The sequence below is a fragment of the Mus musculus genome, chromosome 10 (assembly GCF_000001635.26).
Source record: "Mus musculus strain C57BL/6J chromosome 10, GRCm38.p6 C57BL/6J".
Taxonomy (NCBI): domain Eukaryota; kingdom Metazoa; phylum Chordata; class Mammalia; order Rodentia; family Muridae; genus Mus; species Mus musculus.
Genome location: NC_000076.6, coordinates 80,682,930 through 80,751,381, shown reverse-complemented (window position 1 = coordinate 80,751,381; position 68,452 = coordinate 80,682,930). Strand labels below are relative to the sequence as shown.

General features: G+C 51.4%; 3 protein-coding genes across 28 annotated transcripts; 2 read left to right on the top strand and 1 right to left on the bottom strand.

The window, feature by feature from the left end:
- Positions 1–9,078: 9,078 nt before the first annotated feature.
- Ap3d1 (adaptor-related protein complex 3, delta 1 subunit) lies at positions 9,079–44,426 on the top strand. 3 transcript variants are annotated; one of them, XR_003948582.1, is made up of 32 exons: positions 9,079–9,486; positions 18,436–18,531; positions 20,428–20,508; positions 21,324–21,404; positions 23,393–23,500; positions 24,199–24,328; positions 27,552–27,691; positions 27,776–27,849; positions 28,420–28,469; positions 29,742–29,791; positions 30,214–30,262; positions 31,570–31,715; positions 31,994–32,373; positions 33,452–33,683; positions 34,763–34,908; positions 35,370–35,511; positions 36,203–36,274; positions 37,060–37,135; positions 37,222–37,409; positions 37,752–37,825; positions 38,452–38,617; positions 38,715–38,786; positions 39,175–39,270; positions 40,550–40,693; positions 40,915–40,962; positions 41,090–41,293; positions 41,426–41,615; positions 41,894–41,982; positions 42,096–42,181; positions 42,514–42,635; positions 42,845–42,924; positions 43,399–44,426. XR_003948582.1 is itself a non-coding variant. In NM_007460.2 (31 exons), exons 1-31 carry the CDS (start codon positions 9,391–9,393, stop codon positions 43,492–43,494), a joined length of 3,600 nt encoding a protein of 1,199 aa, NP_031486.1. In that variant the 5' UTR covers positions 9,107–9,390; the 3' UTR covers positions 43,495–44,426. The 3 variants fall into 3 exon arrangements, 2 of the variants coding, with proteins under 2 accessions (XP_030100710.1, NP_031486.1); NM_007460.2 differs by lacking the exon at positions 41,090–41,293 and having other exon boundaries at positions 9,107–9,486; XM_030244850.1 differs by lacking the exons at positions 18,436–18,531; positions 41,090–41,293 and having other exon boundaries at positions 9,096–9,486.
- Positions 44,427–45,999: 1,573 nt separating this feature from the next.
- Izumo4 (IZUMO family member 4) lies at positions 46,000–49,367 on the bottom strand. Of its 24 annotated transcripts, none has more exons than NM_027829.3 (10): positions 48,423–48,689; positions 48,253–48,333; positions 48,102–48,173; positions 47,626–47,652; positions 47,454–47,529; positions 47,296–47,343; positions 47,188–47,202; positions 46,947–46,964; positions 46,669–46,683; positions 46,000–46,318 (listed from the first exon to the last, which is right to left on the bottom strand). In NM_027829.3, exons 1-10 carry the CDS (start codon positions 48,664–48,666, stop codon positions 46,231–46,233), a joined length of 684 nt encoding a protein of 227 aa, NP_082105.3. In that variant the 5' UTR covers positions 48,667–48,689; the 3' UTR covers positions 46,000–46,230. The 24 variants fall into 24 exon arrangements, 17 of the variants coding, with proteins under 17 accessions (NP_082105.3, XP_017169585.1, XP_006514197.1 ...); XM_017314096.2 differs by lacking the exon at positions 48,423–48,689 and adding an exon at positions 49,273–49,367 and having other exon boundaries at positions 46,007–46,318; positions 47,093–47,202; positions 47,454–47,518; XM_006514134.3 differs by having other exon boundaries at positions 46,007–46,318; positions 47,093–47,202; positions 47,454–47,518; positions 48,423–49,253.
- A 194-nt stretch (positions 49,368–49,561) lies between these two features.
- Positions 49,562–66,129, top strand: Mob3a (MOB kinase activator 3A). Its single transcript, NM_172457.2, has 4 exons — positions 49,562–49,585; positions 59,815–60,313; positions 61,328–61,530; positions 64,209–66,129. Exons 2-4 carry the CDS (start codon positions 59,893–59,895, stop codon positions 64,236–64,238), a joined length of 654 nt encoding a protein of 217 aa, NP_766045.2. The 5' UTR covers positions 49,562–49,585; positions 59,815–59,892; the 3' UTR covers positions 64,239–66,129.
- Positions 66,130–68,452: the final 2,323 nt, after the last annotated feature.

Here is a 68,452-nt window from a genome sequence, read left to right as displayed (position 1 = left end):
CACTGGGAGGTGGAGGCAGAGCAGTTAAGAGATGACTGAGAAGATCTATAAAGAGCACTTGCTGCTCTTCCAGAGTTGCTGAGTTCAATTCCCAGCAACCACATAGTGGCTCACAACCATCAACAAGGGTATCTGCTGCCCTCTTCTGTCGTGCAGGAGATAGAACACTCATATATATAATACATCTTTTTTCTTTTCTTTTCTTTTCTTTTCTTTTCTTTTCTTTTCTTTTCTTTTCTCTTCTCTTCTCTTCTCTTCTCTTCTCTTCTCTCCTCTTCTCTTCTCTTCTTTTCTTTCTTTCTTTTTTTTAAAAGAGGGACCTCATGTCCATGTCTAAGGTGGAGAGAGATGGAGATGCAGGACTTCAAGCTCAGACCTCCATACACATTGGACACATATACTTTCATAAACAAAGAAAAGGGCCAGAGGAATGGCTCAGTTGGTGAGGAGTTTGCCTTCAAAGACAAGAATCCTATTTTAGTTCTGGTGCCCACACACAAGTGTCAGGCCTAGGGTGGTGGCATGCCCTGGTGCCAGCCCTGGGGTGGTGGCCCCTGGAATTCAGGAACTGGAAAAGCACAGACAGGAGCCAGCCTAGTCTAATTAATGAGTTCCAGGCTAGGAGAAACTGGCTCAAAAGGAGTAGGCAGCAGTCCTGAAGAACACAGCCGAGGCTATCCTCTGGGGATCACAGCCTAGGCTATCCTCTGACTTCCATGCCCTACCCACCCATATATACACCTGCAGGCACACACAAACACAGACATACAGAGTAAATAAACTGTTTAAAGAACAGAAAATAGGCCAGGAGTGATGGCACACGCCTTTAATCCCAGCACTCTGGAGACAGGCAGGCTGATCTCTGTGAGTTCAAGGTCAGCCTAGTCTACAGAGCAAGCTCCAAGATTACCAGGGCTACACAGAGACTCTGTCTTGAAAAAAAAGTGTGTGTGTGTGTGTGTGTGTGTGTGTGTAGATGGCTCAGAAGTTAAGAGCACTGACTGCTCTTCCAGAGGTCCTCAGTTCAATTCCCAGAAACCACATGGTGGCTCACAACCATCTGTAATGGGATCTGATGCCCTCTTCTGGGGTGTCTGAAGACAGCTATAGTGTACTCACATATATAAAGTAAATAATTCTTTAAAAAACAAAACAAAATAAACAAACAAAAAACTAATGCCGGGCAGTGGTGGCACACACCTTTAATCCCAGCACTTGGGAAGCAGAGGCAGGCAGATTTCTGAGTTCAAAGCCAGCCTGGTCTACAGAGTGAGTTCCAGGACAGCCAGGGCTACACGGAGAAACCCTGTCTTGAGAAACAACAACAACAACAACAACAACAACAACAACAACAACAAAAACCCCAAAACAAAGAGCAAAACAAACAAACAAATAAACATACTAAAAATCCACCCTGAAATACCCTGAGCAAAGGTGCTGGGAGTGGAAGCAATATTTCATCCTGCAGGTGTAGCGCATCACCAAGAGAATTCAGGCCTGGAACCTGAAGGCAGGCAGGACCTTGGGCATAGGCAATGGAGGAGGACTGCAGAATGGCTTGCCCCCGTGGCCAGTTCACTCTACTGGACCTCGGCCAAGAAAATGGCCCAGGGATCAGTCTGGTTAGGGCCTTTACCCAGTCGATGCTCTATCTTCCAAGATGATTCTAGCTGTCTCAAGTTGATGTAACCTACTCAGAACAAAACCAACCAAGGCTACAGAGATGCTTTCGGCAGAGCTGCTGCTGGCATGCTGGAGTCTGATCAATGGCAATGCTGGCATGCTGAGACCCTGGCAATGGATAGGAGAGAACCAACTTCTGGGAAATGCCCACTGACCTCCACACGCACACAAGCAAGCATGCACACCATAAATAAATAAATAAATAAATGTAATGAAGAGTTGTTTTAAAGTATTTGTTTGCCAGGTGTGGTGGTGAACGCCTTTAATCCCAGCACTCGGGAGGCAGAGGCAGGCAGATTTCTGAGTTCGAGGCCAACTTGGTCTACAAAGTAAGTTCCAGGACAGCCAGGGCTATACTGTCCTGGAACTCACTACATAAATCAGGCTGGCCCTGAATTTACAGAGATCTGCTTCGGAGTGCTGGGATTAATGGCATGCAACACTCACTACACCTGATTTTTCTTTAATTTTTTTTTTAAATAATCAAATCCCAGAGAGCTAGGGACATGGCTCAGGTGGTAAAGTGGCCACCATGCAGGCTTGAGGGCCAGAGTTTTGATCTTCAGAACCCACAACAGGCCCAGAAATAGTGGCGCACACTTTTAATCGATCTCAGAGTTAAGGAGGCAGAGACAGGAGGATTCCTGGAATCCCTGGGGCCAGCCAGCCAGCCAAGTCTGACCCACGAGTTCAAGAGCTAGATGTGATGTGAGGAACCAGATCCAAGGTTGAACTCTGACCTTCACACATGGACACTTGTACACGTATGCACAGCAAATCTTGGGCTGTCGCTGAGAATCCTTAGGAAACAGGAATTAGCAAGTTCCTTGAGGGTGGGAGGGATGGATGCTTTCAGTGGCCAGACCAAAGGAATTTCAGCACCAAGGAGAGCTCCAGACGCTCTCTGTGGGAGGCTTCCTTCATTCTCACCCGCCCTCTTAAAGGGGCTCCTGGGCCAGGGAAACACCAGAGGACCTCAGGGGTTTTTTTTCTCCAGGGGCGAGAGGCATCAGGGACTTTTTAAATGGGAAGATGGTTACATTCAACCTGCTTTTTATTTTCTCTTTTCGATTTATTCATTTTATGTGCATGTGTGTTCTATCTGCATGTACATCTGTGTGTGTCTGGGGCCCATGGTGGTCAGAAGGACTTGGATCCCCTGGATCTGGAGTTATATATGGTTGTGAACCACCATGTGGGTACTGGGAATTGAATCTCTGTCCTCTGGAAAAGCTTCAAATGTTCGTAACTGCTGAGACATCTCTTCAGAGTGAGCCCTCCTCTAGGAATTCCTTTGTTTTTCTTGCTTTGAGACAGGGGCTCACTATGCTGCTCTGGCTGACCTGAAACTTGCTGAGTACCTCCCACCCACAGAGAAGCTCCTGTGAGGCCGTGGCTCCTGTGGCCCCTGCTAGCCAGTGTATCTCATCAGCTTGCACACCCCCTCACTCCCTCATTGCTCCTTCACAGGCTGAGCTGGTTTTGTTTGTTTTCTGCTTGAACTTGAACCCAGGACCTTGTCCATCCTGGACAAGCTTGAGTCTGAGTTTTGTCACCATTCCTGAGCCTCTCTGAACTCTTTGTTCCCATGTCTGCCTGCCTGCTTTTCTCAGAACTTTCTTCTTTCTCTAAATGTCTCCTTGATCTTTGCTCATTGCTAAAGTTGGAATACAGTAGATTATTAGTATGTTGTTGAGTGGGTGGATGGGTGGGTGGATGAGTGGGTGGTGAACGGGTGGGTGGTAGGGTGGGTGGATGGATAGATTGGGTACATAGATTTTATTTATTTATTTATTTAGTTTTTTTTGGGGGGGGGTCGAGACAGGGTTTCTTTGTGAAGCCCTGGCTATCCTGGAACTCACTTTGTAGACCAGGCTGGCCTCGAACTCAGAAACCCACCTGCCTCTGCCTCCTGAGTGCTGGGATTAAAGGCGTGTGCCACCACACCTGGCAGGGTACATAGATTTTTGATGGGGAGGTGGAAGGACTGCTTATGGATAAGTGAAGGTATTCCGTGTGATTAATAACACAGTCTTGAATCTCTGACCAGGTCCACCAGCTCAGGCTGCTGCACCTCTGTGCCTGGTAAGCACTGCCCTCTGCTGGCCACACTGAGGAATGTGCTATTTCCTGAAGTCCCAGTGCTGTGAGATTGGTCTGTTAAAAGCTCTTCTGCCTTCAAGTAACCCCAATGGCTTTGTTTGTTGTTTTGGTGTGTCAGGTAGCCCAGGCTGGCCTGAACTATTCCCCTGCCTCTTCATCGAGAACTGTTTAGAAACAGTTCTTTGGAGGCATGTCCAATCTTGTTAGAATATCAGTAGTCCAGTCCCTTATCGAAACACCAAATGTGAATCAGCAGCTGCAGCCCAGTCTTCTCGACCAGCATTACACAAGAACCAGCAAGGCCAGTTCAATCCAGAAGAAACTGTAAGGCTCCCCAACCGGCATGAGGCCACAGAAGCTGCAAGAAGCTGCAGGAACCGCATAAGAAATTCTTTGGCAGCCAGGCGTGGTGGTGCACGCCTTTAATTCCAGCACTTGGGAGGCAGAGGCAGGCAGATCTCTGAGTTCGAGGCCACCTGGTTTACAGAGTGAGTTCCAGGACAGCCAGAGCTATACAGAGAAACCCTGTCTCAAAAAACAAAAACAAAAACAAAAAACAAGGAAGAAAGAAAGAAAGAAAGAGAGAAAGAAAGAAAGAAAGAAAGAAAGAAAGAAAGAAAGAAATTAATTCTTTGGCAAGTTTCTCCTTGGTATCATCACAAGCAGGGCTCAACAACTCAATGTAAGGTGAACCAAGACATGTGTGTCATTAGCCAAGGATAGCAAGGCAGAGCAAAGCAAATCAATGCTTGAGCCCCACTGGCTGTGGGGTCATATTTATACTCCTTTATCATCCATTCTTTCATGTGTCTGCTATAGCAAAACATCCCCTCACCTGTGAGCCCCAGCAAACCATCATTTGACATAACTAACTTTCCACAGAAACCAGAAGTTTCTGCTTCCTTTGGGTGGAACCCAAGACTACTGACTGCTGGGCATACCCTCTGCATTCCACAGTGTGTCTCTATGTAGCTGAGGCTGACCTAAGTTATTATGTACCAGGCTGGCCTCAAATCCACTGAGACCCCTTGCCTCTGCCTCCCAGGGCAGATGACAGGCCCGGGTCATCATACCTGACTTAATTTAGTCTCATGTAGTTCAGGCTGGCCTTAAATTCACCTTGCAGCCCAAATAAAACCCAAGCTTCCGATCCTCCTGTCTGCATCTCTTCAGTGTGGATGGCAGGTTAACGTTTTCACCTGGCCTTTCTTATTTTGTCTGTTGTGTGTTGCAGTCTCTGATCTTCTTGCCTTGGCCTCCTGAGCCACCACACCCCCATGCTCACCTGACTGAGACACTGTCTCTTTGTTGAGCACTGTGCCCTGAAACTCAGTATGTCAATCAGGCTGGGACCTCAGTGGTCCTTTGCCTAGCTAAAATGTATAAAATACTACTTAAAATTTTTACCTTTTATTTATTTGTTTATTTATTTAATTTTCTGTGTGTAGGTGTTTTGCCGGCACGTATATCCACATCTCCGTGTTCTCCTGTTGGCTGTGGAAGCCAGAAGAGGGCTTGGATCCCCTGGAATTGCAGTCACACAGTTGTGAACCTCCACTGGGATCTGGAAATTGACTCTGGATCCTCGTGCCAAGTGCCATCAAGCACAGGGATTTTATGTGCACTATGGTGTGTAATTCCTCACGGAGGCCAGCAAAGGGAGTTTAATTTCCTGGAACTGGCGTTAATATGAGGCTGTGAGTCTACTGCTCTGGCTGGCATTGGTGATCAAACTTCACTCTTCTGCAAAAGCTGTCCTGTTTTTTTTTTTTAAAGGTTTATTTATTTATTATATGTAAGTACACTGTAGCTGTCTTCAGACATTCCAGAAGAAGGCGCCAGATCTCATTACAGATGGTTGTGAGCCACCATGTGGTTGTTGGGATTTGAACTCAGGTCCTTCAGAAGAGCAGTCAGTGCTCTTAACTGCTGAGCCATCTCTCCAGCCCCCTGTCCTGGTTCTTATAACCATTGTGGAGTTACTCCAGCCCCTATTGGTACTTATTTATTTATTTATTTATTTATTTATTTATTTATTTATTCAAGACAGGGTTTCTCTGTATAGCCCTGGCGGTCCTGGAACTCACTTTGTAGACCAGGCTGGCCTCGAACTCAGAAATCTGCCTGCCTCTGCCTCCCAAGTGCTGGGATTAAAGGCATGTACCATTACCGCCTGGCTGGTATTTACTTTTTAGATTTATTTATTATTTTATGTATGTGAGTACACTGTCCCTGTCTTCAGAAACACCAGAAGAGGGCATCAGATCCCACTACAGATGGTTGTGAGCCACCATGTGGTTGCTGGGAATTGAACTCAGGACCTCTGGAAGAGTAGATCTTAACTGCTGGGCCATCTCTCCAGCCCCTATTGATATTCATTCTTGTTATTTTTCATTTTCATGGCTGTTTAGGTGTACAGATATCTTGCCTGTGTATGTCTGTGGTGATTTGGATGAGAATGGCCCTCATATATGCCTATGTTTGAGTACCTGGCCCCTGCTTTCTGGGATTATTTGGGAAGGATTAGGAAGTGTAGCCTTGTTGGAGGAGGTCTGTCACACAGAGGAAGGGCTTTGAGGGTTCTCACAGCCTGCTGTGGTGGCGCACACCTTTAATCCCACTCAGGAGGCAGAGGCAGGTGGATCTCTGTGAATTTGAGGTCAGCGTGATCTACATAGTAAGTTCCAAGACAGCCAGGACTAAGCGACCTAGAGAGACCCTGTCTCAAAACAACAACAATGTCAACAACAACAACAACAACAAAACAAAGACTCTCACCATTCTGGTCTTTCTCTCTCTCTCTCTCTCTCTCTCTCTCTCTCTCTCTCTCTCTCTCTCTCTCCCCCCTTCTTGTTTGTAGCTCAGACATGAGCTCTCAGCTGTCCCTGTCCCTGTGCTGTGCTCTGCTTTCATGGACTCGAGCCTTCTGAAAAAACGGTTTCTTCTATAAGGTGCTTTAGTCATGGTGTTTGTCACAGAATTAAAAGCGTAATGAAGGTGATGTCCCCCGCCCCATGCATGCTTGCACCTGATGCCTGTAATGGTTTGAATGTGCTTGGCCCATGGGAAGTGGCACTGTTGGGAGGTGTGGCCCTGCTGGACTAGGCGTGACCTGGTAGGAAGTGTGTCACTCTGGGGGCGGGCTTTGAGGTCCTCTGCTCAAGCTCCACCCAGTGCAAAGAGAGCCTTTTCCTGGCTGCTTTGGGATCAAGATGTATGTAGTAAGTACTCTCAGCTCCTTCTCCAACACTGTCTGCCTGGATGCTGCCATGCTTCCCACCATGATGATAATGATCTAAACTGTAAACCAGCCCCTGTTAAATGTTGTCCTTATAAGAGTTGCCTTGGCCATGGTGTCTGTTCATAGAAATAAAAGACTAACTAAGATACTGCCTGAGGCAGCTGGCTAGGAATTCCCTGGAACTGGGTAGCATTACAGATGTTTTTGAGTGACCATGTGGGTGCTTGCAAATGAACCCAGGTTCTCTAGAAGAGCTTTAAAACTTAGTGTTCCTGCTGAATGTCCAGAAAGGGAAGTTCAGCCGGGTGTGGTGGCACATGCCTTTAATCCCAGCACTTGGGAGGCAGAGGCAGGCAGATTTCTGAGTTCGAGGCCAGCCTGGTCTACCAAGTGAGTTCCAGGACAGCCAGGGCTACACAGAGAAACCCTGACTCAAAAAACCAAAACCAACCAAACAAACAAAAGAAACAGGTAATCTATCTTCCATATTATTTTTGAAGTGCTGTTCAGCTAAACTGGCTAATTACCTATTCTCTACTCTTATACTCATAGTATAATTATTTAAACATGGGACCACATTCTTGGATCACATGATCCAGGGACTCGGACCTAACCTAAAATGAATGTCTTCTTTGATCATTAATTAGTCCCAAGCCAGGGGACTGGTGAGATGGCTCAGTGGGTAAGAGCACCCGACTGGTCTTCAGAAGGTCCGGAGTTCAAATCCCAGCAACCACATGGTGGCTCACAACCACCCATAATGAGATCTTATGCCCTCTTCTGGTACGTCTGAAGACAGCTACAGTGTACTTACATGTAATAAATAAGTAAATAAATAAATAAATAAAAGTGTTTGTGCACCAAAAAAAAAAAAATTAGTCCCAAGCCTATTTTGTCTTTCAAGTACAATTACATGCTTGTAACACACGAAAGCTCACTGTGTTCCTTATTTAACGTTTGCAGCCAAAGGAGGGGACACATTCTATGCTTAATGCTAACTTTACTATATCTTTCTGGCAAAACAATCTAAACCATCTCCTTAAACTTTCTTTTTTTTTTTTTAAGATGTATTTATTTATTATATGGAAATATATTGTAGCTGTCTTCAGACACTCCAGAAGAGGGAGTCAGATCTCCTTTACGGATGGTTGTGAGCCACCATGTGATTGCTGGGATTTGAACTCTGGACCTTCGGAAGAGCAGTCGGGTGCTCTTACCCACTGAGCCATCTCACCAGCCCCTCCTTAAACTTTCTATCACCTACCCTAACATCTTAAAACTATTTTAATCAAATAAGAAATTCTATAAAATCATTAATTCATCTATTTTATGAAAGTTCATCTTTATATTAATCTGCAGGAGACTTGCCCAATCGAGTGGGCTGTCTCCCAATAAGCAACCACAGCAGACTCTAGGCAGTGAGGGTCTCCTGGTGCCCATTCACATCGTACTAGATATGGGAGGCATATAACAATGAAAAACATGAGGAGGCACTGCAGCACCAAGAAGTAATCCAGAGACGAACGCCTCCGGGGGGCAGTGCCTCTCTAGGAACATGCATCACAGCTGTGCAAAACGGTGGACCATCTCCAGCAAAGTCACTTGCCCACCACAGTTTCTCCTGTATGGTGTCCACCATCCAAGCCTTGTGCTGGTTTTACAGACAGGGTTTCACAGGCCGGCCGGTTGGATTGCTGGTGTGATTGACTCCTGACACTGATTCCCAAGTCACCACTTAAATTCAGAAAAGGCTGGGCTGGATATATTTGGCCAGGACCTTGCAGAAAAAGCTCCACGTGGAGCTCCGCCCTCCTCTAGCCACGCCCACACCAGATAAGACCACGCCCACTGCTGTCATTTAGCGAGTGGGGAGACCTGCTCTCGATTTTCCCTTAGGGGCGTGGTTAGGACGTCTGTGGAGTTCTTGTTCACCAATGAGGCTGCAAGGCATTGCAGAGGAAGGGGTGGGCTGCTAGGCGTCAAAGGGTGGTGTCTGCTTTCCTATTGGGTGGCGTGTGGTTGTCAAGGAAACTGCAATGTGGGGCTGGGCTTTTCGGTGAGGCGGGGCTTCCGGGAGGCTGAGGCTCTCCGTCAGCTGACCCACCGCCATCTTGGCCGCCATTTGCAGCGGCCCTAAGCTGGGAAGGGTCTGTGGAAGCTGGGGGGGGCGGGCTTACTGGCTACCCCTTCTCCTCAGACTGCTCTCCGGCTACAGCCGTCGCTCTGGCCTCCACGGCGTCCCCTCCGCGGCGGCCGGAAACACAGCGGGGCGGTTGCCTGAGGTGCGGTCGCCGGGTCCCCGCACCTTCTAGGGCCGCGGCAGCGGCGTTTCCCTCGGAGGCCGCAGCCCACGGGCCGCCGCGATGGCCCTCAAGATGGTCAAGGGCAGTATCGACCGCATGTTCGATAAGAACCTGCAGGATCTGGTCCGCGGCATCCGCAACCACAAGGAGGACGAGGTGAGCCGGCGCGGAGCGGGGCTGCCGGGCTTTCCCCCCATTGCCTCTGGCCCGCCGTGGAGCCGTCTTCCTCGACCCCATCGCCTTTCCCGTCCTGCCTGTTCCAGAGCTGCGGCTCTGCACAGCCTCTCCTTCCCCTGGCCTCAGTTTACCCCCAGCAGCTTGAAACAGGCGCTGTCCAAAATGGCTCAGGTGTCTCGTCTGTTGTAACTAGGGGCCACTCCCTGAACCTCCAAATTGTCCACTTGGAGCAGTCCTTGCCCTAAAGGCCTCAGCGTTTTAGGTCTTGAAGTTGGATGCCACTGCTAGAGCCTGAGTTTACCTTCTTGAAGAAGACTTACTTAGGCAAAGGTTCCCCCACTTGAGCTAGTTTCTGGATCCCATATGGAGGAATCGGGGACCCTCACAGAAAAATCCTGTCATAGGTCTACGTGTCTCCCATGGAGAAATCCCCTTGTCAGGAAAGCACAGGCCCGGGTGGCTGTCTTGGGCTTCCTTGGGAACCCTGCCAGGTTTTCCTGCCCCAGATCCCCTGAACTATTAGTGTGTGCAGGACCTAGGGGCATCTTGGAATGGGGAAGCCTGACTTCAAAACTGGAAGCTCAAAGAAGGCAGAAGTCAGGGTGTGGAAGCGATTTTTCCAGAAGTTACACTGAGACTACAAGCGCTGCTTCCTTTCCTCCCCACAGCCTGTGACCTAGATTAAGGAAGAAGTGATAGAGTGACTACTTAGTGCCTGGCTCAGTGGAAAGACGCAGGCCTCCTCCTGGGCTGGAAGGCCATGCTGAAAGAGGGTGCCTGTCCCTAGCTGGGACAGTCATTTCTCTGTAGCCCTCTTCCCTTCTACCCTACCTGGTGTGGTTTGTACCCTCCCTGCTCTCCCTGGCTGTTACTTCAGTTGAAATAGCTGGTTGGCCTGCGTTTTGCTGGGTGTGGACTGCCCTATGTGATATTTCCTTTGTACTGTGGCCCTCTTTGCTCTCAAGAGGGCTTCCACATTCCCTTCTTGCCTTCCCGTACAGAGAATGTTCCCTGGGCAGCTGTTCTAGGACCCTGGGGACAGGTCACATTCTAGTTTGAGTACCTGAAACAGACTCTAGCTAGGGACATAACCTGGGCTGGCTCATGGTACTCCTGCCTCAGTCTTCTTAGTGTTGGGATTACTGATTTTAAGGTATGTGTGCCCAGGGCCTCAGGCCTCTGTTATGTTTTGCTCTTCACGTCCCCTACCTTCCCATCCCGCAAATCTCAAATCTTCATTGGGAATTGGTGTACATAGACTGTGAGTGTCCCACAGGTGTCTGTGGGGTAATGGTGGAGGTGCTTTTTAAAAATTGGTGTGTATTACATTTGATACTGAGTTTCATTGTACTGTCTTGCATGTAGTCTGCAGAAAGCTCTTTCAGTAGTGCAGAGCTAGGCAGGCACAGAAAGTCCTCCAAGCCCTCAGCTTCTATGTGGCTCCTGCTGCTGACTGCTCAGCCATTCTAAGATTTTGGTTGTGAGTCTACCTTTAACTGCTGAGCCATCTCTCCCACCATGGCTGGCCAGTCTGTACAAGACACACTGAGACCGCTTGGGTCCTCTGTCCCTCCTCAGGGACACCTTCAAGTTCCTGTGCATTGTTGGGCTCTTATGAAGGTGCGGTGTAGTGCAGAGCCTTCTGCCAACCTTATAGCACAAGTTGCAGTGACCATTCTCTGCTCTACACTCCGGTTGACTTAGGTCTCACTGTGTGACACTGGGAGTTGTAATAATCCTTCTGCCTTACAAGTACTTAAAAAATGCAGGGTGTGCACTCTGGAAGTTTTGTGGGGTTTTGGTTTGTTTTTGAGATGATCCTTTTTTAAAAACTGAAACAGGGTTTCTCTGTGTAGCCCTGGCTGTCCTGGAACTCACTCTGTAGACCAGGCTGGCCTTTAACTAAGAGATTTGCCTGCCTCTGCCTCCAGAGTGCTGGCATCAAAGGCATATGCCACCACTGCCCAGCTTGAGATGATCTTTTTTTTTTTAAAAAAAAATTTATTGCCAGGTGTGGTAGCACATGGCTGTGGATGGTGCAGAGCCTCAAGACAGTACAGGGAATTAAACCCAGGTCCTCTAGAAGATCAGCAAGACCTCTTCTGTTGTATCTCTGCAGCCCCTTTGAGCTGATGTTACTCTGTATCTTTGGCAGGCCAACAACTCACCCTGTAGATCAGTCTGGTCTTGAACTCACAGGCACTCAGCTGTCTCTGCTTCCCCAGTGCTGAGATTGTGGGTGTACAGTACCATGCCCAATGAATCTTTGTCTTTTTTTTTTTTTTGGTTTTTTCGAGACAGGGTTTCTCTGTATAGCCCTGGCTGTCCTGGAACTCACTTTGTAGCCCAGGCTGGCCTCGAACTCCGCCTGCCTCTGCCTCCCGAGTGCTGGGATTAAAGGTGTGCGCCACCACGCCTGGCTGAATCTTTATCTTTTTAGTAATAGTGTATCCATTTATATATATTAATTTTAAAAAAGACTTATTTATTTTATGTATGTGAGTACTGTTGCTCTCTTCAAACACACCAGAAGAGAGCATCCCATTACAGATGGTTGTGAGCCATCATGTGATTGCTGGGAATTGAACTCAGGAAGAGCAGACAGTGCTCTTAACTGCTGAGCCATGTCTCCAGCCTCCATATATATATTTTAAAGATTACTTTTTCTTATGTGTAGATTTGTGTATCTGTGTGTCCATTGTGTGTGTAGGTGCCTGCAGAGGCAGGTGAGGTCATTGGATCTCCTGGAGCTGGAGTTAGAGGTAGTTGTGAGCCGCTGAACATGGGTGCTGTGAATCCAACTTAGGTCCTCTGAAAGAACAGCAAGCTCTGTTAATTGCTGAACCATCTCTTCATCTCCACCCTTTAATTTTTACCACGTTTCACTGTCTGACTTCAGAGCCTGTAGACATTGGTAGCACTCTGTTGCTAAGCTACAACATCTTTTTTTTTTAAGATTTATTTATTTATTTATTTATTTATTTTTATGCATATGAGTACACCACCATTGCTCTCTTCAGACATACCAGAAGAGGGCACTAGACCCCATTACAGATGGTTGTGAGCCACCATGTAGTTGCTGTGTATTGAACTCAGGACCCCTGGAAGAGCAGACAGTGCTCTTAACCTCTGAACCATCTCTCCAGCCCCACATCCTCCATCTTTATTATGAGATAGGCTTCACTATGTAGCTATGGATGGCTTCCATCCTACTCATTTCTGCCTGCCTCCTGAGTGCTGGCATTAAAGGCATGTCAGACTTATTCTTTCGCAGTTTTTTTTTTTAAACACACAATTGATGTTATTAAATAAAAACAGGAAGTATCCTTTCCACTCACCTTCCCCCACTCCTTCAAATCCGCAGCTTCCATGAGTGTTTACAAGCAGCCATGAGGGCCCCCTACATCTCTATGCCAGGTACTTGTAGAAAGCTAAAACACAAGCTGAATATCCCCGGTGCTGCAGGGGACCCCCTATTGCCCCTAGAGTATGTTTCTCTGCAGTCTGCCATATCTGTGCTTAGCTCAGCATCTTTGCCTGTGCCAGCACCAACCCCTACCTGGTGTGATCAGCACAGCCTAGTTGTTTCTGAAACTCTGCTGTAGCTATCTTGTGGGCTTTAGCTGTTCCCCTTTGGTTGGTAACTCCAAGGGTCAGTTGGAGACCTGGGAACTCAACAGCTGTTCTTGAGGCTTGGGCCCTGAGATGACCTGTACCTCAGGCTGCCTATGTCCTTTGCTTTGCAATGGCCATTCTTTGCTCTGTTCATTCTGTGACCAGCACAAATGGCTCGTGCTCTCTTATTTTTTATTTTAATTTTTTGCTTTTAGACAGTTGTGCTGTGTTACCCAAGTTGGCCTTTTTGTGGTACTGGCTGGTCTGCACCAATTTTAGGCATATTCTTTACCCCCTGAGCCACCTCATACCCTTAGCCCCTCATTGGGGAGTTCTAGGCAGGGGCTGCACCCCCGAGTCCCACTCCAACCCTCTCTTTACTTTCATTTTGAGACAGGGTTATGCAAAATTGCCCAGGCTGGCCTTGAACTCAAGATCCTCCTACCTCATCCTGTTCTCTCTGCTTCTTTTTCTATCAGGTGTTAGTCTTCCTATGCTGCTTTCTGGGCCCCAGGCTGGGACTGGCTCCATTTAGTCTCAAGAATTCTCCTTACTTTCCAGGCTCCCCAGGCATCCACATTGACTTATCTGTCTTGTAGCTTCTCCTTCTGCCTTCTCTATTGTAGCCATAGGAACCACAGTTCCTGGCTCATTCTTGCACTGACTTTGGGTGATATGAGATGACTTTTGTCCACCAGAGGTACCATTGTGCTAATTGTGAGACCTGTGTACCTGTGTCCTTCAGTGGCAGAGGGACTGCAGACTGGGTCAAACTGGGGACCCTGAGTTGGGCATCATTCTGGATCATCTGGACCCATTCTCACCATCAGGTCCTCTAGGGAAGCAGGAAGAGGAAAGAGACAGAGCCTGAGAGACTGCTGCCAGGTCTAGGGGAAAGAAGGAGCCATGAACTAAGGATGTGAGGCTTCTGGATATTGGGGCAAGCAGGATGTGGGTGCTTCCTGGAACCTCAGGACACTAGCCTTGTCACTATTAGACTGAAGCCCAGAGAAGCTCATACGGCTCCAGATCTGTGAGGATATGCACACATGGGCCAGTTCCTGTGTGTTGTGTCTCTTTACCTGCCACCAATGTGTGCCTGTCTCCCAGAATGTGAGTCGCACTGCTTGCCAGCCCTCCTGCCATGCCTGCTCACGGGCAGATGCTGGAGGTTCTCAGGCACTTGAGTGTATTTTTTGTGTCTTATAACAACACCCTTGCCAGGTTTACCTAGGGACCCAGGATTTTGGCACTCAACACGGAAGTACCAGCTGGGCTGTTGGTTACTATTTGGCTTCTCCAGGTCTGGCTGTTGCCTTCTTATCAGCCTGAGAAAACAGCCATCTTTCACAAAGCCAGCTGGCATTCGCCTCAAGCCCGTCAGAAGGCCCAGGCAGAATGTTCCACATTAAAGCCAGCTTAAACTACACAGTGAGGCATGTTTGGAAAGGCCAAGGGCTCGGGGGTAGCACTGTGATGAGCAGGCACTGGACTGCCAAAAGGCTCCCTTGGACTCCTGAAAATAATGTGTCTGCCCTGGGTTGGTTTGTTGTGTTTTTCCTTTTTCTTCCACCACCTTCTTTCAGGGGATCAAACACAGGGAGTCAGGCTTGGTTTTGATTTCCTTTAGAAACAGGAACTCACATGATAGCTGTGGCTGGCCTTGAACTCGGAGACATCCTCTGCTTTTCCCTTTTAAGTACTGGAATGAAAAGGATGAACCTAGAGCCACAGGAGAGACCAGCCCTGCCTTCCAAGAGAGAATTGCAGCTCTTTGAGGATGGCCTAAGCTGGAATGAGCTTTTTTTTTTTTTTTTTTTTAATGTCTTGGGGTCTGGAAAGATGGCTTAGCAGTTAGCATTTTTTTTCTGCTCTTCTAGAAGACCTAGGTTTGAGTCCTAGGACCTAGCTTATAACCATCTGTAATTTTGTATCTGTGTCAGTGTCTGTGTGTACTTACAGAGGCGTGTGCGTGCGTGCGTGCGTGCATGTGTGTGTGTGTGTGTGTGTATGTATATGTATGCGCGTGCGTGTGTGTGTTTGCGTGCGTGCACGTGCACACATGTAGAAATCAAAAATCAAAGGACAGCTTGCAGAGTTGGTTTTCAGGAGCATATCTTTGTTGTTGGTAGTGTTTTGTTTTGTTTTGTATTTTGAGATAGGGTATCACTATACAGCCTTGGCTGGCCTGTAACTTGCTTTGTGAACCAAGCTGACCACAGACTAACAAAGCTCCTCTACCTGCTTCTGAGTGCTTGGGTTGAAAGCAAGTGCCACCACACCTAGCTGGAACCAGCTTCTTTAGGCACATGCAGGGTGAGAGACTTGTGTAGAAGGAGCTTGCAGAGGAATTGGTGTCTCGTAACTGTTGTGATGAAGACTGCATGTGTATGTGTACCATGTGTATGTAGTGCCTGCCTGAGGCCAGAGTAGGACATTGGGTCCTCTGTAACTGGAAGAAGTCTTTGTGAATGGGCATGTGAGTACTGGGAATCAGACCCTTGCCTGAACCTGAGTGTCTCAGCTCCTTGCTGTTTCTTGAATTGTGACTTTCTTTTACTGTTTTGAAACATAGTTTCCCTCTTGTGCTTTCTGTTCCCTTGAGACTCAGGCTGCACAAGCCTCAGCCCCTGTGGTGAGTTACTTTCTTTTTATTTATTTATTTATTATATGTAGGTACACTTGTCAATGTCTTCAGACATACCAGAAGAGGGTGTCAGATTTCATTACAGATGGTTGTGAGCCACCATGTGGTTGCTGGGATTTGAACTCAGGACCTCTGGAAGCGTAGTAAGTGCTCTTAACAGCTGAGCCATCTCTCCAGCCCTGGTGAGTTACTTTCTATCAGAGCTCTCACACCTGTGTGAGCACTTGGGCAGGTGTGTGCTTGTGCAGCCTGAAGTGGTGTGCATGTGCATGTCAACTCTTGTCTCAGGTAGTCCCTGCTGTTGCTGATGTGATAGGCTATCTAGTTCATGGCTCCTGAAGCCTCTCTTTCCACCTTCATCTTGCTTTTAGTGCACTGGGATTACCCAGGTCCTCAGTTTGCACTAATAGCACTTTACCCACTGAGCTATCTCCCCAGCCTAGTTCATTCCTTCATTCCTTCATTCGTTCTTTCTTTCCTTTCTTCTCTTCTCTTCTCTTTTTTTTTTTTTTTTTTTTGGATTTATTTACTATATGTGAGTACACTGTAGCTGTCTTCAGACACTCCAGAAGAGGGCATCAGATTTCGTTACGGATGGTTGTGAGCCACCATGTGGTTGCTAGGATTTGAACTCAGGACCTTCAGAAGAGCAGTTGGGTGTTCTTACCCGCTGAGCCATCTCACCAGCCCCTCCTTTTTTCTTCTTAATATGGGTTTTTTTAAGTCAAGGACTTTGCTGAGTAGTCCATGCTGTCCTAGAACACAGCACATAACACAGGCTGGCCTTGAACTTGAGGTGATCCTCTTTCCTCAGCCACCTGTGCTGTGATTACAGGTGTGCCTATCAGACTTGGTTGTTGAGTCACTTTGGGTTGTGTTTTGGACAGCAGTGTTTCCCTCCTGAAAGCCAGGGCGATATTATAGGGACTTCAGACATCCAGCCCCTGGGTCCTGCTTGACCCCTGGTGGGTTCTGGGCATGTGAGTACTGAAAATCAGACCCTTGCCTGAGCCCTTATCTGCTGAATGTCTCAGCTCCTTGCTGAGTACTTGGTTCACTTCTTCAAGCCCTACCCCCCATGGCCAGCTGAGAGTCCGTCCTTTCCATAAGTCTGGCCTGAAGTTCGTTTTCTTTTCAGTCATTAACAGCCTGGCATCTTTGAAGAGAGATAAAGTCATTCCTGAGGATCCCTGGGTGGCATTTAGTTACTTGAGGCAGGTTGTGGTGACATTTGACATTTGTTCCATTGGACTCAGTCTAGATCGTAAAATATTCAGGCAAGTATTCTGATAAGCCAAGCTTGATGGCCCATGCCTGTCATTCCATGAGGGGGGGGACAGGAGTTCAAGGGCAGCCCAATTAATTGCATGGTGGTCTAGGTTATATGAGACCCTGTCTTAAGACAAAAACAAACAAACAAACTTGTCAACAGGGTGCTTAACAGCTGTAGTTTCTTTGACCCAATGCTAGAGACTGGCCTGGGCAGTGATGATCCCACAAGCATCCTTAGGTCCACTTCACAGGGACTTGGGATGAAGCCTGATATCCACACTTGCCTGGGAGGGCTCTGAGGTGTGACACCTGGAATGTGTCAGCTGTGGGTCATCTCTGGATTACATTTGAGGAACAGTGACACTTGCTGTCAAAGTCTGGTGATGGCTACCCGTTTCACTGTCAAGACAAGAGAGCTGGAGAGATGGCTTAGCGGTTACAAGCACTGACTGCTCTTCCAGAAGTCCTGAGTTCAATTCCCAGCAACCACATGGTGGCTCACAACCATCTGTAATGAGATCCGATGCCCTCTTCTGGTGTGTCTGTAAACAGCTACAGTGTACTCACATAAATATAAATAAGTCTTTTAAGAAAAAAAAAAAAGCCAAGATCCAGGTTCCTCTCTCTTCACGCAGCACCTGGCACATGGGAGCTGATGTGGTGGTGGTGGGGTCATTCCATGCCCTGGTATACCTCAACACCTTCCCCCTGCTCATGCTATCCTGGGGCTTGGCTTGACTCCATTTGTGCTTGTCCAGGTAGTAGGGTAGGAGACACTCCCTAGGCCCACATCTGGTCTTCTCTGGACTTTGTGCCTTAATTCTCTTGGATGGACCTGTCTGGCCCAAGAAGTTGTTTGGTAGATTTGCTGAGCTCTCGCAGGGGGAGGCCAAGGGTGCATGCTAGTGGTGAGCGGGGCTATGCAAAGCAGCCTATGGGAGGGAAAGGGGATTTAGTGGGCCCTGCAGCATGGGTAGACCATAGGCATCAGGCCATACAGTAGAATGTCATGTGACTGGCACTACTGCTTAGGTCCAAAATAGTTTACCTTCAACTAGCTAAAGGCTGTCATCCAGAGCAGTAGCAGTCACTGTGGTCCCTCAGCTCCACATGTCCACTTCCCACCTCTAAGAGTCTCCTGTTACAGCCGTTTCCTATCAGTGGAAAATAGGTGCCTAGTTAGGCTTTGAGAGACAGCTCAGGAGAGCATGTTTGCTTGGCATGCACCAGCCCTGTTTCAGGTTCCCATGCTGCAGAGAGAAGGAAGAGAAAGCTGCCAGGTCTCTTCATCCAGGATGGCTGGAACTGTCTGTCATCCTCCCCATGAGCACCTGCTGACAGTTAGCAGCCAGACCACACTGATTCTTGCACTTCACACTGCTGTCTCCACTCAGGCCAAGTACATCTCCCAGTGCATTGACGAGATCAAGCAGGAGCTGAAGCAGGACAACATCGCTGTGAAGGCCAACGCTGTCTGCAAGCTCACCTACGTGAGTGCCTTCCTTTTGCCTCACCTGCCTGCCTGTCTATCCTCTATCCATCAGACATTGCTGCTGTGCGCAGCACAAGGTTCATGCAGAGTCCTGCCTGATGGCTTCTATTGCAAATACAGGCTGGGCATGTGGTGAGCTGCTGGGGATCCTAGTAGGGAGCCTTAGACTCTGAACCATCCTTTTTGGCTGCACGTGTATGTGAGTGTGATTGCCTTCTGCCTCCATCCCTCCTTAGATTGGGAGGCAACGTACCATGCTGGGTTCTCAGTACTGGAGTATGCCATAGGCGTGGGACAGGATACTTCACTCTCTTTCAAAGAAAAACTTGCCTTTTTTTTTTTTTTTTAATCTTGTTTATCTTTGGGACAGGGTTTCTCTGTGTGGTCCTGGCTGTCCTGAAACTTACTCTGTAGACCAGACTGACTTTAAACTCAGAGATTCCCATGCCTCTGCCTCCCAAGGGCTATGATTAATAGATATGTTTCACCATGCCAGCTCTTTTAATTTTTAATTGCATGCCAGCTCTTTCTTTCTTTGCTGTGTATGCAAGTATGGCATGGTGCTTGTTTGAAGGATACCTCTCAGGGCCTGGTTCTTTCCATTACTCAAGTGGCAGGACTCAGTTCATTAGGTTTGGCAGTAGGTACCTTTACCTAGCCCTCTTGCTTTTTAAACAGTGCTTGGATTGAATTCAGAGCCTGGTACCCCTGAGGCTAGTAAGTGCTCTACCTCTTCACACTAACACTTTTTTGTTTGTTTGTTTTTGTTTTTTCGAGACAGGGTTTCTCTGTATAGCCCTGGCTGTCCTGGAACTCACTTTGTAGACCAGGCTGGCCTCGAACTCAGAAATCCGCCTGCCTCTGCCTCCCAAGTGCTGGGATTACAGGCGTGCACCACCACGCCCGGCCTCTTTTTCTGGTTTTTGAGACAAGGTTTCTCTGTGTAGCCCTGATTATCCTGGAACTCACTTTGTAGACTGGGCTGACCTTAAATTAAACTCAAAGAGATCCTTCTGCCTCTGCCTTGCCAAGTGCTGGGATTAAAGTTGTGCATTACTATACCTGGCTATTTATTTATTTATTTATTTATTTTTGGTTTTTCGAGACAGGGTTTCTCTGTGTAGCCTGGGCTGTCCTGGAGCTCACTTTGTAGACCAGGCTGGCCTCGAACTCAGAAATCCACCTGCCTCTGCCTCCTAAGTGCTGGGATTAAAGGCGTGTGCCACCACGCCCGGCTCTATTTAATTTTTTAAAAGGTCTGTTTTATACATATTGCTGTTTTGCCTGAGTGTATATCTATAGCATGTATAACCTCAGTTGGCTTGAATCTTCAGTCCTCCTACCTTAGGTCTCTGTCATAGACAAGCTCAGATCACAGACAACATAGCTGTGTGCCGTGATGTTGGGACTTAAGACAGTAGCACCATGTTCCTCGTTGTGAATGTTCATCATCTTTTAGTGTTCTGTGAACCTGTTCCCTTAGACTTAGTCCATAGTCTTTTTCCTTGGTATTTTTTTAAAGTGCTAGATAGGAAACCCAGTCTCTCACACTTGCCAAGCAGGACTCTCCTACTAGGCCATGCACCCAGCACCTCACTGGGGGATACTAGCCAGGGTTCCACCTTGACCACGCCCCCCAAGCCCCCTCACTAGGGGATTCTAGGCAGGGCTCCACCCCTAAGGAACTTTCTCTGAACCACATCCAGTTTTGTCAGAGCCATTTGTTGAAAAGAGGATAGAAAAGTCCCCAAGGGTTTGTGATGGATGAAGTTTCTGTGTCCAGACTGAGTGTATCTTGTTCTTCCATGTGTGGTGTGAATGTACTGGTGTGGCTGCAACCTTTGCCCCAGTGTCTCCCGAGTACTAATCACCTTCACCAATCTTCCCTTAACAGTTACAGATGCTTGGGTACGACATCAGCTGGGCTGCCTTCAACATCATTGAAGTCATGAGTGCCTCCAAGTTCACATTCAAGGTGAGGAGCTAAGATGCGCAGCAGGCAGATGTGCTCTATGTGAGGGAGGAGGGATCCTCTGGCGTGGGAGGATCCTTGAGGGTGTGTCCTCTGGCCAGAGGCCCTGCTGTTGAGGTGTGAGACCTGTCTCTGCTAACTGTGTGTTGGGATTAAAGGCGTGTGCCACCCCACATGGCTTAACAGTGGTTTGTTAGGGCAGCCTTTGTTTTCAGTCTCCCACACTGTGGATTGGCTTTGAATCCCCTGTAGCTGAGATTGGTCCTGAATTGAGTGCCAGTCTTCTGTCTCTGCCTCTTGAGTGCTGCAGTAACAGGCTGCATCACTGTGCCCAGAGTGGCAGTGTTTGATTGGAGCACCTGGCTAAGGCTGATCAGCACTGCTGTCCCAAGAGTTCTGATAACCTGGTTGTGGGGTCATTGTCATGACTGGTCATTTCCCAGCCTTTGGTTGACAAAGATGGGCACACTGGTCCCTTTAGACATTTTCTCCTGTTACCTGTCCTATTCCATGTGTGTGCCATATAACGCTGAAAGCATGCAGCCCCTAAGCAAGTACCTTGAGGGATGGAATGGTACATTATGAGAACTAGGGTGCTGCCTCCCCTGTGCATGTGTGTACAGCAATGAAGCTAGAACCATCTGCATGTGCTGGGAGGGGCAGTAGGGGAGGAGGCCTCAGAACCCTGTGCCCAGTGCTCAGCTGGGGATCCAGGTGCCCTGCTGCTGTCACCCTCAGTGTTTCCCGGTGTTTGTTGAGTGCTCCTGGTGGGGCTTTAGGTAGCTCTGGTTCTGACACTGTGGCTGTTGACTCTGCAGCGTGTTGGCTACCTTGCGGCCTCCCAGTGCTTCCATGAAGGTACCGACGTCATCATGCTGACCACCAACCAGATCCGAAAGGTAGGCCCTGATGCTTTCCTGCCACTCAAGTGAGCCACAAAAGATCAGCTAGCTGACAGTCCCACCTGCCTGGGGTAGCTTTTCAAAGCTTTCTCACTCATATCCCCTGTGTCTCAGCAGATGAGAGATCTGGTCTCAGCAAGCATGGGCCTTCACATTCTAGAGGGCTTCAGGCTGGAGTACATGCCCCTCCTCCCTTCCCTGCTCAATGCACACTGCTACAGCCTGTCCCTGTCCACACTGGGCTCCTGCCTGCCTGCTGGCTCCCAGGCCTCTAGATGGTCAGTGAGGGAGTGTGTGAGGGACTGAACATGAGGGAGTGGGTGTGAGTGTGAGGGAGGGAGTGTGTGAGAAAGTGTGAGGGAGGGAGTGTAAGGGAGGAAGTGTTGGAGTGGAAGTGTGAGGGAGTGAATGTGAGAGAGTGAAGGAGTGTGAAGGAGGGAGTGGATGAGTCCTCCTTGACACCATCCTGCTCCTGCCTACCTTGTGCTGAAAACCACAGGGTGCTGGCTGTTCTTTGTTTCAGCCCCTTTATAATTCCTGCCATAAAGTGCACCCCTCTGTTCTCAAATGCTGGAACAAGGGCAGGACTCCCTCAGTGTGAGGTGGCAGGTGTGTGTTATAGGCAACTGTCAGGTGGAAGAGGAATGAATATGGGAGCTACAGTAGCATAGCTGGGCTCATGGTGCTGGCTGAGGGCAGGGGTGAGGTGGGAGGTGCAGGGCTGTGTGGTGTTATGCTGCAAGCCACATGGGCAGTGTCTCTGGGTTATGGGGTCAGGCAGGAGGCCTGGGTGAGCCAGAGCTATTTGGAGGAGCAGATAACCTGAGTTGGCCAGGCCTTTGAGAAGAGCAAGGGTCTGAGTGATTAGGGCCCTCTGAAGGAGGCTCCTGGGTGCTATTCCTGCATGCATGAGCCTTATGAGAAGAAGCTGGACTTGAGTGGCCAGGCTCTGGGAGGACTGGACATGTGAGCTCTAGGAGGAAGGGGAGTGGGATACAGAGGTGAGCAGTTGGGTTGAGGCTGAGGCTGGCTCTAGCCACAACAGCATCTCACTGTCTGTATGCCTGCAGTGTGTGAGGCTGTGGGTCAGGCCTTCCTCTCTAAGACACAGGAGCTCAGCTTCATAAGAGAAGGTGTCCTACTACTGAGGATAGCAGTAACTTGCTGATGTCCTGGTTGGGACCTGGTATATGTGCAGCTGAGATCTCTGCCCACACAGCAGGGCACATGTCCCAGGCCTCTGCAGCCGCTGTGTCTCTAGACCAGCATGGGATCTGGGCATGGGATTCTCAAGGCCAAGCTCCAGGCCATCTGTCACCTCTGTGTGTCTTCCTGATGAGCTTTCCTAGTAGGGGGCAGTGCTTCCATTGATTCTACTGCTTTCCTTTCTGTCCCTTTGGGAGATGGCACTGCAAATTTTGGACACTGAGGGTAAAGGGCTGATCATAGCTTCTGATGCTGTTTAGCTTACCCTAAAGCTCACAACATTCTGTTAATAATCATGAGACCAGCACTCTGAGCATGCCCCATGTACAACATAACTGAAGTACACCCTCCTAGCATCAGGCACACTGCCTTAGAGTGGGGAGTCAGGGCACTGGGAAGAAGTTGCCTCAGTCTTCTGCCTTAGGCCCTATACATTAAAAGGATGAACTCCTTCTAATCGGCCCAGAGCATCTCAGATCAGAACAGCCAAAGGACTGTTCCTGGTATTATGAGGGAGTTGCTGAATAGAAAAGGTTCCTATAGCATTGCCAGGAACCAGGAAGTTGTCCAGGAGTTGTGACTTGCAAAGGAATCTCTGTCCCCAAGGAGCCCAGAGACCTGGTGGCTTCCACACAGAGTTTTTTGTGTTCTCTGCCTCTGACCTGTGTTCCAATTCTTGATGACAGTAGAGGAGCTGTGAGAGGCTCCCTCGTGCTGGGTTACAGACATACAGATAGTCCCAAGGGACTGCCACTGACCCTCCTATTGTCCCCTTGCAGGACCTGAGCAGCCCCAGCCAGTACGACACTGGAGTGGCACTGACTGGTCTGTCCTGTTTTGTCACCCCAGATCTTGCCAGAGACCTGGCAAATGACATCATGACCCTGGTGAGTTTCTGTGTGCCTATACCACTGTTTACCTTCATCCAGTGATGCCCAGAATCCAGTATTGAGCCCTTGCTCTGAGGAGACAGAAAGGCTCTCAGAGTGGCTGCTGTGTAGCTGGGGTAATTGGGAAAGAGCAAAAGTCAGCCTTGCTTTCTCCTGGGTTTGTCCTCTGGATACTGCCTGGTGGTCTAAAAGTTGAATACCATGAGAGGGCAGAGCCCACTGTCACCATCCAGATCTAGCAGGTACCTATTGTAAACAGAGCTCCACTGGGACTCTCCATGCGCATCCACCCCTTTGTGGTGACTGCAGCTGTTGTGACAGATTGCCCAGCCCACCGAGTAGATGCATAGCTTGTGAGGCTTCCCAGATAGTTGCCAGCCCTGTGGACTAGAGAGCTCATCGGATCTGCATGGAGAGCCCCCTGGAGCCTGATGGGCTAAAGGGTAACCCCACCACCACTAGTGCCAGGCAGAAGCTGTCCTGGAGGAGGCTTGAGTGAATAGGGCCACACATTATAACCAGATCAGCTTTCACAGTGACTGCATCTCCCTGTGGGCCTAGCACCTCTTAAGGCAGGCAGGTACAGAGGGCAGGGACTGGGCCTGCTCTAGGTGGTTTAAGAGGGAGCGAGGTGTGGAAGAGTCATAGGTGCTGACCAGGTGAGTGGGTCACCAGCTACCCTTCTGTCTCCACAGATGTCTCACACGAAGCCGTACATCAGGAAGAAGGCAGTGCTGATCATGTACAAAGTATTCCTCAAGTACCCAGAGTCGCTGCGTCCTGCCTTTCCCCGGCTTAAGGAGAAGCTGGAGGACCCAGACCCAGGTTGGTGACAGGAAGCTCTGCCCAGCCAGCTCCTGGGAGGATGGGGGATGGTGGGAACATGGATATGGGTCCCTGTCGCAAATCCCCTCTGATCTGCGCTGGTGATGGGCTGACCGTCACAAGCCATAAACACAGAGTTAGTTGAGACTCCCCAAGGCTCACAGGTTCCTTGTCTGAGTGGATAGTCAGATCCAACACAGCCAGCTTACTATGAAGTCAGTAGGGCCCCAGGGGTCCCTGGGAGCTGTGCAGCTGTGGCAAGTGAGCAGTCAGTCTTGTCATCTCCCACCTCTGCAGAGTTGACTGAGCAGGAGGGTACAGTAGACCTTACATCCAGCCAGCCCAGAAGCCCTGAGCATATGTCCTTTGATTAAAGTTGTGGTCATAGCTGGACGGTGGTGGCTCACGCCTTTAATCCCAGTTGGATTTCTGAGTTCGAGGGCAGCCTGGTCTGCAGAGTTAGTTCTAGGACAGCCAGAGCTACACAGAGAAATCCTGACTCCAAAAACAAAAAAAAAAACAAAAACAAAAACAAAAAAAAGTTGTGGTCATTTAGGATTTGAGCACATGAGCACCTCCCTCTGTGATACACACAGGTAAACTGATGACTGTGTCCCTCATGGGCTTGTGCTGCCTGGTGTTCTGGAAGCAACATCCTGAGACGGACTGTAGCACAACTGTGTGGTCTGTGGTCAAAACCCACTCTCAGGCTGTGTGAGTCAGAGAACTGGGAGGAGATGAGTGGTCATGGTGGCCTGTTGTGTCCGGCCAGCAGATCACAACATGGGTTCTAGCCTGGAAAGGCATTTTGGAAACCTGGAAGAGAAGAGGGGCTAGGTGGCGAGATAAAGAAATGCAGCTAAGACAGGCATTCTGATCAAAGCTCAATTTTACTGTTCTACACGCAATTATAAAGCAGGGGAACCCGATTCCCGCCAATTAGTCTTGGGGTCCAATAGCAGGGTGACCATGTGCACGGCTCCAAACAGCAAAGCGGCAGGTTCCAGCAGTGGGCATGGCAGAACGATTGAGCGGGAAGCTCCACCCCTGAGCAAGCAGGTTTCAGGCTGGGGGAGGGGAGACTACAGTGGCCTGAGAAACAGAAACACCCAGGCCTGCTAAGAGGAGCACACTTCCCAGTAGAGCAGGTCCTGTGGCCTGGGACCACATGTTACAGCAGCCATACAGTCCAGCATAGGCTGGGGGCAAAGCATGCCATCAGATCCATGAGACTGGGGTACAAGGGAAGCACCTTGCATTTAATTCATGGGGCACATGAGTGTTTGTGTAGGTGCTGGGTGTGTTCAAAGTAAGAGTCCTCGTTTCTCAGCCTGCTGGCTGCCACCTGGCCGTCTGTGGAACCAGGTCCCTCCTGGCCTCTTGAGGAATACATGAGGTCCAGAGTACATGGCTTACAGGGAGCACTCCCCCTCAGTGGGCTAGACATCTAGTTCAACTGTTTCCAGCCTGGAAAGTGACAGGGCTCCAGTTGTCCTGGTGGCTCACTCTACCTCGGGTGTTTGGCACAATAATGCAGAAGAACTGTTAGGATGGCCTGGGCTATCGACTGAAAGGCCTTGCCACAGGTAAAAAGTAGAAAAGCAGAGGCTGCGCTCGGTGATAGAATGCCCACCTGGCTTCTATGAGCATGTGAGTGCTGAAGTAGGGTGGATTAGCCCAGGGCTAAGTGAACCTTTCCTTGAGAAAACAAATGTCATCCATGTCTAGTCTGTCCCCTCCCACACAGGGCAGCAGTGACAGACCAAAGAAACAATCCCAGTCAGTAGTGACCATGCACAGAAATACTCTAAGAATGGTTTTGTTTTAATCCCAGGTGTGGGATGTGAGGCTGCTTCTGGACTGTTCGTAGCAGCTGGTTATGATTTGCCTCCTACTCTAGCAGAAGCGTGGTTTTACCAGCTGCAGATAGTTTCTGTGATGGTTAATGTTTGGAATTCTGGGGACTTTTCAGAGGTTATATAAATGCTAGGGCCCTGTCTTAGGGTTTTACTGCTGTGAACAGACACTATGACCAAGTTAAGTCTTACAAGGTCAACATTTCATTGATGCTGGCTTACAGGTTCACAGGTTCAGTCCATTATCATCAAGGTAGGAACATGGCAGCATCCAGGTAGGCATGGTACAAGAGATGCTGAGAGTCCTACATCTTCATCTGACTGGCTTCCAGGCAGCTAGGATGAGGGTCTTAAAGCCCACACCCACAGTGACACACCTATTCCAAAAGGGTCACATCTTCTAATAGTGCCACTCCCTGGGCTAAGCATATACATCACAGGGCCCGAGAGGAGGGGTGGGTTGTTGGTTGGTTGGTATTGGCCTCTGTTTGTTATAAAGAAGAAATAAGATGAAAAAAAATTAGATATCCTGATGGCGAATATCAAACTTGTCCCAAGAAACACCATGTTTCTAATCAGGAGGAAGTAAACAAAAAATAATGTCCCCTTTCCCTCTGTCATTTTTTTTTCTCCTATTTAGTGTTAGGGGTGGAAAGAGGGTGGAGAAGGGTAGAAGAAAGAAGAACCCACAGAGTACACCACTCAGGTCTGCCTTAGGAGGCTGAGAGTTCATTGGAGTTGCTTGTATGAACATGGGTAACCTAAGGATGCCTATACCATAGAGAAGTCTCTTTCCCACATCCGTACCCAGGAGAAGTATAGCTGGAGACAGCTCAGTGGTTAGAGCACTGGCTGCTTTTGCAGAGGACCTAGGTTAAGTTCTCAGCACCCGCATGGTGGCTCACAGCCATTTATAACTCCAGATCCAGGGGACCTGACACCCTTTTTCAGTCTCCAGGCTCTGCACATATGTATACAGCTGTACATATCAGCAAATGCTCACAAAAAATAAATCTTATTTAAAGTGGCAGGGTATAAAAAAATACCATGTCTATGCTAGGCAGGAGCAGTGTTTCCTCAGCTCCCTCTGCTCCGAGCAGTCCAGGAACTGTTTTGTGCCACGTGCCTGGGGTTCTAGCTAGCCATGTGCATGGTGACAATCTCCAGTGTGTCCTTAGGCTTCCACAGTCCTGTAGCACAGATAGGGAAGCCTCCTTTGCTGTGATAGACGTGTCCTGCTCTGTGGGTATCATTGTTACTGATGGCGACAGTCCCTGTACACAGGGATGCCCTTGTTGATGGAGACACCACCTTGGTAGTAGAATGTTCCACTCTTTGCTGATGTGGACCCCTCTCTTGGTCCTCAGGGGTACAGTCTGCGGCTGTTAATGTCATCTGCGAGCTGGCACGCCGCAACCCTAAAAACTACCTGTCTCTGGCGCCACTGTTTTTCAAGCTCATGACATCCTCCACCAACAACTGGGTCCTCATCAAGATCATCAAGCTGGTAAGTGCTGAGGGATGGGGTGTGCTGGGCCTGGGTCCATGGCCTGCAGGCATCCTGGTGACCACAGCACCCCTGTCCCTGTAGTTCGGTGCCCTGACTCCTCTGGAGCCCAGGCTGGGCAAGAAGCTGATCGAGCCTCTCACCAACCTCATTCACAGGTAGCTATTCCTTGGCTGCCACCCCTGGGCAGGGATATTGATGCCATTCTGACACGACCCTTGTCTCACTGACTGAGGCTGCTCTGTTTCTTTTTTTTTCTTTCTTTTCTTTTTCTTTTCTTTTTCTTTTTTTTTTTTTTTTTGGCACATTTTGCTTTGTAGCCCAGGCTTGCCTAGAATTCACACAACTCCCCTGGGAGCTGGGATTTTAAGTGTGCACCACTATACTCAGTTGAGTCAGCTTTGACCTGGACTCATACTGAGCCCTGCATTCATGTAGTCCTTTACCATCCTGGGGCTCCAGAGCTGTGCCGTGTCCCTCTGAACTGAGCTGAGCTGTGGAAGGGTGGCACCAGAGGAGCTGCAGGCCATCATGGCACACAAAGGGACAGGGTTGGGGGTGGGAGAAGTCAGTGTTGACCTGCATCCCCTGCCTGAGAGGAGCCACAGGAATCATGGTGTCACTGGGCTTTAGAAGGGTGGAAATGGTACTGTTCCCATGGAGCCCAGCAGTGTGACCTGCTTGTGTATGACACTTGGGCTGGGTCTACATTTCTTCCTTTCTCTCAGCACCTCTGCCATGTCCCTGCTGTACGAGTGTGTGAACACCGTAATTGCTGGTGAGTGTACTGACTGCCCTGCTAGGAGGTGGGGTGGAGTCAACAGTGCTTGCTCTCTGATTGCTACTGAGCTGGGAGAGGGTTCAGTTCCTCCTGCTGGAAGGAGCGGAGAGGCCTGAGCAGCAAGACCCAGAGCATCCCCTGAATGAGGCAGCTAGTGTCCCCTGCCCAAGCCTTCTTCTACAGAGTGGCATAAACTCAGGTCTCTGCATTATTCCCGCCCTTCCTCAGGCCACTTTGCAAATTTGAGAGGTTATCTCCCGCTTGGGGTCAGAGCCCAAGACCCACAGGTTTCTGCTTTGCAGGCCACATTCCATTTTCCAGGCCTCCACGCTCCTCCAGCAGAACTAAGCTGAGATAGCTACGTCAACCACAGATCCATAGGAGCAGACCTGAGAGGTGGCTGTGTGGTCACTCTGCAGGCATAGGGAATTGAGTGCACATACAGCACAGGTCAGGACTGGGCTTTGTAACCCTAGCACCGGAAAGCCAGCAGGCAGAGGCAGATCCCAGGAATCTTAGCCAGTCAGTGAGTTCCAGCATCAGCAGGAGAACCTGGCTCAAAAAATCCTGGTAGGAAGGATTGCCATGGAGGCAATGTGCAACACACCTAGAGAGTTAGAACGTGGGCCCAGCACCCTTGGGCTTATGATTGAACATGGCCTTCTTCCCCTGATGTCTTGCCTGGGTGGAGGGAAAAGGAATGGAAGAGGGGAAGGTACCTTGAAGATAAGAGCTCTGAGATAAGGTCTTAAGGTCACAGTGATCACAGAGGAGTCCCCAGGTCATATGGCTATCCTTGCAGCTATACCACAGTGACAGGAGCCAGCTGTCAGCCACAGGCAGAGCAGGTAGGGTTTCTGGACCCCTCCCTGGGAGTGAGTTCATTCTATGTCCCAGCTATAGCCTATGATGTATGGAGTGTTGTCATCTGAGGGCTCCCTAAAACCATGAGCATTCAGGGTTCTTGAGGGGTCTCCAGCCTACTCTGCCCAGCACAGATCTGCACCCCAGATCCCAGAGAGGAATAGGAACTGTGTGATCCTGTCTTAGGTACCAGTACTTTAGGTCTAAGAGCCACTCCTATTAGGAAGGATGGGAGACCCAGGCCAGATCCCCTGGCTTCCCAAGGTCCAACCTGTCCATCTGCCTTCTGAACGTGCAGCGTCAAGCCTCCTGTGAGCCAGTCAGCCAGGTCCCTGTTGGTGGGGTGGGTTAGTAGGTGTCAGTGTCTGACCCAGGGCTACTAACCTTGACCTCCATGTGTCCCAGTGCTCATCTCACTGTCTTCTGGGATGCCCAACCACAGCGCCAGCATCCAGGTGCGTCTGTCTCCGGACCTGTGCTCATCAGCACGAGTGGGGCTCCTCAGCCAGTCTGGAAATGATTGCAGTGGTCACTTCCAAGTTCATTTTTCTTGAACAGCTTGAAGCATGAAGAAAGTCCTCCAGCCTCAGCCCTCCCACAGGCACCTCCTTTCTCCACTGTACTTCTACCTGCCCTGTGGGGACCTAGTCAGCCTGCCTGGGCAGCTGCTGTGGACACTCTGTGCCCCCAGAACTTGCTCCCACATGTCCTCACTGGTGCCTGCCAGTCCACTTAGTCATGCTGAGCAGGGTCCCCAGAGCAAAGGCTGCAGTTACCTGCCCAACCTGTCCCCAGATGCATGCTCTTGGTCAGGGCTGGTGGTGGGCTGCTGGGCATGGTGGTGGGGTGCAGACCAGTGTGGCTTTCCTCCTCTCAGCTATGCGTTCAGAAGTTGAGGATACTGATAGAAGACTCCGACCAGAACTGTAAGTCACTGCTGCCTTCCCTGGCTGTCACACCTGAATGCCATGCCTGGGATTCAGAAATCTCACACTGGGGACCAAATGCTCCTGGGCCCTCAGCCCTCTGCTGTGCTCATGCTGATCCCGCTGGAGGGCTTTGTGGATAGAGTGGTAGCCCTCACCGCAGTCTGGCTAGCCTTGCCCTGAGCCCCAGGGAAGCATGAAGCAACCTACTACTGCCTTCCGTATGTCCCTACACTGCTCTCTGCTTAAACCTGTTCCAGAATGGGGGCTGTGTCAGTGTCATCTGCTGCTTACCAGACCAAGTGGCAGGCTGTTGTCTACAGTAGAGCCAGGCCTGATAGACTTGCTCATAGGGCCCAGGGGTTCTCAGTCCTACTTCACACCACAATCTCTCAGGAAAGCATCTCTGGGCCATCTGTTGATGTGACTACCTCAAAACCTGTCACAAGTGAGGCTTCAGGTGCACAGGTGTCATCTGTGGCTCCTGCTTCAGCCTCTCCATTTTTCATGAGGCCTGCACTGGGCCAGCAGTCACTGTCGTTTGGCTAGCAGTGACCTTTAGAGCTTGTGGGCAGGGTCCTCAGACACAGCATCATTGGAGTGCTTTTCTTTCTTTCTTCTTTTCCTTTTTTGGCTGTCCTAGAACTCAATCTATAGACCAGGCTAGCCTAAACTCACAGAGATCTATCCATCTGCCTCTGCCTCCTGAGTGCTGGGATGAAAGATGTACAACACTATTCCCAGCAGGGTTCTTTTTTTTTTTTTTCCTTTTAATAACATGTGTTTTTTGTTTGTTTGTTTGTTGTTGTTGTTTTAGGTTTTTGTTTGTTTGTTTGTTTTTTCAAGACAGGGTTTCTCTGTGTAGCCCTGGCTGTCCTGGAACTCACTCTGTAGACCAGGCTGGCCTCGAACTCAGAAATCCGCCTGCCTCTGCCTCCCAAGTGCTGGGATTAAAGGTGTGCGCTACCACGCCTGGCGAACAACATGTATTTTTAAGTTATTTGTAAGTTTTTGTCATTCATAATTGTGTGTCCGTGTGTGGGTCTGTGCTTGGGAAGGCCAGTGCCTGTGGAGACCGGAGCTTATAACACTCTGGAGCTGGGTTTACAGTCCTGTTCTTCCAGTCTCCAGAGGGCTGTGCCTGTAGACATGCTGTGAGAGGCTGGGTACAAGCCTCCACCGTGGCTTCCTGGGTGAGGTGGGGCTCACGAAAGTGGCCATCAGCTAAAGGCAGCACCCCTGATATGCCTGTGGGTCATGGTATTTCACTTGCTGTCCCCAAGCTAATGGCTACTTGGTCTTCACAGTAAAGTACCTGGGGCTGCTGGCCATGTCTAAAATCCTGAAGACACACCCCAAGTCTGTGCAGTCCCACAAGGACCTGATCCTGCAGTGCCTGGATGACAAGGACGAGTCCATCCGCCTGCGTGCACTTGACCTGCTCTATGGAATGGTATGTGTCCCTGTGGCCAGGATGGGGGGCCTGTGAAGCTTCAGTACTTGTCATTCCTATCCAGGCTGGGAGAGCAGCCTGAACCTGCTGCGGTCAGCCAATGGCACCTGTCCAGGATATAGGGGATGGAACTGGATACCAAATACGAGAGTCTCTGTCACTCTCCCTTGATCTGATACAGTTTTGCACTCTGGGGAGGAAGCTATCCCTCTTGGGCTCATGAGTTCCATCTTGGTTGTCAGTGTTCATGCCTGGCCACAGCTGCCTGTTCCCCACAGGTGTCCAAGAAGAACCTGATGGAGATTGTGAAGAAGCTCATGACTCACGTGGACAAGGCTGAGGGCACCACCTATCGCGATGAACTGCTCACCAAGATCATTGACATCTGTAGCCAGTCCAACTACCAGCACATCACCAACTTCGAGTGGTACATCAGCATCCTTGTGGAGCTGACAAGGCTGGAGGGCACCCGCCATGGCCACCTCATTGCTGCACAGATGCTGGACGTGGCTATCCGGGTCAAGGCCATTCGCAAATTTGCTGTGTCGCAGATGTCCTCACTGCTTGACAGTGCTCACCTGGTAGCCAGCAGCACCCAACGCAATGGTATCTGTGAGGTGCTCTATGCTGCTGCCTGGATCTGCGGGGAGTTCTCAGAGTGAGTCGGGGCAGCCCTTGGAAGTGGCCTAGTGTGGGGACATGTACGCAGACAGATCCTTTGCCTGACAATGGTCACTTCTGGGCAGCTCTGCCCAAGTGATCTCCTGTCTCCTTCCATGGAGTGGCGTGGACAATTTGGGTCACACTGGCTGTGGAGAGGAGGGTGCCTTGTAGACTGTGAGGCAGCTCACGTCTGCTTCAGGTGACTCAGCATACAGTGCTGATAGTGAGCTCCTCACGCCAGGCTCCCGGGCTGACTAGGTGGTAGGCTGCGGTGGCTACAGCACCTCCATTACACCTTACACCTGCTCAGAGGACACAGGACAGCTGTGACCAAGAGAGGTGTGGATTTGTTTTCAGTCTGTCACAGAACTCTCCTGGGGAGCACATTTCTCTGGAAAAACCACAAAATTTGCCCAGCACTTCCCTTGCCCCAGAGCTCAGCCCACGGAGGCTGTGTATAAGTTGTCCTTTGAGGATCCAGTGGGAGCCGCCTCTTTGAACCCCACAGCACAGCACATGGATGCCAGGAGAAGTTATTGATGAATGTTCAGTTTTTGTGGTGCTAGAAATCAAACCCAGGGTCTTGTTCCTATCAAGCAAATGCTCATTACCAGGAACAAATCAATGGCAACAAGTCAGCCATACAGATAACGTAGGTCCTCTGACCTGTGTCTACTACTAGTGGCAGTCACATCTTTGCTATTGTTTCCTTTTCCTTTTTTTAATTTTACATACTCACCATTGCTCTCTTCAGACACACCAGAAGACGTCAGACTCCATTGCAGATGGTTGTGAGCCACCATGTGGTTGCTGGGAACTGAACTCAGGACCTCTGGGAGCATAGTCAGTGTTCTTAACCGCTGAGCCATCTCTCCAGCCCTGCTATTGTTTCATAAACAATGTCCCTTTGTGGAACTCATGGTTCTTAGTTTCCCACTTGTGCATAGTAAGAGCAGGTGCCCCAGGGTTGTGCTTTAGCTGAGAAACCTAGCTCCCACGTTGCCTGGCCTGACGTACTTGTGATATGGGTGTGTGGGTATGCTCAGTAGCCTCATGCAGCCCCTGTCCCCCAGGCACCTACAGGGGCCCCAGCAAACCCTGGAGGCCATGCTGCGGCCCAAGGTCACCACACTGCCCGGCCATATCCAGGCTGTGTATGTGCAGAACGTGGTAAAGCTGTACGCGTCCATCCTGCAGCAGAAGGAGCAGGCCGCTGACACTGAGGCTGCACAAGAGGTCACCCAGCTACTGGTGGAGCGACTGCCACAGTTTGTGCAGAGCGCCGACCTGGAGGTGCAGGAGCGGGTAAGGCTGCAAACTGGAGGTTCTGCTCCTAGCTGAGACTAACCTTAACCTGGAAGTGGCTGTGTGTGCTCATGCCCTGTGGGCCCCCACAACCCACACTCCATATACCACCACAGAGGTCCTCCAGCCAGGCAGCCTCCTACAGGTACCATAGCTCCCTGCATAGCACATAACCCCAGTGCTGTTACCAGGAACACTCTGGAGACACCCTTGGCCCCCTTCCAAGTCCTTGGTCCCAGCAGAGCCAGTAGATGGGACAGATTTTTCTCCTTTTTCCGAAGTGAGTTGTTTGAGTCTCTATCCTAGCTCTGCCCACCTGGGGCTTGGGGTCAGTGAGCAGGGACTGGGTGTGGATGGGCCTGAGAGTCTGGGTAGGAGGTGGTGTGGGTGGGCAGGGCTCTACTGCTATGTGGAAGAGCTCTTTTGGGACCATCTTTGTCTGTTCTAGAGTAGGAGCTTGTATGTGTCAGGCATGTGTTGTGTCACTGAGTCACAACATGCCAAAGGTCCTGGGCCGTTGTGACTCAATACCTGAGTATTGGGGCCCAGTGGCCAAAGCTGCTTTTGGCACCCCATGGTAATATAGGCTGTCACTGAGCCAGGTGCCATGTGGCTTCTGATAGATCTCAGGGGACCCTCCTTTGAAGAGGTTAGGTCTGCTTGTGATTCATCCATGGTTGAGCTGTCCCAGGTTGAGCCCAGTGGGAAGTGTGAACCCACACTGAGCCACATCTTGATGTTTGTTGGGATTGGTTGGGCAGCATGGTAGCAAGGGCTGCCTAGTACAGCTGTGTCTGTTCAGAATTAGAGCCAGCACAGGACTGAGTGGCCATAGGTGGCTCCACAGGAGGTGACATTACATGTAGTCTTCTCCATTTGAACTGAGCTCCCTCCTGTTCTGATCCTGATAAGGCTTGTCTTTCCTTGTCTGAGATACTTACAGACATAAGTAGGTCTATAGCTGATGTACATGGATAGAGGCCAGGGACCAACACTCCATGCTCAGATATCTGGCCGAGTCCTCTCCAGTGGCTGAGTGGCTCTGGACAGGTACCCACTCTTGGCTGCTGCTCTCCTAGGCGTCTTGCATCCTGCAGCTGGTCAAGCATGTCCAGAAGCTGCAAGCAAAAGGTGTGCCGGTGGCTGAGGAAGTGAGCGCCTTGTTTGCTGGTGAACTGAACCCTGTGGCCCCCAAGGCTCAGAAAAAGGTCCCAGTTCCTGAAGGGTGAGGATTGGGGATGTGGAAGAGAGATGGCTGGAGCCACTGAAATGGTCCCTGATCTAGGAAATTAGAAAAAGGCTTTCATCCCCCATGACCTGCCATCAGCCAAGGTGACAAGAAGTGGCCTTGGGACTAGACAGCCTGCCCTTGCTCACTCACTTAAAGTCACTCCATCCAGGGACCGTTGCACCTCCTGTTCCCTGGTCCTCCAGGAGTCCCCTTGTCAGATTCCATGGTTCCTGTATTTTTCCTATTCTGTTCCTCCCAAGCTTCCCACCTTTCCATCTCTGTGTCTCCTGTCAGGAGGCTGTGGCACCCCTGGTTGTTTAATCCCTGGGGTACTGGTGTGGAAAGATGTCTCTTTTGCATGGTGGCCCTCTGCCAATGATTAATGCTTAACAGTGGTCATGGTAGGACAACACAGAGGAGACAAGGACACTGTGTGATCCCCTTTGTACTTCCAGCCTAGACCTGGATGCCTGGATCAATGAGCCACCTTCAGACAGTGAGTCTGAGGATGAGAAACCCAAGGCCATCTTCCATGAAGAAGAGCCGAGGCACACTCGGCGCCGGCAGCCTGAGGAGGATGAAGAGGAGCTGGCTCGGGTGAGCATGCTGTTTCAGTAGCACCCAGCACAGGGCAGAAGCCTGGGCTGGGGTATGTTCACAAGAGTAGCTGATTGTCAGGCTTAGGGGCACCTGGGGCTCAGCTGTGCTGCCACACATAGCCTGTGACACAGAGGCCAGATGACCTTTGACTTCTACCTTGTCCTCTTGTCTAGGGAAGCCCCCAACCCTCCATGAACTCCCCTTTCTGTGTTTGTTTGCTTGTTTGTTTGTTTGTTTGTTTGTTTGTTTGTTTGTTTGTTTGTTTGTTTCAAGACAGGGTTTCTCTGTATAGCCCTGGCTGTCCTGGAACTCACTTTGTAGACCAGGCTGGTCTCGAACTCAGAAATCCGCCTGCCTCTGCCTCCCGAGTGCTGGGATTAAAGGCGTGCACCACCACGCCCGGCTGATCTTCCCCCTTTCTGGATGTTCAGCAGGAACACTAGAGTAGGCTTCTGAGCCTGCAGGAGTAGGAATGGTGGTCAGAGGCTGAGGCTCAGAATGGGCAGACCAGGCCATTTCTCCTCCCAGGAGGCAGGAACCTCAGGCAGTCTGCCCACCCGTGAGCTCTGCCCCTGGAGGTCTTGGGAACCACACTTCTACTGTGGCTCCTCCCTGCCCACCTAGGGTCTTGGGAACTGGATGGGCATGTCTCTGAGACACATGCTCATGTGCAGTCCTATTCCCACAGCGGCGAGAGGCCCGGAAGCAGGAACAAGCCAACAACCCCTTCTACATCAAGAGCTCCCCATCCCCGCAGAAGGCAAGTGGTATCCTTGAGCATCCCTCCCCAGCTGCCAAGCTGAAGCCTAAGAGAATGATGTAATCATGGCAGTGCCTTGTGGGGCGGGGGTTTGTGCCTGGGTAGTCTCAGCTGTAGCTGAGCAGGGCTATGCTGCATCCAGGTCTTGATGGAGAGCTCTGAATGGTTTAGATGAGGCCCCAGGGGCAGTGACCACTGCCTTGAGGAAGGCATTCTACCCAGCTGGCTTATTGTACCCACGGGAAGTGCTGGATCCACGTGGACAGGTGCCTGGCCTGTTAGATCCTCATGTTCCTAAGGAGGTTTCAGCTTCTGTGGGCGGACCCTACAGTGGTATTGGGTAAAGCCCTTGTGTAGCATGGATGAACCTTGGGTCCCATCCACAGCACCACCTCAACCAAGTGTGGTCATCTCAGCAGTCAGGAGGTAGAGATGGAATTCTCTATTACCGTTGCCCTTGGCTACATAGTTTTAAGCGAAACTATGTGCCCCCAAAATCCCTGTGTCCAAGGAAGGACAGAAAAGAGAAGAGAAGAGAAGAGAAAAAAAAAGAAAAGAGAAAAGACCATCATGGATAGATTTGGCTTTAACCCTAACTGTAGCAAGGTTACAGTTAGCTCCTGCTTCCTCACAACTGTATGACAGGGCCCTGCTCTTCTCTGTGAGCCTGCAGCTTACCTTATGGGCAGTGCTCCCAGGCTGCACTGGGAGCCTTACTCTCAGGGTCCCCTCTTCCTTCCTCCTGAGTCCCTGAGGTTCACTGACACCCTATGCTCTTCTTTCAGCGATACCAGGATGCACCAGGTGTGGAACACATTCCTGTGGTACAGATCGACCTCTCAGTGCCTCTGAAAGTTCCAGGCAAGTGTCTGCTGGCTCTAAGCTCATAGTCAGGACCTGATGGGGTTCTTGGTCCCTGAGTTGTAACCATCCACACTTCCCTACAGGTATGCCCATGTCAGACCAGTATGTGAAGCTGGAGGAGCAGCGGCGACACCGGCAGCGGCTGGAGAAGGACAAGAAAAGGAAGAAGAAGGAGAAGGGCAAGCGGCGCCACAGCTCTCTCCCCACGGAGAGCGATGAGGACATTGCCCCTGCCCAGCGTGTGGACATTATCACTGAGGAGATGCCAGAGGTTAGTGCCTTCTCAGCTCTTTTAGCCTTGGTTACAACGGGCTTGTCTGTGTGTCCCTAAAAGGGAAGGCTCCCTACGTGTAGATAGCCACACATTGACCTGTTGCACAAGCCCTCCATGATGGGCAGTATTTTACTCCACTCTTTGAGCTGGCAGCCCCAGCTGTGTGTGCCACTGAAGGCTGTGCTCCCAGGCTGAGCTATAGCCCAGGACACTGGGCACCTGGCACATGTAGTATGGATATGGGTGTGACTGGGCAGTTGTTATTTGGAGGAGAAGGGACAGGAGCCTCCAGCAGAGCCCGTGGTTGTTAGTTGAACCCTGACCTCTCCATTCCCTTAGAATGCTTTGCCTAGTGACGAGGATGACAAAGACCCCAATGACCCCTACAGGGCGCTGGACATTGACCTGGATAAGTAAGTGAGGGGTGAGGAACAAACTGCTGGGTGAGCTTGTGCCTGGGGTGGTGAGGTTCCTGTTCCCAGGGCGCTGAGAGTCTTTAGCCTAAGGTGGAAAGTACATGGGCTTGGGATCATTTTGGGGGTGGGGAGGTGCTGTGTGCTGTGGTAGTGGCTCAGAATAGCACCTACTATGTGAGCATGAGCACCTGAGTTTATTTCCCAGCACTCATTAAGATCAAACCCTAGCAGCTGAGGCACTGAATGATCCCTGGAGTTCATTGGCTGCCAGCCTGGCCGAATTAGGAAGCTCCAGGTTCAGTAAGAGATCCTATCTCAAAAGATAAAGCGGAGAGGGGCAGGAAAAAACACCTGACATCCACCTCTGCCCTCCATGTGATCATAGACATGTGTGCAGCAACTTGTACACACCCACATCCCACATGAGCATGGACATACACTGTCACATACAAAAGAATTGAGAGGGAACACTGGGGCACTTGGGAAGGGCACAGGGTCTGGCACGGGCTCCTGGCACCGTGGCTGTCGTGGACACTTGCTGGAGCCTCGGGATCCATAGGGCCAGCTGTACAGGGGTGGGCCACAGCTCAGCCCAGTGACACCACATCTCCTCCTCTCCCAAGACCCCTGGCTGACAGTGAGAAGCTGCCTGTCCAGAAACATAGAAATGCGGAGGCGGTGAAGTCCCCAGAGAAGGAGGGTGTGCTCGGGGTAGAGAAGAAGAGCAAGAAGCCCAAGAAGAAGGAGAAGAAGACCAAAGAGAGAGAGAGAGAGAAGAAGGACAAGAAGGTGAGCGAGCACCAGACAGGATGGCAACTGACTGGAGATCAGCCCGTGTCCCTGGTATTCCTTGCCTTTGCCAAAAGTCCTTTTCTTGTGGCTTCAGGGTGAGGACTTAGACTTCTGGCTGTCCACCACCCCACCACCTGCTGCTGCCCCCATTCCTGCCCCGTCCACGGTAAGTGCCTGCTCCGTGTGTCCTCAGGGTCTCATTTGTATCCCCAGGAGCCAGCGAATGGCAGGCATCCCCTGCAATCAGAGCCACACACAAGTGCCAGTAAATGACTGGAGTCAAGCCTCCTGGGCTCGCCTTCTGTACTTTGTGGTCTATGTCTGCTATCCTGTGAGACTCTGTGCTTGCCAGGGTTCAGTGACGCAGAGGGGTAGCCAGCAGGACGTTTGTCCCCAAGGCATCCCTTGGAGGATGTCCCCAGCCCTCAAGTGGAACAGCACTGGTTATGTGGGATTCAAAGTTCTCTTACTGCTCCTAAAGCTGGAACCCATGAACAGTCTGGAATACCACTACACCCCTCCCCAAAAGCTGACTCTGACCCTCCTGATAACAGGAAGAACTTGCTGCAAGCACTATCACCTCCCCTAAGGATGAGTGTGAGGTTCTCAAAGGGGAAGAGGAGGACCACGTGGATCATGACCAAGAAAGGGTGAGGCACAAGACGATCCACCCCAAGGCTGTGGCAAGGGGCCCCTGGCAGGCCTGTGCCTGAACCCCAGGACAGTAGGCCTGCTCACAAGGGATCACAGTAGTGGTGTCCTCAAGAGGTAGCTGCATGCTGGGCGTGGTGGCACACGCCTTTAATCCCAGCACTCGGGAGGCAGAGGCAGGCGGATTTCTGAGTTCGAGGCCACCCTGGTCTACAGAGTGAGTTCCAGGACAGCCAGGGCTACACAGAGAAACCCTGTCTTGAAAAACCAAAAAAACACAAAAACAAAAGAGGTAGCTGCAGTCCTCATGCTTTAGCCTCTGAAAGGGATATAGTACCTCCAGTGCAGTTTCTAAGCAGTGCACCACAACACCATCTCATTCCAGAACCTTCCATCACCCAGGTCATCTCACATTTACTTGCTGTCTCTAGATGTTCCTGTTCTAGACAGTTCCTGACAGGGAGTCTCACACTCAGTGGTCTCTAACGTCTGGCTCTCAGTGAGAGCCTCTCTTGCTCTTTATTTACTTACTTACTTACTTTTAAAGATTTATTTATTTTATGTACTTGAGTACACTGTAGCTGTCTTCAGACACACCTGAAGAGGGTATTGGATCCCATTACAGATGGTTGTGAGCCACCGTGTGGTTGCTGGGAATTAAACTCAGGACCTCTGGAAGAGTGGCTCTTAACTGCTGAGCCATCTCTCCAGCCCCTTATTTTGTCTTTTTAAAGTTGACTTTGGTTGTGTGTGGTGTAGGATCTGAGGTCCTCGTGATTCAACAGCAAGCACTCTTAACCACAAAGCCATCAACCTTCGCCCCAAGCCCCACGTTGAAGTCTCCATGTGTGCTTTGTTGGAGCCTGGCTCCTACTCGTGGCCATGTGTTGTTGCTCCAGTGTGGGACTGGGCCTCGTGTCTGTCAGCCAGCCAGCCATAATGCTAGTCCATTTGCCCCTGGATGATACAAATATAGGCACACTGCTGAGTGTTTCTTCCTCGTGGTGTGGCCAATAGGGCTATCCTTCCTGTGCAGTGACAGTCTTGCTGATCTGTGCTGTGCAATCTTCTTCACTCTGCTCCTGCCACTCATCTGTCAGCCCCAAGGTTCTAGTGTCTGCCAGGGCTGGCCTCCTCCAGCCGTGGAGACTTGTGCAATTCCTGGTTTTACTGTCCTATCTGCTCCCCTGAGGACCTCACCATGTAGTGTGAGGGGAGACAATGATTAAAGGGTGCCTCTGTGGGAGACATGGGGCCTCAGCTCAGACTCTGCTTCAGAAATCATCCCGGCACAAGAAGAAGAAACACAGAAAGGAGAAGGAGAAGGAGGAGAGGCCACGAGACAAGAAGAAAGCTAAGAAGAAGCAGGTGGCACCTCTGGAGAATGGTGCGGCAGCAGAGGAGGAGGAGGAGCCTATCCCGGTGAGCATTCTTGACAACCTGCCAACCCAAGGGTGTCACCTGGGTTCTGTTTGGAGAGGACCCAGGGGTCCGTGCAAGCTGCTTTGTGACCTGTGCTTGGTGAGGGATCCATGACCCGCAACATCTGGTGGCTCATGTTTTGGGAACTGGCCATCCCCAAGCATGGTTCTGTAGCCTAGTCCCTGTCGCCCACAACTGACGAGCCTGTCTCTCCTCCCCAGCCCATGTCCAGCTACTGCCTTCTGGCTGAGAGTCCCTACATTAAAGTGGTAAGTGACACTTGGGTTGCTGCAGGGCGGGCCATTGGCGGAGCAGACCCATCCTTAGAAGCCTTGTGGGGCTGGCGGCAGTAGCCGGGCACCAAGCTCAAGCATCAGTATAGGGCACTCTCTGCAGCCCAGCCACAGCTGGAGAGCCAGTATGACCAGGCCACCAGAGGACAGCTTTGCTAGCAAGACAGAGCGACCAGCTGGGCAGCATACACCTTACACCTTGGGAAGAGGCAGGGGGATTGCAAGATCAAGGCCAACCAGTGCTGCACTACAAGACTTTGTCTCAAGGAGTCAAAAAGACAGGAACTGGGGTGCAGCTTCATGAAGAGTGCGTTTTGAGGGCCTGGGGCCCACAGGCAGTTTTCACGGGGGTGGGGTGGGGTCACTGTCCTTGATCTTGGCAGTGAACTCCCTCCCCTCAGCTGGTCCCTGGCCCTTGACCCTGCCCTTGCTCATGCAGACATATGACATCCAAGCCAGCTTACAGAAGGACAGCCAAGTGACTGTGTCCATCATCCTGGAGAACCAGAGCAGCAGCTTCCTGAAGAACATGGAGCTCAACGTGCTGGACTCTCTCAACACCAAGATGACCAGGCCAGAGGGCTCATCGGTACACGACGGTGTGCCCGTGCCTTTCCAACTGCCTCCCGGTGAGCCTACCCTTCGGCCCTAGCCTTCGTCACGCCACCTTGGCTCTTCACAATGGACTTAACTAGAGCTCCCAGGGACAGCTGAAGCGAAAGGCCCCAAGCTCTTGATGACCCTCCCGTGTCTCGGTGCTACTCTTGGGCCACATGCTGGCTTCCACCTGGGCCATTGGGCTGAGCTGCAGCAGTGCCCATTGTTTCTGTCACTCTAGCATCCCACCCAGCTAGGACAGACACCCCAGGGTCAGTGCTGGCCCACTGAGTGCCATGTCTCCCAGCAGGCGTCTCCAATGAGGCCCAGTTTGTGTTCACCATTCAGAGCATCGTCATGGCCCAGAAGCTCAAAGGCACACTGTCCTTCATTGCCAAGGTATGCACTCTATGCTGAGGTCCAGGTCCCTCCCGCTCCCCAGGGGATGTCAGGCATCCCAGGAAAGAAAGTGCCTGATTGGAAAGTCCACCCTACAGCCTTTCTCCTTGCAGGATGATGAAGGAGCCACCCATGAGAAGTTGGACTTCCGGCTGCATTTCAGCTGTAGCTCGTACCTGATCACCACACCCTGCTACAGGTGTGTCTCCACCCCACCACACAGCTCGTGGGAGGAAAGGAGGGGTAGAGTTTGCTGATGTGGGCTGTGAGGTAGGAGTAACATGAGAGTGCTCAGCCTTCATCACAGGCGTCGCCTCCACCTGAGGCCACCTCTTCTGGCAGGTGACACTGCAGATGGTTGCCTCTCTGTCCCGGAGGACTACCCTGTGTGCCTGTCACTTTCTGATGCTCACATGTAGGTAGCCCAGGCTGCCTTGGAGTTTGAAGCTGCCCTCATGCCGCGACATTCCTAATGCCAGGTGACTGCTGACACCCAGGCCCTGCCATCACACACTCTCTGTCCTCCCACAGCGATGCCTTTGCAAAGTTGCTAGAGTCAGGAGACCTGAGCATGAACTCCATCAAAGTCGATGGCATTAGTATGTCTTTCCAGAATCTTCTGGCAAAGATCTGCTTCTACCACCATTTTTCCGGTAAGCAATGTTACAGTGATAACACTCTTGGTGGCTTTGTACCAAAAATGACAGAAGCTACTTTCCCACCCCTAATTAGACCCTTGCTGCATCAGGCCTGGGCCTGCAGCCTGAGTGCCTTCACAGCATGGGCCCCAGCCGTGTCCTGGCAGTTCTGGCTGGAGAGGGCCTGCCAGGGAGCATGGACCTGACCCCCCTGTCTGTTGCAGTTGTGGAGCGAGTAGACTCCTGTGCCTCCATGTACAGCCGCTCTATCCAGGGCCACCATGTCTGCCTGCTGGTGAAGAAGGTGAGCTCACAGCAGTGCCTGCTGCTCTGCAGCCACCCAGGATGCTCTCAACAAGAGGCTGAGTTTCCCCTGCACATACCTCCCTGTCCAGGGCTGTCCTCTAAGGTCCCCATCCCAAGAGTACAACCCATCTCCCACAGTTAGACGAGACCTCCTAGCTGAGCTGTACCAACCCTCACAGTTCTACCAGGCCCTCCAGATGCATCTGGTTTGGGAACACAAGGCAAGAGGAAGGGAAGAGTGGGCTCAGAACTGTCTCCGGCGCCCTGAAGGGCTGTATGCTATTTACCTGCCATCTTAGCACTCAGGAGACAGAGGCAGGGTTACTGCATTCCAGGCAAGTTGGGGCTACATAGCTTCAAAAAAATAAAGTGAGGTCTAGGCTCCAGGGAGGGTAGGAGAGGTGACATTTGCGCCCCCCACACACACACACACACACAAACATAGGCAATTTGTGCATGTGCCATCCCCTAGGGCGAGAGCTCCGTGTCAGTAGATGGGAAGTGCAGCGATGCCACGTTGCTCAGCAGCCTGCTGGAGGAAATGAAGACCACGTTGGCTCAGTGCTGAGTTGCAGTCCAGGATGTGCAACAGACCACAGAAAGATGTGATGCGTCTTACCTCTCCTGTTGTGTGTACTGTCTCACACCCAGCATTAATTTAACACCACCGGCCTCCACTGTGTGACCCTGAGGTCCTATGTTGCATCAACTTCTTTTATTATCCTTTATTCCGACCTGCACTCCTTTAGCAAGGAAGGCCATCCTGACCCTAGCCAGAAAGGGGCTGCTCCACTTCCCATTCTCAAAGGCGGCTGTGGACTGCAGGGTTACAGCAAACACACTGATGTGGCCCCACTCCTGACCCCATGCTGCCTCTGGAGGAACCCTTCCAGATGCTGCTGTCCACAAATATTCCAACTGGTAGCCTCTATGGAGAGGTGATAAGGCCAGCTGTTAATGCTTTTCCCCACAGCCTGCAAGGTCAGATGGATGAAGTGTCCTTGTGGGTGGCTCCGCAGCTCAGCTGCAGACAACAGGGATGGCCCTTTGATTTTCTTCTGTTCAACAGAACTGTGGTCTGTCTTGGGGTTCTGTTGTGGGGGTCAGTGGAAGAGTGCAATGTATGCCTCAGTTTGTCACTACACATCATGGGCTTGTCCCTGCAGCTGTGGAGGGCTTAGTGCCTTGCAGTGGAGAGTGTGCATCCTGGGAGCAGTCAGTGCTTCCCCAGCTGTTCCTGGGTAAGGTGAAGAGACATCTAACTGGGTAGCTGGGCACAAGCTGAGCCTTCCTCAGAGGTGACAGTGGTCTACAGACATTCTGGCTTCCTTTGAGGACAACTGTCACTTTAGCATGTAGAGTACTCTTACCGACCCCATGTGACCTTCCAGCTCTATGATGTTCCATGATTGATTTGCTGTTGACATTCCCATGTGAAGAGAGATATATCACGCTGCTGACGATCGGTGTCACAATGACCCATTAAAGAGTCAAAAAACATTTGTGTGTTGTGTCCCCATGGTACCCCAGGGCAGTCCCCAGTGTGCCATTTAGGCTCCTGAAGCTCAGGTGGTACAGACCAGTGAGTTTCTCCAACCTCCACCAGTAGGTGCCTTGTGTGTGGGGATTACAAGTTTGGTGTGAGTGCAGAACCAGAAGACAGTTGTCCTGTATCATTACCTCCAATCTCCACTTGCCATGCTAGAATTCAAAATTGTGGTAACACACACCTTTAATCCCGGCACTTGGGAGCCAGAGGCATGGGGATCTCTGAGTTGGAGGCCAACCTGGTCTACAGAGCAAGTTCCAGGATAGTCAAGGTGACATAGAGACCTAGCTTGAAAGGGAAAAAAAAAATGTCTGTACCTTGTGCCAGGAGAATGCTCTGGGTTCCCTGGAACTACAGCTCCAGGTAGTTGTGAGCCACCCTATATTGGAAAACCTGGGGTCCTCTGCAAGAGTCTTAACCACAGAGCTACCTTTCCACTCCGCAGCATTCTAACTGCTCCTGTGGCTGTGAGGGGGGAGAGCAGGAACTTGAGTTGAAAAAGGCCCTTGCTCCATCTCGGCAGCTCACTGCCACTTCGTTGATGGGGAAAAAGGAAGACTCCTTTTCAAATAAACTCAACTGCAACTGAAGTCCCCAAATGCTGCTGTGCCCAAGGCCTCATCCAGTGCCCCATCTGAGACCATGCAGCACTCTCTCACTGCTTCAAGCATCCTGCCAGCCCTAGCCAGGACCCACAGAGGTAGTCTTCAGCAGCAGCGGTAGCTACAGTGTACCCATTGCTGTGGTTGATGACTGGCCACAGAGTGCAGCTGGAGTTCCCAACACAACACCTAGTGTCCCTATTCATCCTGTTCAGACTGCTCTTCCAGTCCATTGGAGGAAGGAGGGACTCTAGATGCTGCCATGTGTAGTCCTTGTTAAAAACAAAACTAACTTGCTGCCTGTCCCATGAGCAAGAACTGTAGGAATGTGCCTGGAAATGCTTCTGCCTGGGGCCAGGGGACATGGTGACAAGGAAACCAAGGTGACAAGGACACCAAAACAAAAAGGAACCCCTGGGTCTCCTGCATCAACTTCTCCCAGCCAGCCTATCTCTGCTGCTAGGTGCTCTCTGCAGTGTGGTCCAGCTGTGTCTCTGACCTGGATCACACACTAACCTGCTCCACTTTTACAAAGCCCACTGTATCATCCATCCTGAGGCTGAGAGAATTCAAGGTCAGTCTACAGACAGGTGCAGTGCAGGAAGACCCAGCTAGCACGCCTGTAGAGGCAGGACCGTCAGGAGGCCAAGTCATCTGCTCCATGGCATGCTCCAGGCCATACTGGAGTACTTGGCATCCCACCTCAGCAAGAGCTGAAGCATCCCTTCTGCAACCCTGCCCATAGTTACCCAGGGTCCTTGGACCCCGAGGGAGATGTTGCAGGTACCAGCCAGGTTTTTTGGTCCCTCCCTCTGTGGATAGGAGCGTAGGACCCCTCCACACCTGTACATCATGTTCAGGTGAAATGCATGCCACCAGCTACATTAACGACCTAGCCAGATCTGGCAGTTAAAGAATTGTTCCTCATGAGAAATGTCAGGGCATTTTAATCAAAATATCTCAGAGGGCCCTGCCCTGGGGGGTTCCCCACTATCTTACACAAACCCATCTCCCTGCCCTCCCCTGTCCCGGCCCAGCCTGGGATCCATGGGAGTGGGAGGGGTAACTTGAGGCAGGCAGCAGCTAGCTTCTCCAGAGGCAACAGTGCAGTTGAGTCCTGGCCTCTGCCGAGGCTGGGGGCTGGCAGCCACTGTCAGTGCTGGGTCAGACACTCAGAGACTTTTTCCAAGGTCAGGTTGACCAGATGCTGAGGTTCCAGACACTTTATGTTTTGTGACAGGCTTTGGGGGATGAGGAGGAGGTGCTCTAAGCCCATTGTCTGCACATGCCCTCCTGCCTCCCTTCCTAGGCTGCCTCCCATAGCCCATTAATATAGTCCAAGCTAGCCCCTAAGATTCTCCTGCCTCAGGCTCCTGGAAGGCTGGGATTATAGGAATGCATTGCTACACCTAGTCCCTGCCTGTTCTTAAATCCTAAAGTGTGCCAGTGGGATAGGGACCCTCCCTAGCACCCACAATGACAGGCCTCGATAGGGCATGAGAGGTCTGTGGCAAAGAGGCCACTTGACTTTGGAATTCTGTTTTCCACAGGTCACCTGCTTCTTTGTAGCCTTATTCCCCAGCTCACTCACAAGGCTGGGGTGGTTCTGCACATCCAAGTTGAGGCCGCAGGGAAGAAACACAGCATGGTTCAGGCAGTGCGTTGACCACACAGGCAGGTGTGACTACAGATGGCCAGTGTGCCCTCAGGCACACAGCCCTGCCCAGCATCCCCTCCCGCTCTTACCCACCCTGCCCAGCATCCCCTCCCACTCTTACCCACACACCTCCTCACTCCATCCCTCTCCCCACTCCCCATACCCCGCTCCTCACCTCACTCCTCCCTCTCAAGTGGAAGGCCTGGTCTTACCTCATCTTTTCATCCTGTCTGAAATAGAATGGGGCTCCAGTTAGACCCTCCAGGTCTGCCACCACACCAATTCAGGGAAGAATAGGTTTCATGAAGACCCTTCAGCCAGGATGGCTTGCCCCCTTCCTCCAGCTGAACTTGGAGACCTTTGAAGGGTGTGGGCAAGGTCCTCCTGAGCCTTGGCAAGCTTCAACCCCTCATCATAAGGCACACACAACCTTGGATTCCAGCAGGAACTTACTTGTGCCAGGTGTTTCTACAATGACAGTAGGTTTGGAGTCAGGGGACCAAGTGGCCTCCCTTGGTGTCTCCCTCTCCATGTCCTGGTACCCAATAAGCCCCAGCTCACATGTATTTCAGAAGGCCCTGTACAGCTGACTCCCACTGTGCCGATGACCTGGGGTGGGGGGGGGGAACACAAGACTTGGTGGTGGGGTATCCCCAAGGCCCTGGTCCCCTTCCTTGCCTAGGACCCCAGGGGCAGTGGGATTGCTGCATGAGCCATACTTGCAGTAGTAGCCAAAGCAAATGACGTGGGAGTCCGTGCAGTTGCTGCAGGAGATGGTCTCGTACTGGTAGATACCTGCAATATATGAGAAGCAGCCCCAGACTCCCCTGGGCCCTCCCCAGCCTGGGCCACTGCCACTGTGGCCCTTAGCCTGGACCATGGTTCACTTACCACAGTGACGCTGACAGTCAATGCGGCCTGGGGAGGGGAGGACATAACAGGATAGTGCTTTCTGACAAGGCCCAGAGCTCAACACCTCAGCCCCACTTGTTTTTGTAGCCCAGGATACCCTAGCACAGAGAAGGTAGCCTAGGCTGCCTTGTGATTTGTGGCAATCTTCTTGCCTCGTTCCCTCATTTCTGAGTGCTGGGATTACACGCTTGTGCTACATGAGTTTCATGGATGTAGGAAGGGGTCAGTTGCAGTGAAAGATGGGGATAACCTAAGGGAAGGATGGTTCCATTGTTCCTAGGTGCCACCAGGAGACTAGTTTGACAGAAATAAGGGGGTGATGGGCATGCTAGCAAACATTTATGCAAAAGGGCCTCCTGCAGAGTCACTCCTCCCTGAGCCCTGTTTCCAGTGCCCCTAGCCCTGAAGTGCCAGCGGCCATGATCATCTTCCCCTCTGTGGAGCCCACTGCTCACTCTCTATGATGGCGTTCTGGATGAGGCGCACTTGCTCCCGGAAGATGGCCCGCAGCTCATTGGGGAAATACCCTGATGTGAGAGTCACAGCAGAACGGTCAAGTTCAGGTGCGTAGCAGCTCGCACCGGCCCCACCTGTTTCTCTTTTTACCTGGGAAGTACATCTTCCCCTGGTACAGCTGGTCCATCCTCTGGTACACGGCTTCTGCTACTTGATATAGCTTCTTCCGGGCTAAGGGCAGGAGGAAAAAGCAAGCAAATGAGTGGCCCTGCCCGGTTCCCTGCTGCTCTTCTGACCCTGGAATGGGTTCCGCCGCTCACTGATCTCAGCAGGAATGGCCAGATGGAGCTCCTTCATCGTGTTCTGGATCCAATCGGAGAGCAGCATCCCCGACACAGGAATGTCACCCACCCACCACGACTTGAGGTTCACGTGGTGACGATAGAAGGAGAACTTCTCCGCGAAATTGGGGTCGCACTGCAGGCAGCCCCGGGCCAGCGCCGCTGTCATGCCCAGAAACAACAGCAGGGCCATGGCCTGGCCCAGCCTGCCTTGCCCAAACATCGGCGCCGCCAGCGCCGCACCCTCCAGCCGCGCACCAACCAACGGTGCCTCCCGCGCCACGCCCTGCCACGCCGCACCAACCAACAGCTCGCGCTGTGGACCCTGGCCGCGCCATCCCCTGCCCGGGCCTGATCATGCTTCCAACTCTGGTCCCGCCCCGCTTAGACATGTCCCGCCCACCGGGCCTGATGGCGCAAGCCTTTAATCCCAGCACTTGGGAGGCAGAGGCAGGCGAATTTCTGAGTTCGAGGCCAACCTGGTCTACAAAGTGAGTTCCAGGACAGCCAGGACTACACAGAGAAACCCTGTCTCGAAAAAAAAAAAAAAGACAGCGCCTGCCCACGGATGGCTCCGCCCCTACCTGGCCAGGCCCCGATTAGACTCCTGTCCCAGGCCTGGTTCCGCCTACAGGCCTGGTACCGCCCACGGATGGCTCCACCCCTTTCTAGCCTGTCACCACACCCACCCCACCGCCATCCGGACTTCTGTCCCAGGGCTGGCTCTACTGGATCTCCCCAGGAGAGTGTAACTGAATCTCTCCAGTTACAATTGGCAACTGGTAATGCCAGTCTGTCCCCAGGCTCCACCCCATCCACAGCGCCTTACGCATGCGCTTTGGGCTGGCGCCAGTTCCCGAGCCAGCGAGGGAGGGCTCGTCCCGCCCCTCATCCGCTCCACTACAGCCAATTAGCAGCGCCCGTCCTGGTCTCCAGGGGCGCGGAGTGCCGCCTGCCTTTCACACCGTGATCCTCCGAACTCGGGCGCCACACCTCCATCCGGGCTGCTTCCCTTTAAGGGAAGTAAATCCGGCTGGCGGGCGCGGCCTGGGCGGGGCGTGCGGCGTGTCCCTCCGCGGGCGTGTCCCTCTGCGGGCGCGGCCGGAGACTGGGCGAAGCGAGAGACGGTTCCGGACAGCCAGGTGGGTCCTCCGAGGGCCAAGGCGGGCGGCGGGCAGCGGGACTTCATCCCTCAGGGTGACAGTGTCCAGCGACCGGCCCAGAGTGGGCGCTGGGGACCTGGATCTGTCAAAAGGAGGGAGAAAGGAAGCGTCATGGATCAAAAGCGTGTTTAATATTTGAGGTCCTAGATAGCACAGGCTAGCCTCCAGCGGCTGGATAGGATCCTCCTTCCCATCTCCGCTGACTCATTTGTTTGAAATGATCACGTTTCTGTTAAACTTCATTGAAGGTCTGGGCTCTTGCTCTGGAGTGAAGCATTTGCCTTGTGTGTAGAAAGCCCTGGGTTCTATCCCTACTTCTGCCTCTTCAGCACTCCTCGGCCTCCCCTAAATAAGCCATTGAAAGGCTGGATGGAGAGACTCAAAAACAGATCACAGAAAGTTAACTTTGGCCGCAGTTTCTTTTTCTTTTTTCTTTTCTTTTCTTTTCTTTTCTTTAATTCTTTCCTTTTATATTTAGCCCAGGCTATCCTGGAACTCAGCGAGATCACCCTGCCTGTGCCTCCTGAACGCTGAGATTAAAGGTCTGCGCCAATAACTTTGCCTTTTCTCTTCCCTCCTGCCTCCACCCCTTCCCTAGGCTCCATAGAATAAAGTGCCTACAGTCAAGTAGAGGTTGGCATAGTGTTAAGGCAGGGCAATTATTATTCCAGAGCTCCACGTGTATCCTTGTAACTTTGGTTTCTGATTTGCTACCGTTATGCAGAGTTGGGAGCTCAGGAACTAGGGGTGGGAGTGTCAGGGGACAGTTAGGTAGGACTCTCAGGTCAGCCAGCTCTTCCTTCAGCATGGAGGAAGTGGTTACTAGCTCTGTAAGTGATGGGGCTTCAGAGAGGTGCTAGCTGGAGGCAGCAGGATGCAAAAGAGACCACAGACTTAACCATTGACAAAGGCAGAAGCAGATAACCTGAGAACTTCCGAAAACCAGGTTTTAACCGCCCCTGTCCTGGGCTTGTTTTTAGAACTCAGTGAACAGCAGAGGTGACAAGGCTAGAGAGTTCCACCCCTGGGGCTTCTTGATGTCTGTCCTTTCTCCATCTTGATCCATTCCAGTGCCATTTAAGTTCAAGGGCAGCCTGGGACACTTAGTGAAATCTCACCTCAAAAAGAGCAAAAGGGGGCTAGTGCTCTTCCTGAGGTCCTGAATTCAATTCCCAGCAACCACATGGTGGCTCACAACCATCTGTAATGGGATCTGATGCCCTCTTCTGGTGTGTATAAAGACAGCAACAGTGTACTCACATATATAAAATAAATCTTAAAAAAAAAGAGCAACAGGGCTGGGGGTGTAATCAGGGTGGAGCCCCGCCTAGAATTCCCCCAGTGAGGGCTCAGGAGCAGAACATTAACTTAGGGTGTGTATGAGCCTGGGTTCCTCCCCAGTATTGGAGGAGGGGGGTGATAAGCCCTACCCCAAAGTAGAATTAATTTCAATGTTAGGGCGGAGTGAACGTGATAGAAACATATGTTTGAATTGAAATTTATCTGTCTGGGATCAGAGATGTGGACTGAGCAGAGCCCCCCATCCCCGACCTTAGTGTCACCCTGAGACCAGGACGACACTGCAGGGCACTGTGTGAATGGCATGCCTCTTACCTAGGAGAAATGTAGTTTTTATTGTGTGTGTATGTGTGCCACTTGCCTACAGGAGCCTCTTCTGAGGGTGTCACGTGCGGTTGTGAGCTGCCATGTGAGTGCAGGGACCTGAATCCCAGACCTCTGCAAGAACAGCCGAGCACTCTTACGCACAGAGCTATGGCTCCAGCGGTGTACACATCCCAGCTGGCTTGTCACTCCCTCGGTAGCCCAGGACCGTGTCAAGTTCTCCTGATTCAGCCCCCCCAAGAACTAGAACTGCAGGAATGGATATATCCAGTTATAATGGCTTTACAATGGGGCAGAACACATCATAAATTAGCAAAAATATGAATATTGTTGTACATTTCATCTCTCTTTTTTTTTCTTTTATGAGGCTACCAGAAAATTTAAAACTGTATTTGGCGCTCATAGAGATCTAGAGGCTTCCAAGACATTTATCCCATCACTCAAAGGTGTGGTGACTTCCTGCTTTTAGGGATAGGGGTTGAGACAAGGGCTCTCTATGTGGTTCTATGTATATCCTGGAGCTGGAGCTTGCTGTGTGGATCAGGCTGGCCTCAAGCTTATAGAAATCTGTCTGCCTCTACCTCCCCAGTACTGGAATCAAAAGTGTGCACCACTGCCCAGCTATCGATGTTTGCATTACGACTACCACTACTGTTTTTTTTTTTTAAAGATTTTTATTTATTTCTTACATGTAAGTACACTGTAGCTGTCTTCAGACACACCAGAAGAGGGCATCAGACCCCATTACAGGTGGTTGTGAGCCACCATGTGGTTGCTGGGATTTGAACTCAGGACCTCTGGCAGAGCAGTCAGTGCTCTTACCCACTGAGCCATCTCTCCAGCCCCACTACTACTTACTACTACTATATTTGTTTAGCGTGCATGTGCAAGCTACAGCAGGCAACCTTACGGAGGTTGGTGGACTCCTTGACAGGAGCCAGCTCTTCCTTCCATGCTGTGGTCCCTTGGGGGTCCCCTGATGTTCCTTATGTTTTAATTCTTCCTATGTGCCTGTGGGGTGAGTGCTGAGACCGTGTCATGATGTATTTGTTTTTATTTTATGAGTTGCCTGCATGTATGTGTATGGCTGGTGCAGCGACCACCAGATCCCCAGAGGACTGCAGTTCCAGAGGCTTGTGACCCCAAACCCCAGGCCTTGCTGGAGCGCCCTATGCTCATGCGCTGCTCTCGCCACCCCCCAGCACTAGTTTTTTCTTAAGTGTGATGCAAGAGATTTTTCATTTTGGTTAGTGGTATTTGTCCTTTTGGGGGAGGGACCAAAGGGCCACCAAGGAAGCCGTCCCCAACTAGGCTGCTTCTGCTTCACTGTGCAGGCAAGGTGCAGGGCCCATTCTCCCACGTGCGTGCTGCAGCCAGTTCTCATGCAGAACTAGTTAGTGACCCTGTTCTCTCCCACCCACTGCTTCCCTTTCCACTTCAGGTGGCAAGGGGCGGCATCACCCACAGCCGCACTAGCTCATGGCAGTGGGGCCAGGGCCAGCTCTCCAGAGCTCATGACCCTCTGGGTCGCTTTCCTGACTGCCACTGGTGGTGAGGGGGGAGGTGGGGTATCACCTGTGTACCTGGGGTACCTCCCAGCAGATGGGTGGCAGGGTTGGCTCTCCTACACTCACACCCTTGGGGCTGGCTCACCCACACCCCTACCACCAGGGCCAGCTCCACTGGGCTAAGCTCAGGGCCCACTCTACCAAAGCTCTACCGAATACTGTCTCCGATGAGAGATGGGGCCAGGTATAGATGGCCCCTGGACATCCACGTGGTCCCCAGCAGCTCATCCCCACAGACTCTAGAGGGAATATGAGCCGTGGACATTGACACCGACCCCTGCCACTGTATAACTACAGATTCAGATGTGGCCCTTGGGCTAGGACCTCACTCTAGCCCCAGGTGGCAGAGCTGGCCCCTCACAGTGGCTCTTCACGGCTCTCCACCTCCATCTCTAAGTTAATCTCCACAGTGCTCACACTGCTCCGCTTCTGTTCCCCCCATCTCCACAGACTGGCGCGTTGTGATGATCCCCCTGACAGCGGGCCCCTGGGTGACATCCTTATCTGTGCTGGAACAGACGGGGCCTGTGGCTCTAGTGCCATCACAGGAGGGCAGGGCTGTGGGTGGTCTTCCTCCTATCTGCACTGTGCAGACTGGATTTGATTTGGTTCGGTTTTCATGAGTCCTAGGCATAAGACGGCTTTGGCCACCACGCCAGGCATCAAGCCAGGATGCACAAAGGACTGCCCTGGCAGATGTAACACCACCAACAGCAAGGGGTCTCTCTGCCCACTGCCAGGGGGCTTAGTTTTTAATTTAAAGTTTGTATTTTATGTCCCAGCACAGTAGCGCATGCCTTTAATCCCAGCACCCCAGAGGCAGAGGCAGGTGGATCTCTGTGAGCTCCAGGCCAGCCTGGTCTACAGAGTGAGTTCTATGACAGCCAAGACTACACAGAGAGATCCTGTCTCAAAACAAAAGGAAGAAACGTAAAGTTACTTATTGTTGAGTACAGGTCTGTGTGATGCGTGTGCCGCACTTGCTCAGGTGTAGATGGCACGGGATGTCTGGGAGCTGGCTCTCTGTCTGTCGCACCGAGAGTTCCCACACACTGGAGTCAGGTCTGTAGTCTGTTGCCTCAGCAGTGCGAGCCTGGGACTCTAGTGGGGTTAGTTTCTAAGACACAGCCTCTCTGTGCAGTCTTGTACGGAGTTGTTATTTTTTTTTTTTTTTAAAGATTTATTTATTTATTATATGTAAGTACACTGTAGCTGTCTTCAGACACTCCAGAAGAGGGAGTCAGATCTTGTTACGGATGGTTGTTAGCCACCATGTGGTTGCTGGGATTTGAACTCTGGACCTTCGGAAGAGCAGTCGGGTGCTCTAACCCACTGAGCCATCTCACCAGCCCCGGAGTTGTTATTTTTAAAGAGACAGTGTTGTCTTGTCAGGGTCCAGCGTGGCTAAGAGCTCTCAGAGCACACACACACTGCACACACTATACCCAGGCATGATAAGGTTCACTGTAATTGAACCTCTTGCTAAATTATTGTAACTGCCATGGACTCATTCTGTGACCCAGGCTTACCTTAAACTCTCAATCCTCCAGCCTCAGCTTCCTGAGCGCTGCCATGGAGGGAGAGTTTTCAGACTGCAGCAAGGCTGAGTGAGTGTGAGGTGAGCTGGCTCTGGGTCACAGAGCAACACCTCCATGACCGAGTCTGGAGTCTGCAGCTGTCCTTAGGGCTCACTCTGGGGTCAGACACTGCCTGTCTTGTGGGCTCACTGGGGGAAGGGCCTGGTGTCTGCAGTCCTACCCCAGGCCTCGCAGCAGTGGGGCATCTGAGGCGCACAGAATGTGACCACACTTCTCTCCTTCCAGGATGCAGTGCTGAGGGAGTTATTTAAACCTCAAAGACGTTTGCATTTATCTATTTGTTCGTTTATTTTGTGCTGGAGGAAGTTAAAGGAGGGAAGAGTCTAGTTTCTTGCCCTTGTGGATTCCTTCCTGTGGTACTGTTTCTCAGGCAGTGACAGTGCCTTCACCCTTGGAGCCAGCTCCCTCCAGCCCTCCCCCTCCATGTTGAAAGCCGTAAGACCCAGTTATTCATTTCTCAGAAAGCTTGCAAACTCTCACTTCAAAAGCCAGGCATGGTGCGGCAAGTCTGTCAGCTTGAGGAAGGGGCAGGAAGATTGTGAGGCTACGTGAGGCACCTTCTGAAAGCTAAAGCAGAACTGAGTTTCAGATCCTCTGCATGTGACCTCATGCTTTTCAGCAGGTGGGATGGCCCAGCTCACCGTGAACTCCCTGCAGGACCCCCATACTCTGAAAAGTCCCAATGGGTCGTCTCCGCAGCCTGTGCCCCATGGAAACACCTGGGCCAGGCCCGGCTGTGGAAATCCCCTCCACTCTGAAAGTGTGGTTTCACCGAGGGAAGTTCCCAGCAATCCCCAGCAGTTGGGAATGGACCTGGCTTTCTCAGAATGCCCTGCTTCAGATGTCTTAGCCAGAAAAGGCAAAACCAGTTAGAGCAGGAGGACTCTGCAGTTGAGTCCCACAAAGGACACATTTCCCTTTTCTGAGGACCATGCTATTGCAGAGTCTTCCTTCTTTTCCTTTCCCAAGTGGGTCTGGCGAACAAAACACTTGAATACCTGCCAGTCAAGTACCACCCTGACCACGCCTCAGCCCCTCACTGGGGGATTCTAGGCGGGGCTCCACCTGTTTCCTTTGGTTATCTGATGATAGTTTTTTCCTTCTTTCTGTATTTAGATCAGAAAGCTAGAATGTACAACTTTGTAAACAATTCCAAATAAACACTAGGGAAGCTATTAAGTCCTATTCTAGCCTGGGCTACACTTTGAGACTTCGTCTCCAAAACAAAAAGAGAATTGACCCTAGTTTCTTCATCTGCAAAATAGATCTGTGCCTACTGCCCTGTAGAAAATGGTCATTGTCAGAGAGGAGCCCCTCGAAGGACCCAGGATGCAGTCCCACCCCAATAAGGGTTCAGAAACAGTGTCAGCAGCGACCAGAAGCACAACAGAGGAAGTGTGCAGAGACCTCACTTCAACTTTGTTTTGTCTTTGTTGGGGTACTGGGTGTAAGATTCAGGCACTGACCCCAAGCCACTCCCAGTGACCTTTCCATGTGGGGGTGGCCTTGAGGCTGAGCTATGTTCAGGTTTGGGGCTGCCCTGCCACAGAGTGAACACATGGAACTAGCTCAGGCCTTGTCTCCAAGGCAACAGTCAGATGTGGAAACCTCCGGAAGGAAGTGGGTGACTCTGGGCTCCTGAGCCCTGCACCCTGGCCTGGGAGGGGTCAGAGCCTTATTACTTAGAGCTCTGTTTTCTTGGTTTGTTTTCAGGAGGGGAGGAAGAGGAACCTATGGGTACCGGGGTAGGAGAGCAGTCTTAGCTTACCTCATGGTGTCCTTCTAGAAGGTTCTAAGTGTCTGTCATGTCTTATCTGTCAGTAGGACAGCCCAAAGAAGAGGACCGTGCAGTACTGGCATCCAGTTCTGAGCAGTTGTTGGACCTGAGAGGAGGCGCCCAGCGGCGACCAGGGGTCTTGAGGGGAGGAGGGCTACAGGCTGCGGCCAGCCCAGGTGTCTGTGCTGGAGAACCTTTGTTTCTGACAAAGGACAATTGATTTTAACAGGGATTCTACCCATCCCCATAGTTTGTAGAAAATATTTGCACCAGCAGAAGTGGCCATGCCTTTAATCCTGGCACTCAAGAGGCTATCAAGGCCAGCCTGGGCTACAGAGGGGATTCCAGGACAGAGAAACACTGTCTCAAGAAAGAGAAGAAAATACTTGCTTCTCCAAAAACCCTCTCACTTCCTAAGAGGACATTGGGCTGTGAGGAGGGCCACAGAACGCCTCTGCCACTTCCGTGTCTATAGGTCTTGGTGGGAATACAGGGAAAATGGAGGAAAAGACCCATAGCAGCCTGGCATGGGGGTGTCCGCTCAGCCAGTGGGAGGCTGAGGCAGGAGGACAGAGACTCAGGGCCAAATCTGAGGCAGTGTCTCAAATAAAACCTAAGAACCAGACAAGTGAAAGAAACTTCCAGAACCTTGTTGGTCTAGGTCCCTGGAGGCATCACCCAGCTGAGAGGGCTGTTCCTTCCTATAGTCCTTTGAGGCCAGCCCCAGGCCTGCGACATTCAAGAGGACTCCTCACACCTGCTCATGGTGGCCCCAGCTCCTGCTTGACACAGCATGGTGACAGCATTGGAGGGACTCCCCAGAGTTTTCCCCGGGAAAGCCCTGCGGCAGATGGATGGCCCGCGGTAGGAGAAGGCCTGCCGCAGCAGCCACTGCTCCTGTCAACTGAGGCTTGTTCAGAGATGGTGGAGTGTGTGCGCGGTGCCTGCAGGACGACTTGCAAATGCAGAATAGTCATAGTGAAGGTCTGTGGGCCTGACTGCTATGCTGCCCAGCCCTGGACGACCAGGGGCACCAAGGCTCTGCATGTGGGACCAGGGAGGCAAGATGACAAGATGACCAGGGGTAAAGGCCAACCTGGGCTATTTGAGGCTGTGTCTCAGAAAGACAGGAGAGGAAAAACTGGTGGCTTGCCTTAAGTAATTACCTCTCAGGGAGGCCCCAGGCTGGTCTGCCTGTCTAAGGGGTCAGAGGCATGGGGTTGAATCAGGAAGTCACAGAAGCCAGGCGAGCCCTGGGGGCGTGTGTCAGTAGGCTCCGTGAGGTGTCTGCCACCTCAGCCTGTACAGTGTGCGTTAATGTCCAGCCTCAGCGCCTCCCACAAGCTGTATGTGTGCCAAACTAGCCAACCGTCAGTCTCACACCCAGAGGGCGCTTGGGGCAGGGGATTGCTGCCGTGCCACCTCTTCAGGGGACCCAAGGTCATAGTAGGGGGTGGTTGGCTATCCAGAACTGGGTAATACCCAGTGTGCACTGGGTGGGAGGCCAAGGACATTTCCTGCATACCCTGCATGAAGCGTGTGGCCCAGTGGCCACTGTGGCCGGAGAGCAGTCTGAGGTCAGGAGAACTGTCTGGAAGGCTGTGAAGTACTGGTCAGGTGTGCGATGGCGGTGGGGTGCAGTGGACATGCTATGAGGAAGTTGGGCCATCTGGTATCCACAGACTCTTTGCCTGTGGGCTCCTGCCTCTGGGTACCCTACCTTGACTGGTGTCTACAGTGACCACCATGGGGGCTCACTGTCAGATAGTTGTCAACCTCTGTTTGTTTTTATTGATTTTGACATGGTCTCACTCTATAGACCAGGCTGGCTTTGAATTCACAGAAATCTACCTGCTTCTGCCCCAGGGTGCTGTGATTACAGGCTTTGCCACATGGGAAGCTCTTGTTTTGTTTTTGTGACAGAGTCTCATGTTTGCCAGGGCTGGTCTGGAAATAGGTATGTAGCGTTCAATGGCCTCGAATCCCAGCTCCCTGCACCTGGACCTGAGCCACACTTGCTTTATAGAAACAGGCTTATTTCCTAGATACTTTTCCATAGTGGTGTTGCCTCTAAAGTCAGACTTGGAATGTTGAAGCTGACCAGCATCAGCCCCAGGGAAGCAACCTCTGCTTCTTGTCCTTGTCTCCAGCGTGTGGGTGAGGGAGCAGACCGAGCATTCTCTTGCAGTTCTCGTGACTTCCTGATCTGTGTGCCTTGCGGCTCACTCGCAGGTCTAAGGCACATAGCACAGTGTGTTAAGTTCTGGCTAAGTTGTACAGTCACCACCTCTAATTCTAGAACATTCCATCACCCTATGAACTACGATGTCCTTCCCCAGCCCTCACATCTCGACATTTCCCATCATGAAGTTCCATAGTGTGTCCCTTTTTGTCTGGTCCCACCACACTTAGCTATCTGTCAGACTCTTCTTCCTCTTGTGCAAGTCTCAGTCGTAGCCAGCATGTAGGTACCCAGGCTGTGTCTCTCTCTTGTCCATCTGAGGACCCCGGGCTAAAGCTGGGCTCTGTAGTCAGGGCCGTCATAGCTCTGAGTGGAGGTGTGACTTCAGTTCTGTCCACTCTCCTTGAAGGGCCCAGCAGGCACAACATGGTTGCCACAACTATATAAGAAAAAAAGCGGAAGTGCTGAGGGTTGATGGGAGTGTTATGAGGGTTAAAAGGGTTAACTATGCAGCGGCAGTGCTTGGTGTCTCAGCTCACAGTTGGAGGCAAGAGGGTCATCCCGCTGCATAGTGACTTGGAGACCAGCCTGGGTTACATGAGACCCTGTCTGTAAAAAAGACACACAAGTTATTATTGTGAGTGAGGTGAGGCTGCCTCTGGTGGGAGGGGCTAGCCCACACCACATGCCACTCCCCATCCCAGCTTCCCCTTCTGCCTGTGCTGTCTCTCCAGTTTCCCTAGCAACTTGTTACGCCCCAAGGTCCAACTCCAGTTGCCTTTCCCCGATGGCCTAGCCCATCTCAGGGAGCATGGTGCAGTGGGTCCTCCCTGGCACACTGACCTGCTGAAGTCTAGGTTCTGTCCCCAGCTCTTGGAAGAAAAGACTTGATCATTGAATGGAGGGCTGCCCGGCTAATCCGGGTGACTGTGTGTCAGGCTCTTCCTCCAGTCTGTACCGAACCTCTACTCACACAGGTCACACCCGAGGTGCTAGGGACCTGAGCATTGCTTGCTGCAGGTACCACCATCTGTTTTTGTCACCTCCATGTGCTCCCTCATGTTTCCTGAAGCAGCAGTCACAGCAGTCCCTGGCCCGTGTCAGGAGAACACAGGCCCATCTGAGACCATCATTTTGTGTGATGTTGGTGAAACTGGTTCCTGCCAGAAGTCTGCCTGCGTGATGTTTGTTTCTAGAACAGCTCAGAAAAGTCCCTACGCTTACACAGGTCCCACTTCCTTACCCTGCAGCCCATGCTCATCTACAACTTGGGGCAATCCTCCTGCCTCAGCTTCCTAGGTACTGGGATTATAAGTGTGTGTTATGAGTAGTAGCCTCCCAGTTGTTTCTGTGTGGCCCAGACTGGTGTAAGTTTGTGATCCTCCTGCCTGAGCATACTGATTGCTGAGATGATAGTCTGTGCACAAGCCCAGCACTAATGCTGTCCTTTCCGGTTTTAGGCCTCTGGGGACCTGTAGCACAGGCCACCATCTTGCCACATTCTTTGCTTCCTGTTCTGAGAATCAGGTGCCACTAAGATGTCAAACCCATTCCTTAAACAAGTGTTCAACAAGGACAAGACATTCAGGCCCAAACGCAAGTTCGAGCCTGGCACGCAGCGCTTCGAACTACACAAGCGTGCACAGGCATCTCTTAATGCGGGCCTGGATCTGCGGTTGGCTGTGCAGCTGCCGCCAGGTGAAGATCTCAACGACTGGGTTGCCGTGCACGTGGTGGATTTCTTCAATCGCATCAACCTCATCTACGGTACCATCAGCGATGGCTGCACCGAGCAGTCGTGCCCAGTCATGTCCGGGGGCCCCAAGTACGAGTACCGCTGGCAGGACGAGCAACGCTTCCGGAAGCCCACGGCGCTGTCCGCACCCCGCTACATGGACCTGCTTATGGACTGGATCGAGGTGCAGATCAACAACGAGGACATCTTCCCCACTAATGTCGGTGAGTCAGGCCCGTACCCTTGCCTACCACACCAGGACCATGTCTGCTGAGCACACACTGAGCAGAAAGGGCCGAATGGGTGTGTATATACCTGTTATTTTATGTGTATGTGTAGCACACAACATGTGAGGCTCTGTCCTCGGAGCTAGCAGCACAGCATCCCCAGCCTCCTGCTTGACACCCTTCTATCTCCCTCCCAGCACCCGGTGGTGACACTGACCCCTAGATGATCCCAGATGACCCCAGCTGAAGGTCTCACCTTGAGCCCACCTATAAACTCCCTTCTCCACTGAAGAAGACATGTTTTGGACTTTGGGGCCCAGGGTATAGCGATCTTCCTAGTTCAGTGGTTCTCCGCCTTCCTAAGGCAGTTAAGTACTAACTAATACAGGTAGTTCCTCATACTGTGCTGGCCTCAACCATAGAGTTCTTTGTGGCTACTTCATAACTTATTTTCTGCTGTTATGAATCATAATATATGCCTGATATCTGATATGTGGCCTCCAAAGGGTCGAGAGCCACAGGTTAAGAGCAACTGTCCTAGCCTCTTAACCTGCTCACCTCTTTCTCTAGCTCTGGCCCTGGGGACATCCAGTGACGCTGGCTGCCTTGGCTGTGGAACACACACATAAAGTCATACATTTGCTAGCTGTGTGGTTGGTGTCCTCGGGACTATATAGAACCCCAGGAGTGGGCAGTAACAGGGTGGCATCTGCCAGGCCTGGGAGACTTCCCTGGGGCTTTGGAAAGGGCAGAGCAAGGTGCTCAGAATGGGTTGGGACCCTCATCACAGAGAGGAAGGCTCTGCAGACAAATACCAGCCACACTTCATGGAAACTGATTTTTGGATTGGCAGGAGACTGGTTCCTAGACACAGACCATGTGACCTCGAGCCTAGGCCTTGAGCTCTCTGAGTCTCATCCATTCTCACCTCTGTGGCTCAGGTGGAGCACATCTCAGGCTAGGCTGCCAGGCCCTGACAGGTCTCCTTCCGGTCCCTCTGCCCACCCCCAGGCACACCATTCCCCAAGACCTTCCTGCAGGCAGTGCGCAAGATCCTGTCAAGGCTGTTCCGTGTGTTCGTGCACGTGTACATCCACCATTTCGACCGCATCGCCCAGATGGGCTCTGAGGCGCACGTCAACACCTGCTACAAGCACTTCTACTACTTTGTCACCGAGTTCAACCTCATTGACCCCAAAGAGCTGGAGCCCCTGGTGAGTGGGGGTGGGCACCATTACTCCTGCTGGGTGGGGTCCAGGCCACCACTACTCTGCTGCAGTGTTCTGGGCCAGCAGCCAGAGGGTGTCCTTAGCACTGGGTCACACAGGTGAGGAGACAGAGTATGATGGCAATAGTTGAGAAGGCGCAGGGCCTGGTTACCCCAAGGATCTCTGCTCCCCATGCTAGTAAGGCTCATATACTAATGGTGGGCATAGCCTGCCCTGCGTGCTGCCCTCCAGAACACAGAAGTCCTAGATGCTCTGGTTCACCACAGCAGAGAGGGTGCCGTGGTAGCCATCCCATCCCATGGGGCTCATATTAGCCATCCCATCCCATGGGGCTCACAGTGGGTAGAGCACTGGCCAGATAGCAGCGCACGGGACAGGCAGCCTGTGCTCCACCTCCTGGAGAACAAGGGGTGGATTATTGATTGATTGATTGATTTTCTTTTTCTGATCCTTTTCCATTCTATAACCTAGACTGGCCTATGATTCACCACATAGTCCACACTAGCCGGGAACCTGAGGTGATCCTCCTGCCTCAGCCTCCCAGGCGCTTGGATCATAGGTCTGTGCCATCATGCCTGGTCACAATCAACTTTAAAATGTTTTGTCTTTCTTTTTTTTTTTCTTTTCTTCCTTTTTTTTCTCTCTTTTTTTAAAGATTTATTTATTATTATAAGTAAGTACACTGTAGCTGTCAGATGCACCACCAGAAGAGGGTGGTTGTGAGCCACCATGTGATTGCTGGGATTTGAACTCAGGACCTTTGGAAGAGCAGTCAGTACTCTTACCTGCTGAGCCATCTCGCCAGCCCTCTTCCTTTTTTTTTTTTTAAAGACTTATTTGTAGCGTGTAATTATTAAAAAAACAATCCACCCCTGAACCACTCTGACATTCCCACTCATCCATCCCCTGAGGCTTATCTGCTTCGAACTTACTCTAAACCCTGACCCCATCTAAAGTACCAGTCAGATTTATAGCAGTAAATTCTTCATCCCCAAAATGCCCACACAGAGAACTCAAAACTCAGTTGATATTGACACAAGCCGCCCACCTCGATTGGACAAATTGCCCTGCATTACCTGTCGCTCTTCTGTGGTATCCATAGCTACCTGTGGCTATTTCAAGCCACATGTATCCAGTTCATCTTCCTCTCCTATAGGTTCCATCTTGTCACCTCATCTCCATCTCCCTCTCTGTCTTGTCTGTCTCTCTATACTTGTCTCTAAAACTCTCAGCCCACCTTCTTTTTCCACTGCCCAATCACAGGCTCTAGCCTTATCTTTCACCTGCCCTCACCTGCTTACAGACAGCAATCTACACTTACTTGTCTGTTTGTTTATTTGTCTTGTTAGGCCAGGGTTTCTCTGTGTAGCCCTGGCTGTCCTGGAACCTGGAACTCAGAGATCCGCCTGCCTCTGCCTTCCCAGTGCTGGGATTATAGACCTGGCTTGGTTTCTTTGCATTTTTTTTTCAAGACAGGGTTTCTCTGTATAGCCCTGCTATACCTGGCTGTAATGAAGATTCTAAGAAGTATACTTTGCTAAGCTTGCCCTGAGATTTCTAACTCTTATCCAGTAAAATACTGTAAGAAAGCATGCAAGACCCTCCACGATATTGCAGGGTCAAATCTGGGGCATTCTAGCTGTGAGAATGCCAGGGTTCCAGGAGGCTGAGTTTCTTTGAAACTCTTTGCCTCAGGACTGCTTCCAGGTTTCCAAACCTGTAATGCGAGTCACTACTGGAGTGGATGTAGCAGTGTACAGTGCCACTGTGGCCAGAAGGGGGTGTGAGATCCTCAAAAACTGGAGCTTCAGACACTTGGAACTCTGGCCTGTTTCGGAACGGCCATGCACAGAGACTGAGCTGTCTCTCCAGCCTCGTGCTTTTTCTTTTTCTTTCTTTCTTTTTTTAAAATTTATTTATTATTATATCTAAGTACACTGTTGCTGTCTTCAGACACACTACAAGAGTGCTTTGGATCCCATTACAGATGGTTGTAAGCCACCATGTGGTTGCTGGGATTTGAACTCAGGACCTTCGGAAGAGCAGTCAGTGCTCTTAACCACTGAGCCATCTCTCCAGCCCCGTGCTTTTTCTTTTTAACTTTTAATTGTATTATATTTTTGTTTTTCTGTGTTGTGTATTTCTGCGTGTGAACATGGCTGACGTGGCATGCACCTGAAGGTCACAGGACAACTTGCAAGAGTTAGTTCTCTCTTTCCATTCTATGGAACCTGGGGCTCAAACCCAGGTAGTCAGGTTTGGGTGCAAGCATCTTTATTTCCTGAGCCATCTCACTGGCCCCACAGCCTGCTTCTGTAGTTGTTTTAAGACAGAATCTCATAAAGCCTAGGCTGGCCTTGAACTCGAGATCCCTCCTGCCCCTACGTCCCGAGCAATAACATGATAGATATGACCACGGCTCCTGGCTTGCCCACTTCCCACTGCTGACCTCTCTATCAAGCAGTGCTGGCCCATAGCCCAGGACCAGACCTCAGGTGGACTTAATCACAGCACATCACCCCAGATCAGTGGCACAGGCTCTGTCAGTCACAGGGAGCTGCCCCCACCCACCATGCCCACTGTTCAGCGTCTAACATGTCTTGGGTTGTATGAGGTCTTTGCTACCTGCTTCTTGTTTTCTGATACCTGCCTGGTCTCTACAGAAAGAGATGACATCACGGATGTGTCACTGAGGACCCCTCCCGTCCGCTGAGACTTGGGGAGACAACTGTGTGCAGCTCGTGTCTCAGGAGCATGGCACGCTCACTCACGCCACTGTCTGAGGAGCAGCAAGACCACAGCTTCCGCCCCCTCTCGTGGTGACTGTGGGCCCTGACTCTAACCCGTCCCCTTGCCGGCATCCAGGGCCTGAACTTGAACCTGGACACTGTGCTTTCAGCCACTGGGTTTACACTGTATGTGCCATGGCCTCCGAGAGGAGGCAGGATCTGGAGCCACTGCTAACCACCACTTGTCCCTTCTCCATGGCTCTCTGCCCTGACAGCTTTGTCCCTCACTTGCCAACCTGGAAGGGGAGGGGCCACCAGATGTCTTCTGTTTACAGCCACATTGTGTGTGGGTGACCACATAGGCAGCCAGCATACCTCCAAAGATGAACTAATGTGCCATGCCACCCCCAGCACCCCCAGGGCAGGACTCCCAGTATTGGGTGTTCTGGGGGTCTTTGTAGGTCAGGAAGGGTGCATACACTGCATGCCTATGATCCCAAGACTCTGCAGGCAGCTGCAAGGAGGATTGCTATAAACTTGAGGCCACCCTGACCTCCACAGTAATGGTCAGGCCAGCCAGGGTCTCATAACAAGATTGTCTTAAAAAAAAATGTAAAGGAGCCAGGCAGGGTGGCACAGGCCTTTGATCCTAGTCAGGAGGCAGTGACAGGCAGATCTGTCAATTCGAGGCCGGCCTGGTCTACACAGAGAGACCCTGTCTTAAAGAAACAAAACAAAACCGGTAAGGTTCTGCACAGTGGGGAGGTGTTTGCCACGTGAGCGTGAGTGCACATGTGTGACCCCCACACCCATGGAGGAGCCTGGGAGAGCCAGACATAGGGTGCCCAGGGGACAGGGAGAATCAGGCAGCCATGGGCTACCCCAGTGCGCAGCCACACAAACGCACACACAGACTGGCTCTGTTGTGAACACGGCTGGCTTCATTTCCTTTCTTTTTTTACATTGTTGGTTTGGTTTTGAAACTGGCCTGGAACTCACAGAGATCCTCCTGCCTCTGCATCCCAAGTGCTTTGTTAAAGATGTAAGGTACCAAACCCAAGTCTATTCAGAAATATTTTTGGTTTTGTTTGTTTGTTTGTCTTTGTTTTTGTTTTGAGACAGGCTCTTACTATGTAGCCCTGGCTGTCCTGGAACTTATTCTGTAGGCCAGACTGGCCTCCAACTCACAGATCCACCTGCCTCTGCCCCCAAGTGTCAGCCAGCTCATCTGGAGATTTTTGGGATTACTGATAACTGGTTTCTAGTGGCCACCCTCCTGGGAACAGTATCTGGGCTAACCTGGGATCCAGTAATGAATTCACTTGTGGCTCCCACCCTTAGATCTGCAGTTCCTGGAAGGTGGTGACAGGAACCTCTCTCTTCAGTGGCAGCCTATTGTGTAGCAAAACTATGTGTGTTGTGTGGCCCCTGTGGGCCACAGGACCAAACTCCAGCAGGTCCCTGTCTGTCATGCCATGGAGGGTGTAGCAGAATATGACTGTTCCCAGCTCCAACTTTTGAGCCTCATGGCCATTCCCTGAGACCTCTGCACTCTCAAGACCCTGAGGAATTCTGGTTACTTTTCCAGAGGCTGCCACTAAACTAAATGTGTACAGTTTAAGCTTGGTTGCCTGAGCCCAGGGCTGAGAGACACCCCTGGGTACTTCCCGAAGTCACTGTGCCCAATACCCAGCTCTGGAAGAATCAGGGACCAGCCCTCAAGGCTTGACTGAGTGTATTTCTCACCTGTAAGACTTGGCCACCTTGCCAAATCCCAGCAGCCCAGGGAGGGGTCCACCTGCCTCATTCACTCCCACCTCTGTGCCAGCCTAAGAATAAAGTGGTCCTCTCCATACTGCGGGCTGCTCCTTGTTGTTTCTGCCCAGCTCCCTTCTTGAAAGATGGCCTGGTGACAAGCTTTGATAACAGCCTGTTCGACCACGAAGGGCCCAGGTACTACAAGATAACATGAAACGACATAGAAAGCAGACTCAGTATAGCTGACAACTTTCTTTCCTTTTGAGATGGGGTTTTCCTTTTGTTGCATGAATGTGAGTTATGTGTGTTGTGTGGCCACTGTGAGTGTGAAGGTCAGAGGACAACTCTCTGCCTTTTACCCCTAACCACGCCCCCAGGCCCCTTACTGGGGAATTCTAGGCAGGGCCTTCATGCCAGTCCTCCAGCCCCTCTGATTTAAGTGAAAAGCATACAGTTTGTTTGTTTGTTTGTTTTTGTTTTGTTTTTTGTTTGTTTGTTTGTTTGTTTGTTTGTTTTTGAGACAGGGTTTCTCTGTATAGCCCTGGCTGTCCTGGAACTCACTCTGCAGACCAGGCTGGTCTCGAACTCAGAAATCCGCCTGCCTCTGCCTCCCAAGTGCTGGAATTAAAGGTGTGCACCACCACTGCCCGGCCTACAGTTTTGACAGCCGTCTGAATCTCCATGTTCGTTTTATGGTTGTAGATCCCAACATTAGAGCAACTTTGTTTAGAGTAATCTCCTGCTTAGCCCTTCCAGGTGGTTTGAAACAAGCCTCACTGACTTCCAGTTTATGCCGATCCGATCCTCCTGCTTCTGCCTCCCAAATTGTAAGTTTGCCTTGTGTACCCTGCTGGAGCAGCTGTTGAAGGCTCACCTGTGTGTGCTGAGGCAGCTCTCAGAGGTGCCCCTTGCAATGCCGCTTCTCATTCATAGAGGGCGATGCGGCCTAAGGAAGGAAAGTGCCACTGAGTGCTGGTGAAGCCACTGGGCTGGTCCCCAGCTTCCTCCCTGCCTGGCTTCTCTGGCCTTGAGATGAGTAGCTAGAGCTGGAGGGAAGAGCACTTCTTTTTAGTGTCAGACAGGTTAAGGAGAAATGTGATGTACAAGAGACACGAGTGTCCCAGGTTTGGGATGGAGATGGCCTGTGCCTATCACATGGTCGGATGATCTACTTCACTAAGTAATACTGTTGAAAGGCACTGTCTTTCCCAAAATCCGAGGTTTTGTAGGTCTTCATTTGAAGGTCAGCCTGTGTTCAATCAATGAGGTTACAGTGACCCGTGCCAGAAGGCACAGATGCCACCCGGGGTAAGGGGACATGAGCACCCTATCCCCTCACCTCCCCAGTGGATATGATACCCTGAGTCTGGATTTGCCTCTTTTGGACAGTTCCTGTCATGGAGTCCTCCACTGTGTGGCCTTTTTTATCTGGTTTTGTCACTGAGCAGCCTGAACTCAGTGTCCCTCAATGTCTTTTCTGGAATGACACCCAGGCTGTGGCAAGGGCACCTGGCCTGGCCTTGATTGGCAGGATCTGGCCTTGGCACACACTATGTGTCTAGTGTGGGTGTTTTAGGTGGCCCTTCTGATGGCCCAAAGGCCACCCAGGGTGCATGGCCCATGTTACTAGATGTTTCTGTGACCACTGCATTGTTTACCCTGGGATACTTACAGGGACACTGTCCCCAACATGTCCCCAGAGAAGTTAAGACCACTGGAGCAACAACACACAGCCTTCTCCAGCATCCAGTTACCTGAGGACACAGAATCAGGCAGGCCCTGTCACCTCCATGCCTCCTCCACCCAGCCCACACACAGTGTTCTTTGGGTTGTTGGGAACCTGGCTGTGTGGTCAGGCACCGATGCCTGCTGTAGTCTTGGTCTCAGTATGTGAAAGGCCTGTGGCCCAGTCACAACTCAGGCATCTGACCCAGATCACCAGAGAGATCCTCTGTGCTCAGCCCTCTGCATCTCCTGACCCATAGCCCGTGTCCCAGGCTAGCCACGTCACTGTTACCCTGGATGAGGCTAAGGACTGTGAATGGTGTTGGTTTGTCCTGTTGCCTAGACACAGCAAGATGCCAGCCAGTGACAAGGACTCGGGCCCCTGGGGCATCTAACAAGATAGATCAGTGTAGTTCACCATCCTATGTCACTCACTGGTCACTCTTGGGATGACCAGATGAAGGATGGAGGAGGTGTGCAGCTGTTTCCACCATCAAGCTCCAGGCTGCTGTCTCTGCACACTGGAGCTCTGCTCGTCTGACGCTGATCCCACCCTTCCCCGACAACCACCCACTTCTGTCTTGAGGGCTCTGCCGACTCCAGGGACCTCCCATGAGCCGTGTGTCCTGTGTCCAGCTCATGCTCCCTGAGAAGTGTGTGTTCTGGATGCCCTCTCCATAGCTGAGTACTGCCAA

Coding starts and splice junctions, on each gene's coding strand:
- Izumo4 (XM_006514134.3), bottom strand. CDS start 48,666: ATGTTTGGGCAAGGCAGGCTGGGCCAGGCCATGGCCCTGCTGTTGTTT. Junction 47,519..47,625: donor TGACTGTCAGCGTCACTGTG/GTAAGTGAACCA, acceptor GGTATCTACCAG/TACGAGACCATCTCCTGCAG. Junction 47,203..47,295: donor CAGGGCCTTCTGAAATACAT/GTGAGCTGGGGC, acceptor CTGTCATTGTAG/AAACACCTGGCACAAGTAAG.
- Ap3d1 (NM_007460.2), top strand. CDS start 9,391: ATGGCCCTCAAGATGGTCAAGGGCAGTATCGACCGCATGTTCGATAAG. Junction 20,509..21,323: donor CCTCCAAGTTCACATTCAAG/GTGAGGAGCTAA, acceptor TTGACTCTGCAG/CGTGTTGGCTACCTTGCGGC. Junction 21,405..23,392: donor CCACCAACCAGATCCGAAAG/GTAGGCCCTGAT, acceptor GTCCCCTTGCAG/GACCTGAGCAGCCCCAGCCA.
- Mob3a (NM_172457.2), top strand. CDS start 59,893: ATGTCAAACCCATTCCTTAAACAAGTGTTCAACAAGGACAAGACATTC. Junction 60,314..61,327: donor CATCTTCCCCACTAATGTCG/GTGAGTCAGGCC, acceptor GCCCACCCCCAG/GCACACCATTCCCCAAGACC. Junction 61,531..64,208: donor CCAAAGAGCTGGAGCCCCTG/GTGAGTGGGGGT, acceptor TGGTCTCTACAG/AAAGAGATGACATCACGGAT.